Raw genomic sequence first — 72089 nt, forward strand, 5'->3', positions numbered from 1 at the left:
TTTTGGGAATATCATATAACTTTTCAATCAATCAATTGAATAACTTAGGCCTCTAACATCTCTCTTTGTCTCTTAGTGGCCTCTAACAACCATCTCACAATTATCATGTCATGTTGTAGTTCCAACACTTGAGTGAAAGCTCTTTAAAAATTATAGTGCCCAAATGATCAATTAAAAGTTGTGACACTAAAATGAACATTGTTTTAGAAATCATGACACTTAATTAATTGAAAAAGAGTTATGCACTCAAGTGAATACCATAGTAAAGTTCTGATACATTTGATATTCTTATCCTTCCTACTTTTGAACGATTAAGCCATTTGGGCTTAGCCCTTTTTCTTAAAACCTTTCTACATTTTTTTTCTTAACTCAGACCCATCCAGTCTCACCAAAAACATCACAGAATATTATTCTTATTCAAAATTAAATTTTCCGATCAGAATATATGAGACCATGTACCTTCTCTTATCCTATTTAATTAAATAATCGCAAGGCCAAGCAAAACATTATACATCCATAGAAGAAACGGCTGTTCTTGTTCTCAAACTGTTTAAGTTAATTAATTACTTGGAATTGATGGTCAAGGAAGGTCCGCGCCAGTCCCATAAATAAAGTAGAATTTGCCAACTGCTGATTAGAACCCTTTACAGAGAGTGGCATTTGAATAATCATATTTCACCTTTAACTTTTTCCCATTTTGCGGTTTCAATGAGGTGAAAGCTCTTCCCAACAAGGAGTGGAATCAAACCTATTATATGCACTCAGGTTTCTCAGTAACGTATGCTGCTCTGATCTTGGTGTTCAGTAATTCGAGGTGTGGTATGATGGAGAGCAAGCCCGGTTCATCCAGACCCGACCGCAAAAGGACAGAGAGAAACAGGAGAAATCAAATGAAAGCCCTCTTCTCCGAGCTCCACTCCCTTGTTCCTCCACAGAGTCCTACGGTCTCTCTCTCTCTCTCTCCCTCTCTCCTCTCTCTCTCTCCACTCAATTATTTTCGCGGTTATTGCGGACAAAACAGCATTATTGATGTCAAGGTTCTGTTTCCCAGATGGTATATTTAGCCATTTTAAAAATAAATCATACCTAGTTTCCGATTTTTTTGAAAATGAATAAAGAACAAAACTAAATTCCCCTAAACACGAGACCTATCTAGGGTTTTCTCTCTTTGTCCTTTGGTCAAACTTCTAGTAAAGCACAAGGATTTGGTGATGGCCCCTCATTCGATCTTGACGAAAAATGTCTAGCATGGTACGGATTGTAAAATGTTAGTCAGAATTGAGCAAAATTTCAAGTAAATTAAGTGCGAGATTTCAGTTATCTATCAATGGAAGTTTTTAAAACAGGTTCAGTATGAGGTCCATTATATTGGTATTTGATAGGTTCTGTTGAGGAGGGCGAGATTAGAGAGTATCTTCTTGAGTTCGAAGTCTCTGAATTTTTGCTCCTAGTATATTTGTCAATGCATTTTTATCAAGTTTGAGTTAACAGTTGTCCTTGCTTACTTATGTTTTGGTTGTAGGAAAAAACATTGTCGTTGCCTGATCAATTAGGTGAAGCGGCCAATTACATAAGGAGTTTACAAGTGAAGGTGGAGAAAATGAGGGAGCAGAAAGAGCAGTTGTTAGAAGTAGGAAAGATCAACACTACCATGAACAGTGGACCGATGATTGGATTCAAGTCGCCGGAGATCAGAATTTGGAACAACAAGTCAATTCTGGAGGTTGTTCTTGTTACTGGATTGGATGGCCAGTTCATGTTCAATGAGACTGTTCAAGTGATTCATGAAGAAGGAGCTGATATTGTCAATGCCAGTTCCTCTTATGTTGGTGATGCAATGCTTCATACCATTCATGCCAAGGTAAGAATTTGTTTATATTTTGAGCCCAAAATGATTAGAAATTGTACGTTTAGAACAAAAAGTTTACTCCGAAACATAGATTTTTGGAACTCATTTGTAGAGACAATAAATAAGATTAGTTTATGGAGAGACGTGATGAAATTCTGTTATGCATTCCATTATGATCCACTTGTTTTAATATGACAGGGTGCCCGACTAACTCAAGTAGTATAATCTCATTGATCATGAAATTTCTCATTACTTGTGGATTATATAAGATGGTAGTCTTGGTAGTTGACCTAAAGATAAACTTGTTTGCCACTTGGTGTGGTAATCAAACTCGTGTTGCCAGTACAAGTACAACTAATTCGCTTGTTTAAAATACTCGCGTGCAATTTGTAAACCAATTTCAGTAAACCCGGTTTAATACGCCTAGCGATAGTATGACTCGTTTAGGGAGTCCTAGAGCAATTTTGAGAAGCACAAATTAATCATAGTAGGTTACTCTGGTCCGTGCATAGTAACTTTATCAGCTGTGACGGTATTGACAGTAAGACATAAGAGCCAACCATGTTTAATTCACGCACCAAGTAGACAAAAGCTAAAGCTTCTCTGACTTTTAACTTATAACATAAAGAGGTTGAAGGAAATTCCTGGCCAAGAGATGTTTTCCTTTCCTTCTTTATGTTGTTCTTTCAATTGGCTGGTTCTTCAGTATTCTTTCTACGTTGAGAATATTGTAGGTTGGAGAAGGCGATTCTTCAGAAGAGAGAATATCTGAGAGGCTACAGAAGATTGTCAATGATATGCTGATGGAGTCTCATCCTTAATCTAGTGCTGGTTGAATGTTGAAGAATTATTGAATCTTCAGAGGTTTGTCGTTCTTTTCTCATGAATATGTAACCACATATTTAATTCCGTGGGAGGTGCAAAATGTTTCTTTAAAAGCTCTAAACAAGCTAGCTTGAGCTTTTCCAATCCTTTTCATTTGTTACCTGGCATAGTATGATGTTATCACAATCGTCTTGTTCTCACACTCCCTCCAAACAATTTCCTCACTGACTGTTTGTGTGAATATCAGTACACTTTTCATTTCTGAAATCTTTCATACCAAATCATTTCCAATTATTTCTGTATAAATATATGAAATTGGTCCTTCTGTTATGTGAGAATGTTAGTCATATGGAATATTTTAAGCCCCCTCTCACGTGCAAGCCAGGATTAGGAACATGTGGGCAAAACTGTACTTTGATATCATATTATAAGATACAACCCAAAAGTTTAACTTTATAGGTGAAGCAAGATCACATGTATATAAATAACATATTAACCCCGTGGGCAAGTGATATGAGAAACTTTCAACACATTTGCCCTTCTAATATGGTTAAAGTACGAGTTGCATTCTCTATGTAGTTTTTGCATTCAACCTTCTTTAAATACTTCTCTCTCTCTCTCTCTCTCTCTCTCTTCTCTCTCTCTTTTTCTCTCTCTCTCTCTCTCTCTCTATTTTTTCCCCTTTGGAGAAGGATGGGTCTCGGACTTTAATCCACTTGGATCACCTTCTATAGGTCATTTTAGGATAACTCGGGTGTCTTGCATAACATTACGATGTGTCAGTGTAATTAAGTATGAAAGCATCGTAATATTCATTTACTATGTCAAGACAATTTAGCGTAATCAAGTGCATAATAGTAAAAATGAGATGATATATTACACTCATGTATCTTAGAAATTTTGCACCTTCTACTAGGTGGAGTTTCCCTTGCGTCTTGGTGCTCCAGTCATATTTAAAAATATGAATTGAGAAAGCTTATGATGTAGAACGGGTGTTGCTTTTGTTGGGCAAACAAACGATCGAATACAAATAAATTAGAAGAGAGGAAATAAATCAGACACAATTTATATTGCTCGGTCCGTGTGACCTATTCCACGGGAAGGGAAGAGCATCAAAGAGTTAAATACTATGTGATTATTAATGTAATTAGGAAGTTGGGAAACACTTATAGTGTTTAAATGACTAATCTTCTTTGTGTCAGTCCATCAACAGTAGACTCTAGAATTCTTCGTGAAACAATCTAAATCAATCTCGCTGGGAGACACACAAGAACCATACCAAAGGACAGCTTAATCGAATTGTGCGTTTTAGATAGACGACCTTCGGGCCGCCATGACTTAAGCAATGCTTGACCGTCGGAAAGTGAGAAACAAAATGAATTATAAAATAAGCCAACGCAGAATATAGAGGCAATCCTAGCATGAACTTGGCACTTAAAATTGTTAAATGAAAGGGGACTCAACTCTTCAAAAAGGAGAAAAAGGAAAAAGAAAGAAAAAGAAAAGATAATATATCCATATTATTAGAATCAATCATAGAAAATCTGGTACTACTTGAACATATTAACTCCAAATTAATTTTCAACACACGAAAACTCCTAAAATGGTGCCATTATCCTAATTTTCTCCTCTTTTAAAATTATATCCAATTTCGTCAAACGTCCTCCATGATAGCTAACAAGGTCAACGGTATTTTCATCATGCTTATGTGACATTTGTTATTATCAAATATATCTTAAAATTAATCAACAGATTTAAATCTAAAATGACGTTGGCAAAAAATAATAATAAAAAGTAAACATGGGTTTAAACAAATAAGAAAACTAACAAAGTAAATATAATTAAAAAAGGACTGAAAAAGGAAATTATCATCCTCAAATCATCGCCCCCATTGAAGAGACGTCCATATCTCACAGCCATTGAAGTGTTATCCGCGTGCGCTGTTGTGATATTTTGTTATATATAAATAAGGGTTAATGTTATATAAAAGCTCTTGGTACATATTATCCCAACTAATTTTTTAACCAAAAAAAAAACTCCTGATTTGTACATTTTTTAAAAAAAATTTACCTTCAATTAGTTTTTGTTAAATTGGATGATATAAGGAAAAATTACAAATTGGTACGCTTGTGACAAACGAAGTGTAAAACCTCAATCTGATATACCTATCAATTATTATATGTCATCTAATTCAATAATTTGATGATAAAACTTTCCAAAAACTAATAGTTAGTTTGTCATAAATTTACCGATTTTGGGTAGTTTGAGATAGTTTGGGATAATTTATCATTCACTGCATACTGATTTGAGTTTGGGGTTTTTTAATGGTATTAATCCTATAAATAATCAAGAGAGGAGATTATTGGACATGAGAAGAAGTGATTGTGGGGTATGAAAAAATATAATTAATGACATAAACAGAAGCAAAGGTTGATGACTCAAATTATAGTGGTGCGCCATAAAAAATAAAAATAAAAACATTTTCCTCTATAATTCCTACTCGCGACCCTAAGCCTTGGAGAATTGCGGATCTCTATTGCATGCAAAAAGTTAAGACTGTCATAGGCAGGTCGCAACCACCCGACAATCGCCACCGCCCAACTACAACACTCCTCCCGACCAAAAAAAAAAAAACTACAACACTCCTCTCTTCTACCCTCCCTTGTCCTTCTCGCATCTATGCAGCTCACTCTTATCCCTTCGTCCCTCTCTTTCCATATAAATTGGGAGCGACGATGCCGTAGTATCGCCAATTTTCAATGGAGGATCATGGAAAATTGGGGAAATCCGAATCTACCCAACTTGTTTTCAACTGTTGTGACGTCAAATTACTAGTTGCACAGTCACATGATGAGCCCAGCCTGGAGAAAATAGACATCAAACCTGACAAGAGCATGTCACCCAAGATGTGAATCCGCAAGCTTAACTCGAGAGTGATAGCACATATCAGTGAGGCTAGCACTATACCGCACTGCTTTTGACCCCCTTGGTCCTGGCGATGATGGAAGTAACTCGAAAGGACAATAACATGAGATAAGAACTTTTCCTCTTTTTATCGGACTTTTATAAGGAAAGTCGGTTTCAAATTGATCGGTATCAATGACCCATTGGCTCCATTAGACATGATTTTGGGTGAATTTTCCTAATACACAATTGTTTGTTTACACTTGATGATATAAAGAATTGAACTCATGTTGTCCGTTTAATTTGTAAATATGTCAGTTCGTTTAGCAATAAAATAATCGTCATTGAGAATTTATTAATTACGGAAAAATTTGAAACCACAATTTTGCGTTTGATGATGTGTGAAGTGTGATGTCCAAACTAGCTAAGACCATGTAAGAATTAAACTTTTTGCGCTTTGTTTTTTAAGTAGATAAGGACTTACCGACCAAAAAGAAAAAAAGGTAGACAATGACCTGGGGCCGACAAGACTTAGACGAGGGATGACTAGTGGGATGGAAAGTGAGAAAGAGAATGAACTTTAGCATAAACCAATGAAGAACATAAATGCAACCAAGTCCTAGTGTGAACTTGACTTACCATTATTCTTAGCGGAAATTACCCAAATGCTACGGGGCATTTCACTTGCCAAATGAAATGGGAGTCATCTCTTCAAAAGGAGAAATCTATATAATCAAAATTAATATTACAAAAAATCTCAAATCAGTACTGTTTGAATATATTCATGTCAAATTATTTTCAACCGACAAAACCCTAAAGTCGTATCAATGTTCCAAGTTTTTAGGATTCTGTCTAGCTTTGCTGTTACATGCCCTATTTTACAACAAACGAGACCTACAGTATTTTCATTTCGCACTTACGTGGCATTTTTTTATTTTTATTTTTTTTTTGGCATGATGACCATATCGCTATTTTTCAATTGAAGAGACAGGGAGTCTACCAACTTGTTTCCACTGTTGTGACGTCAAAATTGTGATTTGTAAATTAGCATTCATTTAGGTGATTGTTAGGCCTATGAGAACTTACTAGGCTCTCATTCTGTAGAAAATTTTGTCCTTTGGTGATTCCAAACACATTATATAATCCAATCTACTAACGTTGGTGAATAATCTTTTCTCATGTGGTTAATCGTACCAATCTTTAAAAAAGCGAAGTCCAATCACTATGGTACCAATCTTTAAAAAAGCGAAGTCCAATCACTATGGAGGAGCCCAGCCAAGGGACAAATGACTTCAACCCTGAGAAAAGCATATTGCCTAAAATGTGGAGAGATATGACTCACACGTCTCGGTCCACAGCCCCGAGGCGAGTGTCCTTGCACCGTATCAATCAGATAAGAACCACACTGCACGACTTTTGACTCTCTTGGCACCGGCGATGATGAACTTACCTTTCAAAAGACAATCACAATGACATGAGAGCCACCCTCTTTTTTTTTGCTTTTGCGAAAAAAGTCTCTTCCAATTTCGATTGATTAGCATCGATAGCTCGTTAAATACAAATAAGACATAATACAGAATCATTTGCATTTCATGATATAAGGAATCAAACTAGTGTTGCTCATCTGATTCATTAAGAGGTCTTTTTTATTTGATCAACAGGCTGATCGTTGATAAGAGTTTAGTAATTACGGAAGAATAAATTTAAAAAGTATACTTTGGACTTAAGAGATATGCGAAGCGCTATGTTCAAACGGGCCATGACTATGCCAGTCGTCTTTTTATCTCCCTTTATAAATTCACTTCATGTTAGCATTATCTTATATGAGTGATAATTATGAATAAATTCCAATTTAAGAGCAATTAGATGAAATCAATCAAGAAATAGGTTTATGATTATTTAATCTTATTCATCGTCTAAACAAATTAAACATGTAAATGTGAAATTTCTCGTGATGGATTATGGATAATCTAGTCGAATCATGCCCCTCTGGGTAGAGTATGCCATAGTTTAAGTTTGCTTTGCTTTAATGGAATCAGCTTGAATGACAATGAATTGATTTCTCATATAAATTGCATATTTGGGTGTTAGAAAAATACGAATCATATAATGGAGAAGAAAACATTAATCATTCTTGTCTTGCGCTTATGTCTATTGAAATAAAAGACAAAAAAAAATCCTGGAATAATATATCTATGTGAAACAATATCACAACATGCTAAGCCTGGGGTTTCCTCTTTCACCCTTGAAGCTGCCGCCTCTCTGCAGTGCCGTCCTTCTCCCTCCCTCCCCCTCTTCCTCTCTGTCTCCCTCTTCCCCTTTTTGGGTCTTTCTTGTCTCTCCCAAACAAATTTTTGCAGCTAATCGTGGATGAACATGGGAACGCTATTCGTCCAATCGATAGCCACTAAGGAGGATGTTCGTAATGTGGCTCCAAAACCTCTTTTAGATTAGGCTACTCTCTTCTCCTGATTTAGATTTAGGTCAAGTTTTGAGGACTTTTACCCTCTCGAACTATATCTAAATATAGGTCCAGGAGTTCCTTATAGATATATGATATGTTCTTTCAACATTTTAATGTTGGTATCTCTGCACGGCAATGGTGATGAGAACGTTGAACCTAAACACATATCACAAGTCGTTGCAAATGGAGTGGAAAATCTCGACATGTGCTTATCACTAAATCTGCACCGCCACCGATCATCAAAGCAGTGTTAAATTTCTTCTTGAGGGATGAAAGCGTGCTTCTAGCTACAAGCCGTGTCTTGTTATTTACTTTGTGGCTTTCGATTTTTATTTTTATTTTGGCAATTATTTGGAATTTGCTAGGCTTGAAAATCTTCTATTTACCTCTCAAGTATAGAGTATTATTTTGATATGTGAATGTCATCTTTTCTTCAATTGAAAAAAAAAACAACACAAATATCACGATATGTAATAAGAGAGAAAAGGCATTCAAAGGTTATGCATTAGCAATTTCCCAATTGAGTGCCTAAAGTCTAGGAAAAGTGGCTAGGCCCTTTGTGCTCTCTTACTTAAATAGGTCCCTATCGTTTTTGTAGCCCACATTTTAATCTTCAATTTTTTCTTGTTTGTGATTTACATGCTAATACAAGTTAGCGTGCTTTGTGTGATTTTATTTTATTTCTTATCACGGGGTTACTTAATTCGGAATTTCTAAGGATAATTTCTTAAAGGTAAGCTTGTCCCCTAGCTAGACTAGGGTCTGCCATTGAATGCACAAATATTCCAATTTGAATTCAGACCTTAAGCGAAGAAAATAACACCTATGGAGAAATCCTTCGGGTTATCCAACTGTGTCTTAAAGCATCATCGTCATTAAACATATCAATTTTATTTCTTAGTTCACTCAAATGCTTGAATTTTACTGAAGATATAGTCGACGTTCTAGAGACTTGTCAATCACGCACATCAATTACTTGAGAATGCTCCTGGACAAAGTAAGGCGCGAAGAAGAGAACACCCATCGGGCAATTTTTAGGTTATCCAAGTTTGTCGGTCCTAAAGCATCTACTATCATCGTGCATATCATTACTTTTTTCTTAATTGAACTTAAATCTGATTATGAAATTAATAGAAATTGACATCGGATTTCGTAAACCTACTTATTTCTTAGAAATTTTACAAAGGAGATAGTGAACATTCTAGAGACATGAAACTAGTGAATCACGGACATTGTACGAGCCGATGTTATGTGTGAATGCTCTTGATGGGGAAAGGCACTTGAGCTTCTTATTTTTTTTGAGGAAGAAGCAAACAAAGGACTAGTAATCAATTTTCATATATTTGTAGGGTCCACTAATGCAGTCTTTCATAGATATTGGTAAAAGAAGATCTTATGGGACGTCATCCATAATACGTCACCAATTATTCGTCATCTAGAGACTGCTTACGATGCAATCACCTGATTAATAGACTCACCAATATCTCAAATAATTCATTACTATTTGGAAAAAAATTATCCTTTTCTTCTTGGACTTTCACGTTTTTCCTATTCAAGTCTATGTACTTTTGATTCATCTAATGAAATCCTCTTCTCTCATAAATTTTCTAATCAAGTCTCTCCTCATGTGGATATGTGTGGAAGATGATGTGCATAAAATTTAATTAATGCGTAATCTCAAGTGGTCATCCATATTGGAAAAACTATATTCACCTTGTATGATGATGACATCCGACGGCCACATCAATTGGATTTAGTACTGAAAAGACTTGATTAAAAAATTTATCTAAGTAAAAAAAAAACTGAATTAGACAAATTAAAAACATAGGGGCTTGATTAGAAAAGGCTAAAAATATATGAAACAAAATAAACCGTGTGGAGTGTGATGTCCAAACTATCTAAGACCGTGTAAGTATTAAATTTTGCGTTGAAGTTTGCTTTTCAAGTAGACAACGACTTGGAGCCACCAAGACTTAAATGAAGGGTGACTAGTGGGATGGAAAGTGAGAAAGAGAATGAAATTTAGCACAAGTCAATGTAGAATATAAATGCAATCAACTCTTAGTATGAACTTGACTTAACAATATTCTCAGTGGAAATTATCCAAATGCTACTTGGCATTTCACTTTTTCAATGAAATAGGACTGAACTCTCCTAAAGGAGAAAAAGAAGAGAAAGAATATATGCGTATTATTAAAATCAATATCACAAAAAATCTTAAATCAGTACAATTTGAATATATTTATCCCTTAAAAACCCTAAACTCGTATCACTATCCCAAGTTTACCATCCGTTAGGACTCTATTTAGGTTAGTTAGATGCCCTATTTTACAATTGACAAGGTCGACGGTATTTACATTGCATGCTTACGTGGCATTTTTAATGCATGATGACCATATTGCTATTTTTCAATGGAGGCCCATGTAAAATTGGGGAGACGGGAAATCTACCCAACTTGTCCCAACTTGTTTCCACTGTTGTGATGTCATAATTGTGATTTGTAAATTAGAACTTCATATAAGTGATTGGTAGGCCTATGAAAACTTGCTACGCTCTCAGTCAATAGAAAATTTTGTCCTTCAGTGATTACACACACAATGCATAATCCAATCCATCCACGTACCTAAATAATCTTTCCTCATGTGGTTAAATCTACCAATCTTTAGAAAAGCCAAGTTCAATCACTATGGGCTCCTAGGGGACAACTGACATCAACCCAGAGAAAAGCACATTGCCAAAAATTTGGAGAGGACATGACTCACATGTCTCGGTCTACAGCCCCACATTGAGTGTGCTTGCACTACCTCAATCAGATAAGTACTACACTGCACGACTTTTGACTCTCTTGGTACCGACGATGATGAACGTACCTCGAAATGACAATCACGATGACATAAGAACCTCTCATTTTTCTTACTTTTGTGAGAAAAGTCTCTTTCAATAGATTCATATCAATAACCAATTACGCCAGAATAAGATATGATTTTATTGACACCTAAATTTTGGTGATATGTCTAATCATTTGCTGCATAAAAAATTAAGGGTCGAGCCCGACTCTTGAACAAAAACATTAATCAAATTGCATATAGATGTTGACACTATTTTTATAAGCATTAGACCCACATACATTTTAATTGAGCTAATGCTCAATCAAGGAGTGTGCGAGCATGCCCGAAATAGGAAGAAATCATGGATGGCCAGAAGGATTCATCTTATAACAGAATACGTGCGGAACAGGAAAGAACAAAAGAGTAGGGATATGCTTGCTAGGGCATGTGAATCTCAGAAGAGAGCACATATCCACGGTTGAATACAAAGTATCGATAACGATTTGAAATGAACTGTCATAATATGAGATTGTTTACATCTAATGATATGGGGAATCGAACTTGTGTTGCGCATCCGATTCATTAACATGTCTCTTCGTGCGATCAATAGGTTAATTGTCCATAAATAATTGTGGATTTTTTTTTTTTTTTTGAGAGCACGCTTTTGAAATCGGTGATATGCAAAGTGTGATGTCCAAATGCGCAATGGCCATGCCAGTCATCTTTTGGCCTTCTTTTCGAAATGCCCTCCGCATTAGCTTTTTTTTTTTATGCGAGTGATAAATTATGAATAAATTCTAATTAAAAAGCAATTAGATTAAATCAATCACGGAACTGGTTTTTCATTATTTAATCTTATTTGTCGTCTAAACAAATTAAACATGTAAATGTGGAATTTCTCATGATCGATTATGGATAATTTAGTCGAACCATCTCCCTCTGGGTTAAGTGTGCCGTAGTTTGAGTTTGCTTTGCTTTAATAGAATCAACTTAAATGACAATGAATTGATTTATCTTATAAACGGCATATGTGGGTGTTAAAAAATACGAATCTTATAATGGAGAGGAAAACATTAATTATTCTTGTCTTGTGCTTATGTCTATTGAAATAAAAGAATAAAAAATTCCTGGAATATTATATCTGTGTAACAATATCACGACATGTAATCAGAGAAAAAGGCATCCCAAGGTCATGCATTAGCAATTTTCCAGTCGAGTGCCTAAAGTCAAGAAAAATTGGATCGGCCCCATGATTTTGTGCTCTGTTACGTAAATCGATCCTCATCGTTTTTGTAGCCCGCATTTTAATCTTCATATGTTTCTCGTTTGTGATTTGCTAATACAAGTTTAGTATGCTTTGTATGATTTGAGTTTATTTCTTATCACGGGGTTACTTAATTCATAATTTCAGATGATAATTTCTTAAAGCTAAGCTTGTCCACTAGCCAGAACCCTGGGTCCGCCACTAAATGCACAAATATTACGATTCGAACTCAAACCTTTAGCAATCCTTCAAGTTATCCAACTTTGTCTGTCTTAAAGCATCTACTGTCACTGAATATATCATATTTTTTTTTTCCTTAGTTCACTAAATCACATGTTAATGCTCTTGTCCAAAGTAAGGCGAGAAGAAAAAAGAGCACCCGACTGGCAATTTTTTAGGTTATCCAACTTTGTCAATCCTAGAGCATCTATTCTCATTGTGTATATCATTGCTTTTTGTTAATTGATTAAATCTGATTGAACTTTACTCTGATTTTGAAACAGATTGAAATTGGCATCGGATTCCGAAACTTAAATATATCTTGAAAATTTTACAAAGGAGATAGTGGACGTTCTAGAGACATGAAGCCTGTGAATCACGCACTTTGTACAAGTCAATGTTACATGTGAATGCTCTTGCACGGAGGAAGGCAATTGAGCCTTTTTTTTCTTTGTAGGAAGAAGCAAACAAAGGACTAACGATCAATTTCATGATTTTTAGGGTCCACTAATGCGCTTTGTCGTGGAAATTGGTAAAAGGAGATCTTATGGGACGTCATCCATAATACGTCACCAATTATTCGTCATCTAGACACTGTTTGCTTAGGATGCAATTACCTGATTGATAGGCTCATCAATAGCTCAAATAATTCATTACTATTTGGAAAAAAATATATATCCTTTTCGTCCCTAGACTTTCACATTTTTTTTCTAATCAAGTCTGTACTTTTGATTCGTCCAATGAACACTTTCACAAAATTCCTAATCATGTCTCTCCCTACTGGGATATGTGTGGAAAAATTTAGCTTATGGAGACGACTTTAAAATATGATGTGCATAAAATTTAACCAATGTGCAATGTCAAGTGGACATCTACATCGGGAAAACTTTATCCACATCGTACGATGATGACATCCAATGGCTAGGCTAGTTGGATTTAGTGTCGAAGGGACTTGATTAGAAAATTTATGAAAGTAAAAAGACAATATTAGACAGATTAAAAGTATATGGACTTGATCAGAAAATGTGTGAAAATATAGGAAGACTTGATCAGAAAATGTGTGAAAATATAGGAACAAATATAAAATTCTTCCTTTTATTGTTTTGCCGTTGTCAAAGAACTTCAGATGGTAATACATAAGTATTGTCAACACCAGGATAATAAGTCTTCAAAGTTCTTCATTTAAAAGAAAGATATAATCGAAGACCTATCAACTTTTAACACTGATCGAGCGTGTATAACAAACTTTCTCTTTGAAAATTACTTATGACAAGCTTGTTGGGATTCATTAATTACTCAGACCCTTTATTCTATCCAAAGCTTAGTGTGTAATCTTTCCTTTGCCGCTAGCTATTAATGCTTGTTGTTCAATGTTGATCCAATATGATGTGGGGGTACAGATGGATAAGTGCAAAAAACGGGATTTTTTGTTTTGATCGTTGGTCAATTGAAAACTTAGAAGTATTAACATTATCAGTTGAGAACTTAAGATTTAAAAAAAGTCTCAATCAGGTCTTGAGCTCGTCAGTAGCGTAATTCAGACATTCGAATTCTGATGTGGTTCTCCTGTGGAATATTTTATTTTTTTACCACGTGTCATTTGAAACCTGAATTCAACCGATGATGAGTTTCGGACATGATTGTGGCTTTTTCGATATCTTAAGTCCTCAACGGATCCAAATAATATCTTAGATTCTCAATCTACCTTGGTCAAAATGTTCTCTTTTGTTTCTGCACTTATCCGGGGATATGAACGCTCGAAATCAAAGGCTCAATCTTTTCATTTTTTCAATATATATATACACACGCGCGCGCGCACATATATATGTATATCTATTTTTATTTTATTTTTTAAAGTCCTAGAAGAACAAGAGCAAGGTTTACAAGGGTAAAGATATTGACCCAATTAACTTAATTTTTACCATAAAGTGAATAATAGGGGCCACTCTTGCAGGATAATCAAGCTCAAAAGCCGGTTATGTGGACTAAAGTGTAATTAGCGCTTAGTTGTGATGATATCATATTTTGCTTTTGTTAAATATGAATCGTGTGTTCTTAGATTTAGGATTTTCATTAGGTCCATTACCAATGTAAAAAGTTATTTTATTCATTCACTATTGAATGGTTCGATTACAAATTAACCCTAAAAATATATGTCATTCATCTAACGATGAACTTTCTACAATGACAGCGGAGCTAATAAAAATCTCGATTTTTGCCCATATCTATTTGTAATACTATTATTGATAAATCTGCCAAAATAATTTATTCATGACATGGAACCGTGAGTTTCCAGATCCTTAGGTTTGATGCAAGTTCCCAAATCTTTTACGTTGGATCTACAATCCATTTTCTCATCAAATTGACTAAAATGTTTACATTGAAATTTTACATAAGGAGTTATAACTATATTGGTATAATTGAAAATTTTATAAATAAATTGACATATGTACAATAAATTTAGAATTGATTTGGTAATAATCCTAGTGATTAGTAGACCTATGAGAACTTGCTAGACTCTCGGTCCTTATAAAATCTTGTCCTCCGGTGACTATTCACACATTGCGTGATCTGCTCCTCCCACTAAAAAAAAAAAAAAAAAAAAAAAAACAAAGAATAGTTATTTCGTATGATCAAGGTTTCCTGCTAATCTCCAACTAGCCAAACTCAATCGGCATGATCAGCCCAGCCAGGGGAAAATTGACATCAACCGACCAAAAAGCATATTACCCGTGATGTGAAGAGACATAACTCATAAGTCTCTCTCCACAACCTCAAATTGGGTGACTATACTGCACAACTTTTGACTTTCTTGGTATTGGCGATCATGAAATTACCTTGAAAAGATGATAACGATGAGATAAGAACTTCTCTGTTTTCTTACTTTAATAGGAGAAGTCACTTTCAATTGGCCGCTATCAATAATCTATTCGATCCGAACAAGAGATGATAAGAGGTGAATTGTCTACGTATGTAATTATTTACGTTAATGATTTTGGTGCCATAACTTTAAAAAAAGTGGGGTTTACCACAATTGCTGTAAATTTTAATGTCATGTCGCGATACTCAAATGATGAATTAAAAAGATATGACTCCAAAAAAAAAAAAAAAAAAAAAAAAAAAAAAAAAAAAAAACAAACCTTTTTTTTTTTTTTTTAAGTTATCGTACTCAAGTTATAAATTGCAAAGTTATAACATTAAAGTTAGCGTAATAGAAAGTTGTAATATTTGTGGCATCCTTATCCCAAATTACTATAGACTAGTTTGATACAACCAAAATAGAATGTGCACATTTGAGTGCCTAAAGTTAAGAAATAATGGATGGGCCCCCACCATATCTTCGTCTTTCTTGATGGGCATAATAAAGTAGGTCCTTACCGTTTGTAGGCCTCCTTCTTATCCTTCTATGTTTGCTTGTTTGTGATATATATGCTAATTTACCTTTAGTATGTCTTATAATTTGAGTTTACTTCTTATCACGTGATTTCTTAGTTCAAAATTTCTAAGGATCACTTCTTGAAGTGAAGTTCTTGGAGCGAAATTCGTCCCTTAAGTGGGAATCCTGGATCCCTTGCTAAATGCGCAAACATTATGATTTTAATTTAGACCTGTACCGAAAAAATAATATCTGTTGAGCAATCCTTTAGGCTAAGTTTTCTATCCTAAAGCATCTATTTTCACTGAATACATCGTTTTTTTTTCTTAATTTGCTAAATCTGATTGAATTTTTTTATCTAATTATGAAACGAATAGAAATTGGCATTGGATGCCAACAATTCAACTATATCCTATATATTTTATAAATGGTATAATCGAAGTTCTAGAGATTCAAAGCTTGTGAATCACGCCCATCGTGCAGGTCGATGATTACGTGTGAATGCTCTTGGACAAAGTGGGGCGCAGAGGGAAGCAAACAAAGGACTGGCAATCACTTCGCATGCACTTTAATGCAGAAAATGGCAAAAGCAGACGTCATATATTATACGTCACCAATTATTCGTCATCCGGAGACAGTTTGCTTTGGGTGCACTTACTTCTGACTAATAGACTTACTTTAAAAAATTTATCATTATTTGAAGAATAGTGGTTCCATGCCTTGAATTTTAGCTTAGCCTAATTTTGAAGCAGAATTGAGCGCTGAGACCATACTTCCACTTTCTTACTAACCTAAGAGAAGCCATTATTTTCATGACATTTTCTTATGTGTCTAAAATAAATGATGGAGAATAGTCCTCACTAGCCTATTACTGAGTCAGCCAATTCCTTTTAGCATGGCCAAAATGGATCTTTAGGAGACAAATGCCTCAAATGTGGGCTCAACTTCTAAAGGGCTAATGGATGAGAAAATCTGGGCTTTATGACTTGACATCACAACGGGTCATGCCATCAAATGTGGAAAGTAGGTGTACAGGATCTATTAGTTAGACAATTTTTGCCTTTACATCCCTTGACCCGGATCCGAGGTTCAAGAACTCATTGCCCTGGAGGAATTATGACCGAAAAAGGAAACTAAGCCTCAAAGTCTAGAAAGGAACACCTATTGCCCTAGAAGAGGGGGTTTAACAAATGGTGGGCCACAAAATTTTCTTTGTCCATCTCGACAACCCTGACAAACTACAAAGTGGGATAAAGTGAAAACATTAGTCTTGACATTAGGACTTGGAATCGTGTCTGATCTTCCTTCATCCATGATGCCGAAGGTGCCTGAGTATGGCGTGGGGACAGATTTGGTATCCAAGAACTCTACCTTTATGACGGCCTTGAAATCATCTAGGGGCACTACGATGAAATTAGTCATGTTATTCCATCCTCCTATTTGTGGCTCCATCTAAAAAAACTAGAGCTTTTATGAGTGCTTTAGGTAAACTATATCAATTGAAGCTCCAACCAACTGAAGAAGAAATCACAATAAAGCATTTATTCCTTTATTTTATAAACTCGTTATGTGAAGTTCGCTACTCTGATTTAGTCTCATAGTCCCTATACTTTGAATTTGTCTAATCAAATTCTTCCACTTTCGCAATTTTTTTAATCAAATCCCCTTAGCTCTAAATCCAACGTATTCAATCTAATATGAGCATTTGACAACACTAAAATACAATGCAAATATAATATGTCGACCCCACGTGGATGTGTTCAAAAAATTTAGCTAATGGAGACAACTTTCAAATATGATGTGCACAAAATTTAGTCAATGCAGACGAAATCTTTCCCTATGTATACTATGACATCATCTGATCCTCATGGATTAAGTTATGCCAACTAAATAACGTAAATCCAATATCCCGTTCATTTATTTTTATCTTGTTATGTTTATTCTTGTGCTGGAAATTGCATGTTTTTGGCTATGGACGTGACTATTGAAATGGTAACTTGTTGTTCTCTTCATCTGCCGTCAACAGGGGACCACCGTGTGGTGATCATATCTTTGAAAGATTAAGCCATTTGGGCTTTTGCCCTTTTTCTTAAAACTAATCTGGCCTTCTTTCTTTTAGCTCAGACCTGTCCATTCTCACCAAAACCACCATAGAATAATATATATTATATGCATTGTCTTATTCTGATTAATTTTCCAAACACAACATATGAGATTACGTCCCTTATCTTTATCCTGTCTAGTCAAATAATTGCGACGCCAAGCAAAAACATTATGCCTCTGCAGAAGAAGCGCTTGTCTCTGTTCACACTCTGTTTAACTCAATCAATTATTTGGTTTTGATGGTCAAAGAACGTCCACGATGGTCCCATAAAAAAGGGGAAATTTGCCAACATAGAATTAGAACCTTTTACAAAGAGTAGCATCTGAATAATCATATTTTTAACTTTACCTTTTCTTCGCTTCGTGGTTTCAGTACGGCGAAAGCCACTGCAACGAGGGATGGATTCAAACCTATTATATGCACGCAAATTTCTCAGTAACACATGCTGCTCTGATCTTGGTTTTCAGTAGTTCAAGGTCGGGGGTTTGATGGAGAGGAAGCCCGGCTCATCCAGAGCCGACCGCAAAACGACAGAGAGAAACAGGAGAAATCAAATGAAGGCCCTCTTCTCCAAGCTCCACTCCTTGTTCCTCCGCAGAGTCCTAGGGTCTCTCTCTCTCTCTCTCTCTCTCTCTCTCTCTCTCTCTCTCTACGCCGTATTTTTTTCCATGGTTTTTAGTTATATTAAATACAAAACACCATGTAGTTTCCTTTCGTTCTTGAGAATGGGATTACTTTATGTTTCTATTTTCTTCAAGGTGCTGGTTCTTATGTTAATTGTAGCTAACTATTTGGAAACTTTCATTTTTCTGCTCCTTATCTTAGCTAGAAACATGGAGAAAATATCATTTCTTCAAGAAACAAAGGGTTATCCCAGACCTACATCGAAATATTGACGGTGATTCTTCAATTCAAATAGTTATTGAATTTTTTTTTTTAAAAAAAACTACATAGATATCACTATTTGAACAAAGTTTTCCTAAGTTTTTCTTTTCCATTCCAATAAGAATGAATACTGTGATTCACATTTCGAACAAACATGAATACAGCATCTATAGGATAACTTCCATCTTGAAAGTCTTATGGTGTTTTTATATGATATTCGCGATTCATCACACTAGATGGATATCATATTCATGGAATATGATTCACTTTCAAGATGCCTTGGTGGTGAAATGGTAGAGAGCTTTTTTAGAGATTTGTAATTCATGGGCTAATTAGACAACATCTTGCTTCGAACATAGGAGTTGCTAGAGATGTCTAATTGTCCAGGCAATAATGATAGTATGCTGTACCCATTTCAAGACTTTCAGTTCCCAAATGATAGTTTTTCATGATAGTTTAACCCATTTTTAATCCGATCATGCTCTTTTTTTTTATTCCTTTTTGTCGGAAAATGAATGAAGAAGAAAATCAAATTCCCCTAAACACAAGGAACCTAGCTAGGGTTTCTTCTATTACTACTCAAACACAAGAATTTGGGATGCCTCCTCATTCGAGCTTTCGAAAAAGGTTTAGCGAGGTGTAGATTCTAAAGGGCCTGGTAGTTTTGACCACAATTTTAAGAAAATTAAGTGTAAGATTGGGGTTCTGTGTCAAGAGAAGTTTTTAAGAGGGGTTTAGTATGAGGTTCATCATTGGAATGCGATTGATTTTGTCGATGAGGTGAGTTGGAATAGTATCTTCTCAATTTCAAAGTCCATACATGTTTGTTTCAATTATATTTTTGTCCATGCATCTTGATCAAGTTTAATTGTCCTTGCTTGCCTATATTGTGGTTGTAGGAATCAACGTTGTCACAGCCCGATCAATTAAGCCAAGCGGCCAATTACATAAAGAACTTACAAGTGAAGGTGGAGAAAATGAGGGAGCAGAAAGAGAGGTTGTTAGAAATAGAAAAGATCAGCACGAGCATGAAGAATGGGCAGATGATCGGATTCAAGTCACCGGAGATCAGAATTCAAAAAACGGGGTCAATCTTGGAGGTTGTTCTTGTTACTGGATTGGATGGCCAGTTCATGTTCAATGAGACCGTTCGAGTGATTTATGACGAAGGAGCTGATATCGTCAATGCCAGTTTCTCTAATGTCGGTGATGCAATGCTTCACACCATTCATGCCAAGGTAAGAACTTGTTTATATTTTGAGCATAAAATAATTAGGTAATTATACATTTAGAACAAAAAAATTACTACAAACCTAGATTTTTGCAACTCATACCTAGATATGATATGTAAAATTATTTTATAGAGCGAGGTGAGGCGTTCAATTACAATCCACTCATTTTTACACGAAGAGGATGCCCAACTCACTAAAAGTAGTAAAATCTTGTTGATTATGAATTATCTCATTAATCTTATGCATCATATATGACGAGAGTTGAAACCTAGGCTGTTGATCCAAAATGAACTCATTTGCACTCGATGGTTTTGGATCTAAACCTCTGCTGCCTGTACATGTACAACTAATTCGCTTGCTTAAATACTTGCATGCAATTTGGAAACCAATTCGGGCAACGGGTTTTAATACACCTAACATCGATCCGACTCATTTAGGAATGTCTTGAACAGGCTTGAGAAGTACAAACTGATTGTAGTAGACCACTCTTGTCTGTGCAAAGTAATTTTATCAGCTGTGAAGGTATTGACAGTAAGACATAAGAGCCAACCCTGTTAATTCAAGCTTCAAGTATATACTAGCAAATGTTAAAAGCTTCAATGACTTTTAATGTATAGAGGCTGAAGGAAATTCCAGGCCAAGATTTGCAGGAAATATTTCCATTTCCTTCCTACGTTTCAGCTTTTTCAATTGGCTGGTTTTTCAGTATTCTTTCTAAGTCGAGTGTACTGTAGGTTGAAGATGGCGATTCTTCAGACGAGAGAGTGTCTCAAAAGCTGCAGAAGATTGTCAATGATGCTTATGGAGCTTCATCCTGACATAGTACCCTGTTATTACAAATCGTCTTGTCCTCTCACACTCTATCTGAGCAACTTCCTCACTCACTGACTGTATGAGTGACCATTAGCACACTCGTTAGCATCTAGAACTACTCATTGAAATCTTTCATTTGTTTATGTAGTTCAGGTGCTGAATCGAAGCCGCAACCTTCTTTGAATACTTCCATCCGCTCTTTCTGTTCTTCTTGGGAAGGGGATCGATATTGGACTTGGATCACCTTCTACGGGCACTTTCACGATATCTGAGGTGCGCGCACGACGTTATGACACATCGTTGTAATTTCCCTGTGAATACATTGTAAGAAGTCGTGAAATCATATTATGACGTTAAGGCAATTCGCTGTGATTAAGTGCAAAAGAGTAGTAAAAACTGAGATGGCAGGGTACACCTGTGTATCTTACAAATTTCCCACCTTCCACTTGGATGTGGAGTTTCCTTGGGATCTTGTTCTTCTGCTTGTATCTAAAAATATGAAATGAGAAACCTCACAATGTAGAACATGTATTCCTCTTATTGCATAAACGAGCGATCAAACATAAATAAACTTCTTTACCAAAAAAAAAAAAAAAAAAAAAAAAAAAAAAAAAAAACATAAATAAACTGGAAAATGGAAAATAAATCAGACCCAATTTATATAGTTTGGTCCATGTGATCTAATCCACAAGAAGAGCAGTACAAGATTTTACTATTGATGGAGCTACACAAAAAGATTAGTCACTTAAACACCTTAATGTTTCCCAACTTCTAATTACACGATTCATCAAACAGTATTTAGCTCTCACAAATCTCCGAGAAACTATCAGTTCAATCTTGCGGAGAAATACACAAGAACCATACCAAAGATGACTTTTCATGGAATTTTCAAACAACTTTGGGCCGCCAAAACTTAAACGAGGCATGACTTATGAGATAAAAAGTGAGAAAGAGAACGAACTATAAAGTAAGCCACCTAGTATAAACTCAATCTTAGCATGAACTTGGCTTTCAAGATGCCAAATGAAATGGCACTGAACTTTTCAAAAGGAGAAAAGTAAAAGATAAGAGTACATCAATATTATTAGGATTAATAAGACAAAGAATCTAATACTACATGAACATATTTATTTCAAATTATTTTTTTACTCATGAAAACCCTCAAAATGGTACAATTGTCCCAATGGTTCTATTTTTTTACAGTTCAGTCCAATTTCTCCGTTAAATGTCCTACACGGCAGCTAACGAGACTGAGGATGTTTGTGTCTCACGCCTATGTGGCATTTTTTTTTATTAGTAAAAGTTCAAAATACATTCAAAAATGAAAACTAAATTAATGGTCGCAAAAAGAATTAAAAAGTAAACATGAGTTTTAACAAAAGAAAACGGAGAGAGTACGAATAAAAATTGAAAAAAAAAAAGATTGAAAAAGGAAAATTCTCACCCTCAGGTCATCGCCCCAATTGAAGACACGTCTATGTACCATGGCCATTCAAGAGTCGTCCGTGTTCGCCATCGTTGCGAACATCCCTACTTCGAATTTCAAGCCGGCGACGGTTGCCGGCCTCAGATCTGGTCCAGATCGAGGTTGAGCGGCCTACGGTCTGCACCAGATCAGGTGCCGTGGCCACAGCATCGTGAATTCTCTGTTTAGAGCTCGCATGGCCTCGAGCTCTGTCCCGGAGGGCCGGCGTAGTCGCTGCAAACACTCCATGCAGAGCTCGCGCGGGTGCGAGTTCTGTCTGCAGACATGGGGAGCTTGAGATCTAGCTCGCATGGCTGATCACCAATTTCCATGGCGACGAGCACGAAGGTTTCACTAGGCAAGGCGCCAAACGACAATGGCATAGTGGTGGAAGGTGGGGTCGTTTATGGTGAGGAAGAAGACGCGTTGGGGCAGACAGGTCATTTCCTGGGAAGGCATCATGCTGTGACATCCACGTCAAATCTGTCATGCATGTATCTTCCACATGAGACGACATGTAAGACATGATACCTAAAATGACGGAATTGTAAGGCGAGGTAAAATCGAGACAATGATACCACTTTTGGGGGGCTTTTGTTGGTCCAAAAATAGTTTGGGAGTAAATATTTCTGAATAGCACATATTTAAGGTTTTTTGTGGTGTTAACCCACATTGCCAAGTCTGTACTATTATAACTACTCAATGCAGTTCACAATCATGGTTTCGTATATGACCATGCCTATGGTCATGCATAAAAGGATTGTGCTTGGTACCTTAAAGTGGGTGACTATGGGTGTAATTGCAGGGTGACTTGGCAATTTTTTTACTTCTATAGCTTGTGCTGGCTGCTCTTAGCTTTGGAGACATGTATCACATTTATGGGGAAAAAGTTAGGGATAAGTACACTAGAAATACTAAAAGTTGTGTACGATACTCATATAGTACGAAAAGTTTCTTTTGGATTACTTAAGTACTATTGTTTTTCTAAAAACAATAATTTAAGTGCCAATTTCGATTTGAATCACTAGATATCTAATGTGGCTATATTTATTAATTTCTCAATCCTATGAGGCTCATCGACGTGCCTAATTAGCATATAATTCTTAAATGACGTTGTCCAAAATTTATAAATAGTGATCATCTAAGTACTAAATTTTATTTAAAGTGCCAAATTTTGTTTAAAATGATCGCTTTAGTGTTAGTCATTATGAAAAAAACAATCACTTCAGTACCAGGCATGTCGCGTGATGTGGATTGGAAATTTTAAAAAAATTTGTCAAGTCATAATATAAATTTAATTATAAATGTCACGTAATCAATTTAACTGGAATTTTTTGCTATTAATACTTAAGTTATCGTTTTTTCTCCGATTTAGCACTTAAGTGAGCATGTGAAAACTTTGGACACTAAATTTAGCACTATACTCAACTTATGGGAACTTATCCCCAAAGGTTAGATAGGCCCAAGTCTACCTAACTTTAGATAGGTCTCCACCAAAATAGTGTTGTTATGTGGTGATGCACTTAGTAAAGGGAGAAGGCAGCAAAAATGAACCCCTCTTTCTCTACTTAGCTCGGTCAATTGCCATTATTACCATAGTCATGTCACCATCTGATGAGATGCACATGTAACTTATGTTAAAAAAGTAACACATCGGATAATTGACATGGTGTTGAGCAATTAATATACTAAAATTAAGTCATAATTCATTGATTTAATGTATTGGTGGGCTCGTGTTTGGTTTTACTACACGCTTCCAACACCATCCTTACCTCCACTATGATGGCTCTCCCTCACGAAAAATGGAATATTTAGACCAAATAAATTGAGAGCGATGATGCCGTAGTCGAGAATTATTGTCGATGTGATATCTGGGGACAAGGGCACCTCGAATGTAAAGAGGGAGAGATGGGGATCTACGACAATGCCTCAAGTCTCAGAGGGATGAAGGTAAGGGCCAGTGCCATGGTGGCTAAATGGTGGCTTGATATTAGCGCCCGATGGATCTGGTGGCCGACTGGCTGCAAGTGGTGAGAGAGGATTGAGAGAGGTCGGGGAAAAATTGGGTTTTGAAATGGTTGGTGAAAAATCTTATATAGGAATTTTATGCATGATGGCCATATCGCCATTTTTCAAGGAAGGGCCGCGTAAAATTAGGGAAACTCAAATTTACTCGGCTTGCTTCCACTGTTTGGAGTCAACATAACCTCCGTCGATGGAGTACTTACTAAAATCTACTTTGTTTAGGGAAATTCCTAGATTCCTTCCTTCAAAGCCTAGAACATGGTACAGTGTCACGCTGGATACGCTCTAACAGCCGCCGCAACTTCAAGCAAGGAATTGTTCCCTTTTTCTTTTTCTTTTTAACTTAGGCTATCCGAAAGAAACTAAAAGGTGCGTTTTCCTAATCTAAGCTACAAACAAGTCCCTAGTTTGTCTTTGTTTTTGGGCTAATTCCAAAAAAAAAAAAAAAAAAGCAGCAACTTTAGGTCAAATGACAAATTTGGCCTAAACTTTTTTTTTTTTTTTTTTGTCTTGTAAAAATTACCGACTTTCACCCTTATCTCAAACCCAGTCCTTATTGTTAACTCTCTATATGAAGTCAATCTTTCTTCAGGAAAAAAAGGCTCTAGTGACGCTCAATGAACAATGGTCTACAACTTCATATTACAACAAAGTGACAAAGTTTGCTCAGAGAAATTCAATTTGGAAATCTTTTGACTTGCCAGTGAAGTGTAGGAGATGAGAAACAACTTCACCATTATTCTCCAAGCTGTGACTTAAACAAGAAGACAATGAATAGTGCTTTAAATCTAGCTAGCAAGTGCACATGGTTTTGATGCTGAGGACAATCAATGGATCTAAGTTAAGGGGCTGGATTTGGGATTTAAGTGAAAGCTAGTGATTTTTTTTAGACAAAAAAAAAGTTGGGGATTTATCAATTGATTTAAAGTTGGTGCTTTTTCATGAGACAAATAAAAGTTTGAACCAGATTTATCACTTGATCTAAAATTGGTGTTTTTTTATGAGACAAAAAAATTTGGATCGGATTTGTCACTTGGATTAAAGTTTGTGCTTTTATTTATTTATTTATTTATTTTGAAATTAGGCCCATAGTTTTCGGGAAATCAAAGAAAACTCGCTCCACCACATAAAATTAATTAATCCTTCCATTTCAAAAGAGTTTCACGATACAAAAGAACAATCATTTTGGGGAATGATTAAAGTTTCCCACTATTTCTCAGCAAGCCAATTCAAATCACTATGATGAGCCCATTCCGGGGGAAATTGATACCAACCACGAGAAAAGCATATTGCCCAATAAACGAAGGAACGTGACTCATGTGCCATTCTCCACAACCTCAAATTGAGTGTGCTTTCTCCCCATCGGACAGGAACCATCCCGCACAACTTTTGAGACTCTTGGGACATCTGGCGACGATGACAATAAGATAAGAAGTTGTCCCCTGCTTTCTTACTTTTATGCGAAAAGACACTTTCAACGAAATTATCTTCAAAAGACGATAGCTCTCTCTTTTGGGATGGACCTACTTAGATTGATCCTTGTCATGTTTGTGGTGGACATTGCAATCTTCAGATGTTGCTTGTTCATGACTTATATGCGGATCCACATTTAGTTTGTTTAGTTTGTTTCTATAATCTGAACTTACTTCCGTCACTGAATTCACAAATATTACAATTTGAATAAACAACTTTAGTGAAGAATATAACACATGTTGAGCGATTCTTTAGGCTATCCATCCTTGTCTCTTCTAAACCATCTATTATCACTGGATATATCATTTTTTTTTCTCAATTTACTAAGTTTGCTATTGATTTTTATCTAATTATGAAGATTGAAATTAACACGAATTCCTAAAACCTAATTTTCTTCTAGAAACTTATAAAAGATATAGTTGACAATGTAGAGACTTGAAACTTATGAATCACGCTCATTGTGCATGTGGATGATTCCATGTGAATGCTCTTGGACAAAGAAAGGCGCTTGACGCTTTTCTTTGTAGAGGAGGAAGCAAATAAAGGACTGGTTTTTACCAAAAAAATAAAAAATAAAGGACTGGCGACCACTTTGTATGCTTATTATTCCAACCTAGGGTTTTATGTTGCTTTTTAGGGTCCACTCGTGCAATTTAACGCATAAAATGGTAGCAGGAGACGTCATTTATAACACGTCACAAATTATTCGTCATCAGGAGAAGTTTGCTCAAAAAGCAATTACCTGATTAACAGCTCACCAATAGCTTAAATAATTTATATTATTTGCCGAAAGAGACATTTATAACACGTCACAAATTATTCGTCATCAGGAGAAGTTTGCTCAAAAAGCAATTACCTGATTAACAGCTCACCAATAGCTTAAATAATTTATATTATTTGCCGAAAGAGAGTTCCATAATTGACTACGATCCTAGCCTATTTTTTTTTTTATAAAAGAATTAAGCATCTAAATGGAGACTGTGCTTCTACTTTCTTGTGAGGTTAAGAGTAGTTATTATTTTGATGTCATTCTCCTGTAAATCCAAAGCAAGTGATGGAGAATAGCAGTAGTTAGTCCATCACCACTAATTCGGGTTGCTCCCTTGAGCCTGGCTAAGACAGATTTTCCAAGCGACAAATGTCTCGAATATGGATTTAGCTTTTAAAGGGTTATTGGACGTGAAATATTTGGCGCTTATGACCTAACACCACAAGGAGTTTGGCCGTGTCATTAAATGTTGAAAGTCACCATGCCAGACCTATTGGTTAGACAATTCTTGCCTTTACAACCCCCTCCAAAACCAGGACTCCCCTATAAAGGAAGCCACAGGCCTAGATGAATAATGACCGGAAACTCAAGCCATGGAGTCTAAAGAACAGCCTCTATCCCCAATACGAGGGGGTTTAACAAATGGTGAGCCACAAGGGTTTCTTCATCCTTCTTTAACTATCTCAACAGGCTGCAAGGCAAATAAAGCAGATAAAGTGAGAACACTAGCCTTCTCAATAAGACTTGAAATCATTCCCAATCATCCTTCATCCATGATGCCTAAGGTGCCAACATATGGTGTAGGAAAGGCTCTAGTTTGGTATCCAAGAGCCATCCTTAGGATGACTTGGAAATCATCTAGGGGCGCCACAAGAAAGCTAGTCATGTCTTTCCATGCTCCTATTTGTGACTCCATCTAGAAAACTTGAGCTTCTATGGGTGCTTTGATTAAACTAAATAAATTGAAACTCCAACTGATTGAAAACGAAATCACAAAAAAGCATTTAATCATTTTTTTTTATTTGTAGCTACATAAGCTCCATTTTTCGGATTTATTCTCATATATATATTTGTTGAGAAAGAGTCTCTAAGGGCATTCATTAGTGTGAGAAGGTGATTCAAGCAATTTTGAAAATATTTCGTCCAAATACTTCCATGACTTTCCTAATCATGTACTTTTAATTTGTATAATCATATCCTTCTACTTTCACGGATTTACTAATTAAGTCCATTCGACTCTAACTAAATTCAACCAACATAACTATCAAACGACATCAAAGTACAATGTAAATAAAATATATGAAAGCCCAAATGGACAATTGTGGAAAATTTTAGCTAATGAAAACAACTATGGAGTATAATGTGTATAAAACCTAACCAATGTAGACGAACTTTTACAATCTCATACTATGACGTCATTCAACAACCCTATAAGTTAGATTTGGTAGGAAAAATACTTGATTAAAAAAATATGTGGAAATAGAAAGACTTGATTTGACAAGTTAAAAGTAGAGGAATTTAAGTAGAAAAAAGCATGAAAGCATATGAATAAAAACATAAAACAATTTCTTTGATTATTTTTCCATTGTCAAAGAAATTTACGTGGTAACACATAAGCAATGTCAACACCGGGATGATGAGTCTTCATACTTATAATTGTGAGATGCCTAGCATTTTTCTGGCCCTAATGTAGCAAAAACTTAAGGGAAGTTTTAAATGATGTCATTAAAATCGAAAGGGAAAGATAGTGGCTAGCATGATCCGCACATGCATGAAATATTGGTCCTTTAAAACTTTTTTGCAGCTATAAGAATTTGCAAATACACGTATAATAGTTTATCCTTTTCCCTTTGACCTATGTTCACTTTCCAAGACTACTCCACCACTGCGGGCGTCTTGAGGGAAAATTCTCTCGTATCGCTTTGGTGCATTTGGAGTTTTACTCCCGAAATATTTCCAGTGAGACTTGAACCCGTAAACACAAGAAGAAAAGGAAGCTCCATTACATCTAAGTTAACACCTTATCGAACAATTATTCAAATTGACATATAGAAAGTCATAAAAAAAAATGCATCAATATTTAAGTGTCGCGTAAGTTTCAACATTGGCGAATTTAAAAGAAGTGCAAATTATATGGGCTGAAAGATTTAGCTTAATCATAAAGTAAAAAAAGTCAATCGAGGCAATTAAGTACAAACAGAAACGGAGAGAGAGAGAGAGAGAGAGAGAGTAGTCCACGTGACATTTTAAAACGCAATCGTGCACTTCCGCACTAACTTTGGGCCATTTCGGGGAAAGAGAGATTCAAGAAGCCTTCACCATGACCCTGCAAAAAGTGAAAAAGACAATTCACTTACTATTCACGACAGCTCATTACTTTGTCATTATGATCCTGCTGCTGTCTCCCACGCAAAGAAAAAACCTTTAATTAGGTTTTGCGTTTGTCGTATTCCTCAAGCCGTTCGGCCTTTTGCCCTTTTCTCAAAACCCACTTTTTTGTTCTTTTCAACTCATACCTGTCCCTTCTCACTAGAAACGTCGTAGGGTAGCATAAATTGCATACGGGCTAATTTCCTGTAAAAAGTTAAAAACCCTCAACTTTATATCTAATTTAAATTTTTCTCTGAACTTCTTTTATCTGAAAGAAAACCTTCGACTTTCATTCTAATCCTATGTCTGTCTACATGTCCAAAAATCATCTCTAATTTTTTGAAATTATCAACATCAAGACCATTAAGATTCACGTCTTTTTCAACATGAAAAAAGAGGTTCATTATTAGAACTAGCATCTTCATCAATACCTTCACCTTTGTATGGAAGAACAATAGTCTCTTGATAGAGATAATTTAGAAGAAACTAGTGGCGATTTTTAGACGTGTGGATAAACTTAGGGTTAAAATGAAAATTTGGGATTTTTTTAAAGACAAATTAGTTTAGATCAAAATTGGGATTAGACCTAGAGTTGGGCAAATTTTTTAGGGAGTTACATATTACATTCTTAGTATTCAAACTAAATTTTCCAATCACAACATATGAGATTACATATTTTATTTTTATCCCATCTAGTCAAATAATCAGCGAGGCCAAGCAAAACGTTATACTTCCGTAGAAGAAGCGGCTTGTTTATGTTCACACACTGTTTAACTTAATTAATTATTTGGAATTGATGGTCAAAGAAGGTCCTCGTTGGTCCCATAGAAAAGGTGAAATTTGCATCAGAATAATCATGTCTCACCTTTACCTTTTTCCCGCTTTGTGGTTTCGGTACGGCGAAAGCACTTCCGACGAAAATGGGATCGGAGATCGGAGATGTTATATGCTCTCAAATTTCTCAGTAACCTCTGCCGCTCTGATCTTGGCTACTAGTAATTCTAAGTCGGGGGTTTGATGGAGAGAAAGCCCGGTTCATCCAGAGCCGACCGCAAAACGACAGAGAGAAACAGGAGAAATCGAATGAAGGCACTCCTATCCAAGCTCCACTCGCTTGTTCCTCCACAGTGTCCTAGGGTCTCTCTCTCGCTCTCTCTCTCTTTCACTCTCTATCTTTCTCTCTCTCCCCTCTATGTTCTTTTCAAGGTTCTCATCTGTCAAGGTATAGTTGGGTCTTATAGCCAAATTTTAATTTTCTTTCTTATACTAAATTGGTCCTAATTATTTGGAACCTCTCATCTTTCTGCTCCTTATTTTAGGTAGAAGCATGGAAGATCATTCCTTCATTTCAAGGTTTTCAGTTTCCCAGATGGTATTTTAGTCATTTATACATGCCCTTCTGGCCCTTTTCAGTCGAAAATGAATCAGAAGAAACTAAATTCCCCTAAACACAAGGAACTTATCTAGGGTTTAGTCTGTCTCTCATTTGGTCAACTACTGATTAAACACAAGAATTTGGCGATGTCCCCACATTTGATCTTGCCGGAAAATGTCTAGCAGGGTGTAGATTGTAAAGTGGTAAACATAGTTAATTACAATTTCAAAAAAATTAATCACAAGATTTGGGTTCCGTGTTGACGGTAGTTTTTAAGACGGGATTCAGTATGAGGTTCGCCATTGGAATGTGATTAGTTTTGTGGATGAGGGGAAGTTTAGATGGTGTCTTCTCTCAGTTCAAAGTCTGTTGTCTCAACAATATTTGTCAATGTAATCTTATCAAATTTAAGTTAACAATTGTCCTTTCTTGCTTATGTTTTGGTTTTAGGAATCAACATTGTCGATGCCTGATCAATTAGGCAAAGCGGCCAATTACATAAAGAATTTACAAGTGAAGGTGCAGAAAATGAGGGAGCAGAAAGAGAGGTTATTAGAAATAGAAAAGATCAACACAACAATGAACAATGGACTAACGATCGGATTCAAGTCGCCAGAGATCGGAATACGGAAAAGCGGGTCGATCCTAGAGGTTGTTCTTGTTACTGGATTGGATGGACAGTTCATGTTCAATGAGACTGTTCAGTGATTCATGAAGAAGGAGCAGATGTCATGAATGCCAATTTCTCTTATGTTGGTGATGCAATGCTTCACACCGTTCATGCCAAGGTAAGAATTTGTATATAAAATAGTTAGAACTTATACATCTAAAACTTTACTACAAAACATATAATTGGGGAACTCATACGCTATACATGATTTATCAAATTAGAAAGGTATGATCCCCTTGTTTTCATATGACGAGGAAGGCCCACTCACTCAAGTAGTAAAATCACGTTGATCATGAAACATCTCACTAACCTTATGAACTATAGGATGAGATTCAAAGCCTACATAGGTGAACCAAACGTGAACTTGTTTGCACTTAATGGTGTGGGAATCGAACATGTGCTGCCTATACGAGTACAACTAATTTGCTTGTTTAGATACTCGCATTTCAATTTGTGAACCAATTGGGTAAAAGCGTTTTGGTACGCCAAGCATTAACATGACTTAGTTTAGGATTTTCAGAACAGGCTTGAGAAGCACAGTTGTTAGTGCAAAGTCATTTCATCAGCTGTGGCAGTATTGACGATAAGACATTACAGTCAACCAAGTCAATTCACGCACCAACTATATACTGACAAAAGTCAATGCTTCAATGACTTTGAACTTTAAATGTGAAGAGGTTGATGTAAACTCGATGCCCATGCTTGCAGGAAATATTTTTATGTCCTTCCTTATGCTCTTTTATGAGCCTTTTCAATTGGCTGGGTTTTTAAGTTCTGTTTCCGAGTTTGAGTATGCTGCAGGTTGGAGATGGAGATTCTACAGATGAGAGAATATCTCAAAGGCTACAAGAGATGGTGAATGATATGCTAATGGAGCTTCATCCTTGATCTAGTGCCTTGGAATTTGCAGAATTATATGAATCCTTAAGAGAATTGTAGAAATGCGGTTTTCACTTAGTTGATACATGGAAAATGTATTGTCACCAAGCCATGTAGAAATATGACCAAGTGCATCTTAATAGTGATATAAAGTACAAATTGCATAAAGAACGGATGTGCTGCACTGTTGGATCTTTTGATAAGGTAAGCTGCACTGTTTCTGCAGTTTACGTGCTGAATGCAAGCAGCAACCTTCTTTCAGTACTTCCTGCCGCTCTTTCTTTTTGCTTTGGAAAAGATGATGGAATGGCACACTCGTGCATCTTAGAAATTTTCCACCTTCTACTGGATTTGGAGTTTCCCTAGGATCTCAGTGTTTTGAGTCATATCTACAAATATGGAAAGAGAATCCTCATGATGGAAGACGAGTACTGCTCTTATCGCACAAACAATTGATAGCATAGAAATAAACCAGGAAATGGGAAATATATCAAACATTGAACTTACATAGTTCGGTTTATGTGACCTACTCAACAGTGAAGCAGCACAAGATTTCACAATAGATGAAGCGATGCAAAGGATGTGGCAACTCAAATATCGTGTTTAGCTCTTATAATTTCTCACAAAACAATCAACTAGACCTCGTAGAAAATACATAAGAACCTTATCAAAAGACTTCTCAATTTGAACGCTCCTCCAATGGATGGAATTTCGTAATCTGCTCAAGAACTCCATCCATTTGAAGGAGAACCGACTTCTGCATAATGACAGTACCTTCCTGGAGCACTCACCCACCCCGACTTTATGTAAAGTGGACCTGTAAAGTGGACCTGTACCCAGAGGAAAAACAGAGAAATGCCAATCTTGGCGAGAAAGAAGAAACGCCCAGCAGACAATATTCAAATAATCAAATCATCATCCAAGCCTATTTAGCTTATATTTGTGGGCAATCTAGAAGAAAGCAAATCTATTTGAGAGGACTAACCTAAATCTTAGATGACATTTGAGTAACTAATATAAGCTAGGAAATCGAATTAAGGAGGTGGTTAAGAGACTCACATCCTGCTTCAATCTCTCCTCTCGAAAAAAACTCTATTCCAACCAGTACATCTGATGGACTTTCCAACGAATTAGATAATACACCGACTTCATCTACGAGGGAAACTCAACAAATTTCCACCGACAAAAGAATGTCAAAATTGTCCAGATCAGATTTCCAATTCTTACCAATGAATACTGCAGCAATATTTGTAAAACTTGACAAATCATATAAATTAATATCTTGTACTAACTCAAGCTTTTTCGGAATTCCGATTTAAAATAAAACTCGAGCATAAAATATATGAAATTTAATGGACCCCTCAAACTGTGAAATTTTCAAGCCAAGAGATTAGACAAACATCTTGGAAGCTCTAAAGCCACACCAATCATTTTAGAAGAAAATTAAACCTCACGTCATTTTCTCCTACTTTAAAGATTCAAAAGACTTGACTAAATTGAGAAGCGCTCAACAGAATCTTCAATCAAGGGAAGTGTTAACAAATTTATATAAATTGGGAAAATCTTTTACTTTTATATTTAAGTTTTCTCATTTCCTCTTTGTACTCGTAAATCCTCTTTGAAGCCTTTTTAATTAGGTTTAATTTCATATTTGGATTTTTTTTTCATATTCTTAAATCTTATAAATCAGATTGGATAATGTGACCCCATCAAGAGCTTGAAATTAGAGATCTTGAAGTTCACTTCCCTGATACCAACCAAGAGCTCCAATCAGATTGAAATAATTTATCTTTTATCAGTATGTTCATTTGACAATCAAAATTACAGTGGTGGTCTATTTAATTACAACAAACATAGTATCTAGAAAAATTGCATATACAACATTTTTGCCAATTCAATCGTAAACCTTGTAATTTTATCAATTGAGTCCCAAACATTTTTACATTTTGTTAATTGAGTCCATCATGCTAATTTTAGCCAAAATTCACTAACATAGATACTTGGCTATCTTATATGGCACGATCGGTACTAACGCAGATGAATTTTACTAATTTTATAATTAATTATTTATTGTTTATTTTCTTTTTCCTTTTTCCTTTTCTTTTCTTTGTGCTTTTCTTTTCAACTTTGGCCTGTGAGGGTTGCCAAGCCCTCACCCAACCTTGCCCAAATTTGGGCAAGGCCATGAGGCCCGCAACCATGATGGTCTAGGCAAGAGCCGCAACTAGAGTTGTTAAAGAAGAAATAATTTTTTAAAAAATAATTTTTATTAAAAATTGTTCACGTCGTATTTGGTTGTGTCATGTAAGATGGCCGACATCCACCTTACCGATTTCCTGCCAAAATTAGCAAGATGGGTTCAATTGGCAATACATGCAAAGATTTAGGACTTAAGACAAAATTAAAAGGTTTAAGATTAAATTAACAAAAGTGTAATATGTTTAGGACTTTTTGAACAATTTTCACCATAGTAGCCATGATAGATTTGGAAATCAAAATTATAGAATAAATATCTTGACAACCTTGAAAATCTAATAATTGTGTTTCAATGGGATTTGATCGATAACGAAATATCTTTAATTGAAAGTCATTCTTCAGCTTTTGATGAGAGGAGACGAGTTTTGTGGTAACTCCAAATAGAAAATATCCAGGTGAACAAGAAATAATTAGAAACCTTTACTTCAAACTTTGAACCAAACTGTACATACAAATCATGCTAGAATTCAATCGACAACAAAGCTTAAAGGTACAACCACTTTCACAACAACAGACATACACGAATTGTGCCAGAATTGAATCAATAACAAAGCTTGAGAACGTATAAAGATGTAATGCCATAATTTAATTGACATTGCAACACCCATGAAATTTCAAATCGAACTATACATACCATGCTGGAATTCAATCAACAACAAAGCTTAAAAGTATAGCCACTTCGGTAGCAACACGCATACACGAATTATGTCAAAATTTAATCGACAACAAAATTGGAGGGCATGCAAAATGTAACACTAGAATTTAATCGATGGCACGGCACCCGGGATAAAGATGTACGATGGAATTTAATCACCAATGCAATTTGGAAAGCTATGGCTAAGGTAAAATATAGTGTATCACAAGAAGGTAAAGATAATTAAAATATTATATTTTCATTGATTTGTGGGGGTCTCCAAAAATTACAACGTGGCTATTTAAAGTTACAATCAACGGTTATCAATGAAGGTTACAAACATAGGTTATAAGTAGTTACAACAAGGAAAAACCTTTCTTGTGATTACGAGAAGTTACAACGAAAAGTTACAAAGAGAGGTTATACAGAGATGTTACTAAAAGAGGTTACAAATAGAGTTACTACAAAGAAATAACTTCCACGTGGTTATGAGATTTACAAAGAGAAGTTACAAACAAGGGTTGCGAACTATTATTGACAATTACGTAAACTCTATTACATTGATGGTTTCTTCAACTTCGTCATCTTGATAGTTGCATCGGAGATTGTCGACTCCACTATCATCAAATCCTTCACGTTGTTAATCACATGTTGAAAATAACTAAAAATCGGATATTTTCTGGTGCAAACAAATTATAATTATAGTCGCAACAAGAATGTCCATCTCTACTATCAATTTTCATTTGGAGGTCAAAATAACTGATTTTTATAAAAATTGAAAATAGTTTTTAATCGAACGTATTTGCACAATTGATAGATGATTCCACTGAGATTTTAAAGGTCCTGGTTCTTGACCCTGAATCGTCGGGTAGCGGGACGCCCGTGAAACGAGGTTTTCAATCTGAGGTAAAACGGCATCACACTCAGATAAATTGGCGAAGGACGGAACAAGTTCTGACATCCATTCGTTTATATTTCAGAAATAATTTTTCTTCTATTTCTATTTTATAAATATATTTATGAGCATTTAAACACATTTGATAATTACATAAATTTTATATTCTCATAATAGAAAAAGAATATAAATGTGCTTAGTGTGACTCTCAAATTTTTTTATGACATAAAATTTCTATTAATTTGTTAATAATCTTCTGAGATTTTTCTTTATTTTTCTTTTTTTTTTTTCCTCTCTTCTTCTTCCTCTTGTCTTGAGCCTCGGTGATGGCTAGCAACTAGCTAGAGATGAGAGTTGGCGATCTCACCAGCCTTGGGAAAGCCACATCAAGGGCCAACGAGGTTGGCCTCACCATGGCCTTGCGAAGCCAACCTCGCTATGGCTAAGTGAGCTCAAGCTTCGCTGGACCTCATCTTTGGTTGATCGCTAGCCATCACCGAGGCTCAACGACCGGTTAGAGGAGGAAGAAGAAGAAAATGAAAAAATTATTTGTTTTAAAATTGTTCTTGAGAACAAAGAAATAATTTCTTTCTACTTATTTTTTATTTCAGTATATTTTCTGACCAGCGATCTATTATGGGAAATCGAAAAATAGGGTAGGTGAGCCTTTTTGTAACCCAGAAAAAAAAAAAAAGTTTGCCCTATCCGAATCCGTAATTTTTTGTGTCTCGTCAAGTGAACCTAATTTGACCTGCTATATTAAGAATTTTTTTCTCTTTTTGCTTGAATTATGGTTGTCTAAAATAGTGAAAATCTCGTGCTATGTAGCCTTGTTACCCAAGATATGTCTAATATCCCGAGTAATTTATAGTGTTTCCTATTTTAAATGGGTCAAAATTACTTGAATTTCTTCAACATGCTAAGCCTTATCTCCTAGATTTGTATATTAGATGTGACAAAATTTAGGTGCTTAAATAAGCTGCAGACTTATATAATCACTTATAGAATGTCACATCACTCAATTATATAATTTAGTTGACAAATATTGTCTCTTGCATTGCTGAAATAACTTAAGAGTAGAATAGGCCATCGATAGATCTTCATCTATCATGATAGGGTAACAATAACTTTTATTGGTGTCATAAACGAACTAATAATTTTCATATAACAATTGCTAGGAAAATTAAAAAATCAATCATTTACTTGTTATACGGATGTTAATTGAGTTTTAAACATTTTAATATTATCAATTTAATCATAAACATTTTTGTGAAACTCCATCCTACCTAAACTTACTTGCGAGCTCTAATTGAGAATGATTGAGATCATGGACCTTCGGCGACCATCAAGTGAGGTCGATCTATAGCCACCGACCCCAGGCAACCTTAAATCACGTTGATTGGAGGTTGCATAGGAACTTCGGGTCAGGGAGGGGTCGGGTGGGGAAGAAGCCAAGCAACTATAATTGATAGAGAAGGAGCGAGACACGGGGTGGGCTGATGTTGGTGAGGGCTTTGCCTAAGGGTGTTAACGGTTTAGTTCAATTTAGGTTTCCATGATACCCAAACTAAAATGAAAGCGTGATTGACCCGACCCGACTCATACCCAAATCGCGTGTTGCCCAAGTCATCAGGTCGGGTTTCGATTTTTTTTCTTAGTGATTCTCATGTGCAGGGTAAAGGGAACCCTGTAGGAGGACGAAGGTGAACACCATTACCTGAAGGACACGATGATGCTGCCAGAGACGATACCTCAAATGCGGATTCCAGCATGAATTTCTTACAACTCATCAAATTCACATCCCAAACCCTCGCTAAAAGCACAAGCACGCGAAGAAAGCAAACTGGAACCGAGGGAGATCCGAGCGAAAAAGATTAAAAAAAGAGAAGGCGAAATGGAGAGAGCGGAGCAGATGCAAATTACTCGTCATGAGAGAGTAAACGAAGATATAATTGTTCTTGAAGAAATCGAAAGTATATGATGAAAGGCTCATCGGAATCACAAGATCTGGAAGGCAAAGATGACCGCGTTCACAAAATTTACAGAAACAGAGCAACCCATTTTGGCAAGAAGGGACGAAGGCAGAGTTGAAGGACTGAAAGGAGCTGTCGGTGAGGACGGGCATGGAAACACAGAGAAAACCGACGACTTTGGAGTTGACGATTTCCAGCTTGACCACGAACCGAAGCTCTCACGAGCCTTGACACGGCGGCGACGGCGATCTATGCTCCTCTCATTCACCATAGAAACAGCATAGTGGAGTCGATGAAGTCGGTCTTAGCTCACTACTGATGCAGCTCTTGTGAAAGGAGAAGATGATTTGAAGGAGGTTTTGCAAGAGCGAGATCTAGGAGTGAAGAGCGAAGGTTTCTTTCTGTTCCCAGGTCTGAAGCATATTTACTGGGCTTCAGTTCGAGTCGGGTGGTTCGGGTACACGGCCCGAACCAAACCGAAACATCAAAACATGCGAATATTTTCATGTTACCTGAATTGGAACAAGACCCAACCCAAAAAGACCTAAGCGAGCTTGGTGTCCCGCCGAAGCAGGTCGCCCTTTGGTACCAGAATTGGCAAACCCGGTGGCAGACGCAGACCCTCGAGCTCAATCACGGCGCCCTCCAGCTCAAGCTCGATGATGCGCTAGCTAAGAAGCGGAAGCTCGGGTGGGACATTGTGTTGCTCGAGAAAGAGTAAGAAAGAAGGGATGAGAGAAAGAAGATGACCAATAAGAAAGAAAGGAAAAAAAAAAAACAAGAAAAAATATTGAAAATGTAAATAATTAAGCAAAACAACATTTTATCCAAAATTGTTCATTTCAGATATTAGTTATGCCATGTAAGACAACCGATAATAATAGGATCACAATGTTAGTATTTTCACGCAAAAATTGACTAGAAGTAATATGTTAGAATTTTGCGAAAATGTTTGAGACTCGGTTGCATAATTGAAAATTTTATAACTTAATTGACATCAATTCAATAGTTTTAGAATTGGTTTAATAATTTTCTCCATATTGCTTAACATAATTATTACTAGAAAAGCACCATCCGGTGATATTTCCCAGCTAGCAACCTTTCAAATGAACTATATTTACTTGGTTGAACGTGTAAAAATTCTCTCGATATGAAGAGCTTTTCCCTACCATCAATGGTAGTTTTACTTGTAAACCTAACGGTTTTATCTCCATCCCTGTCTTCTTCTCTGCTTCTCCGCCAAACCCATATTTTCATCCCACACCTGAATTTCTTCCTCTACCTGCACCAATTGCTCGTCGGCTACTCGTAATACTTTCGATTATACATATCCACTGTCGTGCATGTTAATTCAGCTCAATCAGCAGCACCATTCCTTTTTTTTTTTCTCACAATTACCCGATTATATACTTGCTGCCCACATCTTCTCGCGAATGTATGCCCAATATCTTCTACTGATTCTCCACGGTGAATTCCGCTTGAAGTCAACATCTATGGCAGATTATTGGCGTTCTACCTGTCTACTCTCCTTGGTTGCATGTATTGGTCTGCTGCGCGCTTGCATTCCAAGGTGATTTACTTTCATTGTTGTCTTGGTGTCTGGCTGTTTCATCCATCGTCTCCTCTAATTTGTCCGACGGCATGATCTTCTGTTTCAATCAAGATATTTGCCTTGTTTACTTCGATTTAGTTCTACCTTTCACATCTACGGATTCTAGCTATTGATCCTGAGGAAGAATCTGTGCATCTTGTTGCTTTGTGTCAACGACTGGGTCATCTATGCTCTGCACAGGAAATAGAAATATGGGAGGACGAGCCAACACCAGCCACATTAGCAGAATGTCGTTTAACCCTCGTGGGTAAAGTTTTCACTCAATCCCCTATTAATTTCCCAGCATTACAGAGTACATTAACGAGGGTATGGAGGAATGATCATGTCGACTTTGCTCAAACAGAAAATGGTTTATATTTGGCGAAATTTCGGTCAGAAGCTGAGAAAAAGAGAGTGTTGGAAGGTGGTTTGTGGCTCTTTTCTAATCATTCCTAACACGCCGCTACATTATTATGACTTTACACGATGTCCATTTTGGGTGCAAGTTGTTGGTTTGCCCTTGGAGTGGACTACGGAACATATGATACGAAAGGCAGTTAACCAGATTGGAGAAGTTTTCGAAGTTCGTGTTGATTTTAAAGAACATTCGACTTTACGGGCTGGACGGGTAAGAGGTGAACTTCCACTTAATGAACCTTTAAAGACTGGCAAACTAATTAGGATTGATGGGCGAATGCTGTGGTTGGATTTCCGTTATGAACGGTTGTCTCATTTCTGTTATTCGTGTGGGAAACTTGGCCATTATGTGTCATACTTTGCAGACTATCCTTATGATGAAGCTAAAACAGATGGTAAGGAAAAGATGGCTTTTGGTCCTTGGTTAAGAGCGGAGGTTAAACAATTTAGTCCTTATTGGCAAGCATTCTACAACCCCTCGGAAAGTCCGACTTAGAATGAAGAGACCGTACCTGAGACACCTCCAGCTTTATTACCGACTGTCCCTCTCCTGCCCACTACGGATCGTAGCACTGAAGTACCAAGTGCTCCACCAGCAGTACAACATCATTCTACCCTGAGTGAGCCACTCCAGCACCCCCGGCAGACTTCTCTGCAACCGGGTCATATCATTACGATGGCTTTAATCCTTGCACAAGCAAAACAGAAGGGCCAAATAAGTTCTATTATGGATAAACCATCACAACAAAAACTGAATGCTACCCGAGTTACTCCTAAGTTGGGCCCAGCAAAGAAACAGAAAAGATATTCTCCCTATGAAATGAAAAATATCATGATAGAGAACTTTGATGATACTCAATTGCTGGACACACATGTTTTAGACGCATCAGAAGGGAATATGTGGGCTTTGGTGGCTGGCCCTAAACAGCCACCGATTTACAAATGAAGCTTATCGCGAGCTTCGGGGTTTTGGCAATCCCACAGCGGTTCAAGCTAAAGGCCTTGACGGCCAAAGAAAAGCCTGACTTTTTATTTTTAATGGAAACTAAGAATACTGAGAATGTTCTTAATCGTTTGCAACGACGGTTAAAGTTCAGTCACTCTTTTGTACAGAATCCTGTAGGTCTTGCAGGAGGCTTGTCCTTTTTTTGGAATGACACCTTATCGATAGACATTGTCTGTTCTTTGGCGGAATATTTTGATCTCATCTGTTGGGATTTAGTGGAAGACAAGCTTATGCGCATTACCTGTCTTCATGCACCATACTCCTACCATAATAGACAGTTACTTTGGGATAATCTTCGTGTGATCAGTTCCTCCAATAATCTCCCTTGGATATGTGCTGGAGATTTAATGAAGTCCTATACTCTTGGGAAAAGGTAGGTAGGCGGGCTCCAAAACGGTATAGAATGCAATATTTTTGAGATGTTATCAATGACTGTGCATTTATGGAGGTTGAGAACAAGGGCTGCACTTTTACATGGTCGAATAATAGGGATGGTTTGGAACAAATCAAAGAACGGTTGGACCATGTTCTGTGCACGACGGAGTGGAGACTTCTTTACCCTGAAGCCCAGGTCTTTGCCTTGCCGGCTATGGGGTCTGATCACAGCCCACTTCTCTTGTCCACATCGATATCTTATCCCAGACGTCAACGCCCTTTTGTCTTTGAGGCGTATTGGAACCAAGATCCGGAGTATAGAGGGGTTATTTCTGACACATGGAACTCCCTCCAGGTACGCAATTCCCATCTTTTTCGTAAACTCAGAATTGTTTCTTCTAATCTACGAAAGTAGAGTCGGTCAAAATTTGAGAATGGTCACTTGAGGGTGCCAGCCTTACAACAGCAGCTCCAATCTCTTATTAACAAGCCATATCTTTCCCACACTGATACTGAAGAAGCAGAACTTCTACGTGGGGAAATCCAGACATTATGGCAGCAGGAAGAACAATTTTGGGCTATGCGTTCCCGTGTTAACTGGTTAAGATGGGGCGACAAAAACAGCAAATTCTTTCATGCCACCACAGTGTAGCGGAGGCAAAGAAATAGGATTGGAATGTAAAGGGATGAAAGCCTTAACTCGGGTGCGAGATATTCCGATATTAAAGGAGATGACTTATGACTATTTCTCCAAATTATACACCTCTGTTGGTTACTGGGACTATAGACCAATCCTAGATCAATGTCAACCGCTAGTTTCTGCTGAGATGAATGAGCATTTAATTACTGAGCTTACAAGAGAGGAGGTTCGACTAGCGACTTTTCAGTTGGGTGCGTTGAAAGCTCTAAGGCTTGATGGTCTGAATGGACTTTTTTATCAGACCCATTGGGATATCATTCAGCATGATCTATTCCGATTAGTTCATGAGTTCTTTTCTTTGGGGGTCCTACCTAGAGATCTTAATAAGACGGTACTAGTGTTGATTCCTAAGGTCAACCACCCTGAGAGCCTCGATCATTTTCGACCGATTAGCCTATGTAATTATGCTTATAAGATTATCTCTAAGGTCTTGGCGAATCGTCTCAAACCGTGGCTTGGTGAACTCATCTCCATGGAACAGGCTGCCTTTGTGAGCGGGCGACAAATTCAGGATAATGTGTTAATTGTTCAGAAGGTTATTCATCACTTCAAAACAAGGATCAAGAAGCGTCATTTTAATGCACTTCTAAAGATGGACATGCAAAAAGCCTACGCCAAGGTTGAATGGGATTTCCTGCAGGATTATCTACTTAAATTGGGTTTTCATCACTCCTGGGTTAGCATGGTGATGCAATGTATCACAACCTCATCTTTAAGTGTACGTTTCAATGGAGAACAACTTCAATATTTCCAACCATCAAGAGGCTTACGTCAAGAGGACCCACTTTCCCCTTATATCTTCATTTTAGTGGCGAATGTTCTTTCCTCCCTTATTCATCAAGCTATAAACATGAGCCATCTAAAAGGTATCCAGCTTAACAAGTTTTGTCCTACTCTTTCCCATCTATTTTTCGCTGATGATTCGGTCTTCTTCCTTAAAGGGACCCTTATGGAATGTCAGAATCTAGCCAATATCTTGAAATTGTCTAGCTACTGGCCAAGTCATTAATAGGAATAAGTCTGGCACGTTTTTACTAAATCCTATCCTTGGAGTCTTCAGCACAATTTAGCGGCAGAATTTAGGGTACCAGTATTATAGAAATATGGGAAATACTTAGGAATTCCATCTGATTGGGGAAGATCCAAAACAGATATGTTTAGCTGGATATTAGGCAGGGTAAATGCAAAACTTGAGGGCTGGAAAGAGCTTTTATTATCAAAAGGGGGCAAGGAAATCCTACTGAAATCTGTCGTACAAGCTATTCCATAGTATGCTATGTCCATTTTCAAACTTCCTATATCATTGTGTCATAAGATTGAACAGAAAATCTCAAATTTATGGTGGAGAAATGATAAACAAAGGGGTGGAGTGCATTGGCAACATTGGGAATTGTTAAAAACCAGAAAGATGAATGGTGGGCTAGGCTTCCGAGATTTGTTAGCCTTTAACAAAGCGCTACTTGGCAAGCAGGCATGGCGTCTACTTCAACAGCCAAACTTGTTATGGTGTCGACTTTTCAAATGATTATATTTCCAAACTAAAGATGTTCACTCAGCTAAACTTGGCACGTGCCCATCTTGGGGCTGGCGGAGTATCCTTTTTGGAAGAGATGTCATCCTACCTAATGTACGATGGTCTGTTGGGGATGGGAAGAACATCAAAATTCGTGAACATAGCCGGTTACCCTCTGGCCCTATTGGAGGACCAACTACCAGAGATGAACCAGGGCTAGTGGCAGATTTTATTGACCCTGTCCACAAAACCTGGAATGTTCCTCTTATAACAGATTTATTTGATGTCAACATCACAATAGAAATACTTAATCTCCTTATCAGACCGCTACATGCTGCTGATAAGTTAGTGTGGACAGCAACGAAGGATGGCAATCATATAGTAAAACGCAATTACAGGACTCTTGTCAGCAAGCCAGTACCACCACGGGGCCACCACGCATCATCATCATACCAACAACCTAGCATTCTTTGGCACAAATTATGGAAAATCAACACAGCACAGAAAATCCATCTATTTTCATGGTCAGCATGCCACAATGCCCTTCCTACCAAGGCTAATCTGTATTCTAGGCATATCATCTCTGATCCTATTTGTGAAATCTGCAATCAACACTCTCTAGAAACAATTGAACACTTATTCTTCTTTTGCTCATGGACAAACGGGATATGGAATCATCCGCAGCTCAACATTCCAGTCTCTCCTCTCAACATTCATCGTCTCGATGAGTGGGTTACAGACATAGCAACAAATACTAAACTGGTACCTGGATTGGAGATTATCGCTCATGTATTCTGGCAGATTTGGTGCCAACGCAACAATAGAATCTTCAGACGAATCCGTCCTGATCCAACCCGAGCTGTGATCGATGCTCTTGCCCTGACACGGATTCACAGCCTTTCTTCTCCAAATCATTAACGATCGGAGGAATCGCGAACAGGGCATCCCACTGATAGTGGATCGAGTTTACTATGGAAACCTCCGGATCGGGGATACCTCAAATGCAATATAGATGCATCTCATAAACCGGGAAGTCAAGAAGGAACGGTAGCGTGTATCAGCAGAAATCATCAAGGGGTTCTTACCGATGTCTATACTCGACGATGTCCAGCCGCTTCTCCTTTTCAAGCCGAAGTATAGGCGCTAGCTTTTTCTCATCATCATCTGCTGCATCAGGGACTCAATATGGCCAATATTCTCATTGAATCTAACTGTTTGGTCTTGATCAAGATTCTTCATGCAAAACAGCATCCCCCATGGGAAGAACAAGCGCTGTTCGTTGAGATTGGTCATTTGATTTCCTGTGCCCTAATTTGCGTCTTCAGCATTGCAAGAGGGAAGCTAATGGAGTTGCTAATTGGGCTGTCAAGGCCCACGGCAAATCTGATCGGCCCATAAGCCTTTGGAATATATTTCCTCCTTTTATCTTACAAAGCTTGGTAGCTGCCGAAGCAATAGCTTAGTTTGTAATACCCAGTCCTTTTGTAATGCTCTCAATTAGTAATGCAATACCTATATTTCTGACCAAAAAAAAAAAAAAAAAAAGCCTTTCAAATGAACTGCCCTTACTTAATTAGATATAGCCATGAGAAGATCTGTTTTTGAGTCTCGAGCAAACGCTATTAATAGCACAAAAAGTTAAGAGAACAATATTAATATTTCTCATTTGCAAACCCTCCCTCTTACTGAAGGCTGAGAGGATAACTAAATATGCGTGCGCGAGAGAAGTGTAAGAAATTGGACTTGTGATCACTAACCAAAAAAGAATATATTAAATTATTAAAAATGATCTACATTAGCTCAAGCCTTGTTATGTAGGATGGCCGGCTTCCATGTCAACGAATTCCGGTGAAAATTGTGTGGATAGACTTAATTGCCAAAATATGAAAAAGTTTATGATTCAATTAACAAAATTGAAAAGTTTAAAACTGAACTAGTAAAAGTGCAATAGGTTTAACATTTTTTGGACAATTTAGTCAAAAGTGGTCGACCCAGATGAATCAATTTTACCCAAATTGACCCATTTAATTTATTTTAACCCATTTCTATACAACACGAGTTTAACGACTCATATCTTATTAACTCGGCCAAACTCAAACCCAATTCATAGTCAAACCATCCCGCACTCATTCTCAATATTTTTTCTCCTTATCTATTGTCTTTGAAGATTAGGCAACTCCATCAACCAACTTGCCAAGTCAGTAAAGGAGATAGTGGATTCGAGTCGGGTCGAGTCGTGGCATTGGACTTTACTTGGCACATGGAGCAACATAGAGACGTGGGTGAGTGTCAAGCTGATGGACAATAGCACCTACGCGGAAGGGTTCAAGGTTCGGGAAATGGAATGGGGTGCGAAGGTGGTGGTGTGGTGAAGAGCTGCCTAGGTAACGAGCAATGTTCTCGCTCTCATAAACTGGTTTGCTTTCCACCTTGGTGTCAACACGCTGATTCAGTCTAGTGTCTAAGTTAAATATGACCAATGCTCATCCATAAATTTTTGTAATCATGTTGCCATGTTGCCATCTTCTGGGTGTCGGTGACAATTTTAGTCTATTTAAAATAAATATAACAAAAAAGTTAAGAAAAACTTGAAGGTTTTTTTGTGCCTAATAAATCTCAAAAGCTTAACAAATAGAAAAATGCCAAAATATAAATAAATAATAAGAAGAACAACATTGCAGATGTGGAAAATTCCAAATCTACAACGTTGCTTGCTCTGACGTGAAGCCTCAAAGCTCCAACAGTCCGCAAAGATCGTTGCTTTGGCTCTCTGCAATTTGTTTTTTGTTTTTTTTTGTTTTTTGCTCTGTATAATTGAGTATCTAGAAAATTTAAACTATTATAGAAACAATGTGATTCATATTCGATACCCCAACGCGCTTGTATGTTTTGGTCCCACGTGTTATTGAAGACATTAGCACGGCTGGTTTTCCCTTTCACTATATTAGAGAGCGTGAAAGTAAGATGCCCTTCGCATTACTCTTTGATTAAATGGATTGAAAGTGGGTTCTTTTCGAACCGATTGAAATCGGTCATTATTTTTTTTTTTTGTTGGATCCATTCTTAATTATTCAAATCTTAGGCAATCAATATGTCACTCAAGTCATTAAACACAAGTTGAAATATGAACTCATGATCCATTTTGCTGCCTACAACATATATATTTGACTTGCAAACTTCGAAGTGGAGGGTATTTCAATACTTCCTCTCATCATTCATTTTGAATAATGACTAAGAGAGTACGATTTAGGATTTGTTTATTTCATTAAAAATGAATAATTTGGAATAAATTTTTCAAAAAACTATCGCTCATATCACTTAAAATTATTAGTCGATGATATATTCTTTTATTATTGACAGAAATATATATCTAAATATTTGTATGGACAATGAAAATATTTTTAGATCGTTCATTTTCTAAGCGATATAAGTAATCGTTTTTAAAATAATATATATTTTAAATTATTAATTTTTCCCAAAACAAATGTATTTGCAACGGAAAAAGAGCCCGGGAAGTGCTTGCTAAGGAAAGACAGCCGCACTTAGCGCTCGAATTTAAGTATCTCTCCCATCCCAAGAAAAAGTAAAAACAAACAAAAGATTGATCACAAGACTGCCATTCAGAAAATGGGGGCAAAGCCAGCCTGTCCAACCACGAATCGAGGCTTTTGTCTTTTGATCGCTAAGCGGAGTCCTGTCAGAGTCTTCTAGCAATTTCATGTCTCTCTATTTTCTTATATATATATATTGTTTGATACATTTTGGAGTCATAATTGGAGAGCCAGAGATTTTAATTTCGACTCTAGATAGTAACATTTCAAATAAAAAAAATAGGACCATTTCCCGCACGCTCCTTTTTAAAAAGCCCAATGTCCATAATTTTTATTAGAATAGTTTATCAATTTTCGGACTATAACTAATATATCAATGATTATGAACTGTGAATTTGTGTTAACAAAAGGTACACACGATAATTACTGTAATCAGTACCCTACTTGTGTTTGTACTCTGATATATAACACCCACATATAATTTGTTATTGAAGTAATATAGAGGAACAAATTATGCTATCTCCGTGAGCCTTAATGTCCGAGTCAAAAGGCTAATCATAAATAAATATCAAAACTTAAATTAAAATTACCTATTACATGAAAGGGTCAATTACTGATCAAACTAGTACTACACGCTAGAAATCTGGCCCATTTTTTTTTATCATTCATGTAATTAAAAACTTAGTCTTGAAGAAACAAAAAGAACATTAATTGAGAATCATTGAGGAGGAAGAGAATCAATTCAATATTGAGATTTGACGGAGTTCTTGGATCTCGTGAATGGATGCTTCTACCAATGAAGGGGATATCAATGAGGTCAAAGCTCGAAATTCCAGTGCAAACCGAGACACGAGGAGAAATTTAGGATCTCTCTACAGGAAACAGATATTGAGTTTTATTTTATTTTGCCATTGATAAGAAATAAATGCTGGACTTTATTATCAGATTCTTTTGATACTGACTTCACATGGTGATAGCTTTGGACTCACCCCAGCATGTGGATGACATTGATTATGCCTATGTACTTAAATTTCATTAAAAGGAGGATACCTGAATATCCGTAGAAAATTTGATTCGCTACACGATATCTAGTCAATCAAGTTCATAAACTTTTAAGAATTCCATCATCTCTATTTTACGTAAAACAAGTTATATTATTACTAGTATAGCAATTGAGTGGTATCTCGAGTTAGCTATCGCGCATCAGATTAAGTAGACCTCAATCTCATCTAAAGCAAGTCATCCATGTGTTAAGTTAGGGGATCCATAACGTGGTTTAACCCCAAGTGGCTGTGACTACTAGGAATCGATCTTATTACCTGACATTGAAATGTAAAAGTGCCAATCGTTCTAACCAAAAACCAGCAGAAACAGTTTGATATGAAGAAAATTCCAATTCTATGGTTCATGGAGTCTAGGGTACACTTGAAGGTTACTTGCTCCATGGCTATCATGGGGTCAATTTTCTTAGTCAAAGTAATGTTTTGCAAGTCATATAATATATAATGTGTAAGAAAAATCTATCACGTTATTCGGCACAACAAGGATGAAACATGTGCCTATCGTTTGACCGTCACTATAAACCCAAGTTCTATGGGATTTGGTAACATGATTTGCGGGACAAGCTTCGCCAGCTAAAATTAAAATCCATTCTTCCTCACTTAGCTGTAAATTCATCGTAATTGAGCATCTAGGAATATTTTTTGGCAGCATTCCGCACACCTCTTCTTTTGCAAAACCCTAGAGGAGCACCCAACTCAGAGTCGATAACACGTGCAGTGCGACCCCGAACAGGTCGGAAACTCGAAGTTCATGAACGAGAGATGAAACGAAAGGAAGTCAGATGGAGACGGCTCTCGGCCGCGGAAACCCTGGATTGAATGATGCGACTGGTGCAAGCAAGGACAGGGGCCTGCGCGCCAGAAAACACCACGTCGTTTCTCCTAAGTTAAAGCAAACGTAGGTTGTGCATCAGACCCGCAGATCCAGAACCTCATGATCTGGAGTGACCCTTTGTTATATGTCTTACCATTTTAATAAAGAGTAGTGGTGTCCACGTTAATGCAGAGTCCAGAAAAACTGCATCGTATAGACCGGAAGGATGCCAGATTAGAAACTCGAGAAATCTTACATCGTACTGTGCATGTAAATAGCTAGGCTAGGCAACAAATACCGTCTTCTTACTTCCATCGTTTTTGGCTCGTCAAAACCGACCCGTAGCTTTTTAAAAAAAAATACGTGATGAACTAAGAAGAAGTCCCGGAGAATTGGTGAATCTAACTCACAGGCTTGAAGGACAGAGGTAAAGACGAATAGGAGAATGCACCCTTTGAGTATTGCACTTATCCCATAATTTTATCGTCACTATCCTGTTATTTGTACGATTAAATTAAGTCGCTTATCTTACGTATCGATTTTTCTGGGATCCATTTTCATTAACAAGTCAGAATTTGTTCGTGTGATAATTATAAATAAGACTATTCACGATAAATGGTTACCATACAAAGCATCCCCGTTCGACGTACTAAAATACCTCCAGAATCAGCTCTGTCTAAACTACATTGGAGCATACTCTCATTCAACAATTATAATTGCCTCATCTTATCATTAGTTATGTTCAATCAACTAGATCATGTAATATGTCAATTGAGCACGTGCCCTTGAGATCGCAATAAGTGGAGCGGTCCGAAAGGGCACACATAAGTTCAACTTTAATAAATTCCACCTTATCCTGGCTGGCTAACATTAGAATAATGAGGTCTTATCAGAGGAAAAAACCATTCAGAATCACTTCATAAACCCCCTATAAATTCTTCCTCGAGAAGACCCAAATCACCCACTTCTCTTCACGCAAATCCTCTCTCCGAAAAGCCCTCAAGAGACACAGAAAAGCAGAAGCCATGGAGTCTGCTCCAAGCAAGGCTTTTCTGCTTGTTCAGCTCTTGCTCCTACTCAGCTGCTTCCAAGAAGCCTCCTGTTTCTTCCCCCATCCACCGGCTTACCCTCCGACCCAGCACCACGACCACGACTACCACCACCACCACCATGCTCCCGGCCACCCTCCAGTCCTCCCACCTGTTCACCCGCCGTCTCCCTACCACAGTCATCCCTTGATCCCTGCACCCGCTCTTGTTCCCTCCCATCCTCCGGCCCCAATTAAACCGCCGTTCCATTGGCCATTTAGGACCTTCATAGCCATTCAAGGTGTCGTTTATTGCAAGTCCTGCGAGTACACCCTCAATGGCGCTAAACCCATTATCGGTGAGTACACTTCGTGAGTATACTTTTTAGAAAGAAAATAAAATCTCGCTGCCCCTATATTCATGACATGATTAAAAAGGTGGAGAAGGTACTGCAAATATATAATCATTTTACTTCTTATCATACCTCGCAGTCAGAAATGGTCGTTTATAAGAAGTTGGTCGAAAGCACGCAAGATAGTAAAGTCGTTCAAATGTCTAAACACGAACTCACCGCATTATTTATTTGACAAAATATTGTGGACCATCTAAGGATAGTTTCATTATTATTTCTAGCACTATTCTTTCCAAGAGAACCGAAGCCAATTACCTCTATGCTGTACTTCATAGAGTTCAAGGACAGTATTCCTCCATACCGTACTTCATTTCCTAAGTTCAATTACTTTAATTTCTTTAACTTCCATTAAACGATGGTGCGATTATTGTTTTGAAGAAAAGTTTTTCACTAGCAGCCTTAATCACCATTCCAATGTTCTTCGACGGTATTCATATATCATAATAAATCTGAAATGGCCTTTGTAGATGAGGAGAGTAAAAATTATTTGAAACAGCAATCTCTTTTCGTTAGCTTCCCACCAGTTTTCTTCTCGACAAGCATAACAGGAGTAATCTCTGTTTTTATTAGTTATAAAGTCAGAAGGTTGAAAATCATCTTGAAATGACTAGTTTTCTTCATCAGCTTCTACGAGTTTCTCCTTTCCCGTTAGAGCTACATTTAGTAACCGGCTGGTATGTTCATGGTTCAGGTGCCGTAGTGAAGCTCTGGTGCAAGAACACCAAGTACCCAGCATGGGCGACTGCGACAACTGACAAGAACGGCTACTTCTTCCTCGAAGCTCCGAAGACAGTCTCAAACTTTGCCACCCACAAGTGCAAGGTCTTCTTGGTCTCATCTCCAATCCCCTCATGCAGTGAGCCATCCAATCTCAATGGTGGATCAGTGGTGCCCCCTTGAAGTTTGAGAAGCTGGTCTTGGGAAGCCCCTGTTCACCCTCTACTCGGTTGGACCCTTAGCATTCGAGCCCAAGTGCAGAGCCCCAGGACCCAAGTGAACTCCCCATCGTGTGTCTCTCTAGCTTCTATTGTCGTTGAGTGTTACCGTGGTTCCAGTTTCATGAGAGAAAAGGTTGTTCTTGTGCCTTAATGTATTTGTTAGTCGGTTTATTTGAGTGACAATAAATGATATAAAAGAGGGGGTGCACACCTCTTACTACAGAGATTATCTTTTACGTACAAAAAAGTTACCTCAAAGGCCACAAAACATAAGGTTACCCAAAAACGATGAGTTTTTGTCAGCTTAGAGTCAACCAAAGACGACAAATTATTTAGTGTTTTTTTACTTTAAGTCAACCACAGACAACGAGTTCTTAAGTTTATTGCCTTAGGTCATTCCTTAAGGCGACAAAATTAGAGCTTCGTTCCCTTAAGCTGAACTCAAGCGACAAATCGTGATTTCGGCTCTTGTTTGACTCTCCTTTTCCTTTTTTCACTACCTTGCTTGCCGGTGTATCTATTGTCGTTTGCACCGTCGCGCCGGGGGTTGACACGTGTGCCCATGGTTTCATAGCCTCTTCCGCATTATACTTAGTTTCACGGGTATAAAATTCTTCCAAAGTGACAGAAAACAAGAAAAATATGGCAGCATCAAAAGGGGATTGGGGATTTTGATGGCCGCCTCATTAAATCGACGAAGATAATCTCTAATTACACTCCCGGTTGTTGCTTAATTGCCAGGGATGAATTCTATATTCTCTGGAAGCGTAGGCTGCTGGAGAAATGGGTTTGCCAATTTATGAGGGGGGCTGACAGACGGCGGTTTTAATCTGCTAAACCATATTTTGGCTGCCTAGTGGGTCGCCAGGAAAGCCCAACATATATAATCGCGTCCGGTGCTGGGTGCAGCACCATAACAACTCGAAACGATTCAACATGATCCAAGGGGTATCCCGAACCTGTCATGCTGGTGTAAATTAGGCATTTTGAACCCTTTTGGAAGTGGAGCAACCATCATCTCGTTAGTGAACTTAGGATCATGACAACTGGAATTTGCTCCGATGTTATCGACCAATATGTGCTCCATTTCCATAATGCGTAGATCTGCGCCGCTATCATCCACTCGGTTTGTGGAGCTGGATGTTACTTGCCTGACTCCATGTCCATTTCCTAAGTTCACAGGTTGGACTACCGACCCGCCTCCCCTGGGCAATGCTAGTCACGACTTGACCCTGCAAACCCCCCAATATGTATATAAAAATCATATCAACCTAGTTTTCCAAAGTGAAAAAAAAAAAAAAAAACGAAAAAAGATCTCTGATAATGCCCCCATTTGATGTCAAAACAGGCTCCCATGGCACATAGGGTCCGTGAGCAAAGGTGGCTGGCGCATGCTCGCAGCCAAAGGACTGCACATTAGAGGAAGAGCATGGAACTGTAGCCTAATACTTTAAAAAACCTCCTTTAACTTTTGTCTCAATTCTATCTTTTGTTTCATTAAAGAAAAACTTCCAACTCAAGTTTAGGCCCAATTCTACCTAAATTTTTTTATCATAAAAAACCCCAACTTTATGTGTAGTACCAATTATGTTCTAAACTTTTCTTTTTCTTTTTATCTTGTATGAAAATTCCAACTTCAATTTTACTCTATTTTTTTTTTTGTGTCTTATAAAAAGATCATCAATTTTTGCACGAGTCATAAATTTGCCTATTAACCATCTATTAAAATCGCCCTTAGTGATATTGCGCTTGATCTTCAATCTCTCATGTTTGGAAATGTTCCATCTCCCGTGGTTAGGGAGCTCGTGCTCTGAATGCTCGAACCAATCGTGCTTAGTAGCATTTCATCTCGGTTGTCAATGAAATTTTTTTTGAATCAAGGGTTAATGGGGGTAGATTTGTGACTTAAGTAAAAGTTTGTGGTTTTCTATGAGATTGCAAAAATTTTTAGGGTAAAATTGAGATAAGACCTAAAGTTAAGAGTTTTCTATATATATATAGAGCGAAGGTGGTGCATGCTCGGCTTAGGAATGTGAGTAAGGACCATGGGACTTATTGAGCAAAAAATTGGAAGAATTCAAACCTGCACCGGGTTACTTTTACATGTTCTTGTGGAGGGTCATTGGATTATATTGGACATGTGGCAATCTATGAATCACGAATGATGAAAAGCTATGATATATAGCATCGGTCCTATTAGGGATCAATGCATATTCAACTATTTAGATAGTGATAACATTATTGTGTACTCCCAATAAAATTACAGTAAAATCAAAATCAGCCAGTTGAATAACTCAAAAAATTTATCAAGTCGAATACTTGAGACTCATTTGTCATTGTTATATGCACTTGTCAACGTAACAATGACGTGTTAGAAAGGTTGATTGGTTGATCAAAATCACCTCATCGAAGGCCATAGTCAAATTCAAGCCCGAGCTCAAACACTACAAGCACTGAAGCTCCCTCAAAAGCCTTTGAAATTATCGCTCGCAATCAAGTCCTCGCCCCAGAAGCTCGAGCACCTCTCTCCGACCATCCTCGATTTCCCCTCCTAATACTCAGCTCGTACATTGGAGAAATCCTCGTGAAGTGTTTTGAAGTTGACAAAACGTTTCCATCGATCTAGTGCGAAGGCTTGCGAGACTCTATTTAAAGTCTCGAAGACCTCAAGACAGCCAAACTCAAGACTCAAAGTCTATCCTCATTGTGATTTCTAATCCGTTGAAGAAAGGCTTTCGAGGTGGATGTTTCATTAAGGATGTGGCCTTATCGGCTGGAGAAGATCTCTTGGCTGGATATGACATAACGGAATCCTTTGTTTGATCATAATTGATTTGAATGATCCGATGATTGGCAAAGTATACTTGGAAGGTTCTACTTATGAAAACCGAGATCCTGATTGTATGGGCGAACATGATTGATGGGCTATCGACATGTTCCTTTAATAGCTCGAATGATCTTGCTAATTGATTCCGTCCAACGGGTAGATTGGAGGAATTCCTTTGGTAAGTGCCAACGGGTATGATGGCATGAAGGAGTATATAAGGAAGACGTTCCGGTTGTTTGAGAGTGTGCACGATAGAAGAATTCCAAAGTCGAAGCTTCTTGTTCTTAGTCAATTCATTTATTGAGCAAAATCGTGTAAACAAAGAGAGTCTATATTCGTGAGAAACCTTGAGGAAGTGTGTTAGAACATCTACCTTTGTGGAATCAAGGAAAAGCTGTCTTGTAACTCCTCTTTTGTTCATAGTGAAATCCGGCGGTGGGCTGTCGGTGCGGAAGAGTGAACGTAGGCTTGGAATAAGCCGAATTACTATAAATCTTGTGTACATTTCTCTCTTCCCTAACCTTTACTTTACTTTGATCGTATTTTCCTTTCCATTGATTGTCTAGAATCACTTCCGTATTTCGAGAATTTGTTTGCACACCTATTCACCCCCTCTAGGTGCTTATACTAGCTATCTCAATTGGTATCGAGCACATGTACTCACTTTTGTTGAAGTGTTTTACTTGAGTTAAAGATCCATGGCTAGTATGTTGGCTCCAGGGCTGGTAGAAGGGCAAAGCAATACCAGACCACCTTACTTTGATGGAAATGATTACAACATATGGAAAAACAAGATGAAAGCATTCCTAAGATCAAAGGATCCTCTGGAATGGGACGTTGTAGAAAAAGGAATCATTCCTAAAGCTGCATCTGCCTCGGAAAAGAGGAAAAGATGTTGTTGAGTCTAGCGAAATGACTCGGGAAGAGAAAATCAAGAGACAAGCTCTTGATGCAAAAGCAATTTATTATTTATATTGTGCTCTATCCCTACTGAATATAACAGAATATCTTCTTGTGTTACAGCTAAAGAAGTGGGATAGATTACATATTACCTATGAAGGAACCGATCGAGTGAAAGAGACTAGAATCAACATTCTCCTCGGCCAATATGAAGCCTTCAAAATGAAACCAAGAGAATCTATAACGGATATGTTTAGTCGCTTTACAAAAATCGTGAATGGTCTTGAAAACCAAGGTCAACCAATTTCTGATCCCATGAAAGTAAACAAGCTATTGCGTGGACTCTCCAAGGATTGGAATCACATAAAGACCTCAATCAGAGAGACCCAAAGAATCATGCCACTATCTCGGTTGATGAGTTGGTTGTGACTCTTCAGTCTTATGAAGTGGAACGAATCAATGAAGACGAAGACCCTAAAGGTAAGAAATCCATTGCATTAAAATCTAATGATGATTCGATCTTACGGATTACGAAGACGATATGGATGATGAGGAACTTGCTCTCATGATAAGAAGATTGAAAGCTGAACGAAAAGGAAGAAGATTCAATCCAAAGAAACAAAGTTTTCAAAAGCAACAGACTAAGTCGGTTGAGGATGATGAATCAAACAAAGATGTAGTGCGCTTTGAATGCAAGAAAAAGGGACACATCGGACCCAGCTGTCCTCTTAGAGGAAGAAGAAAGGAAAAACTGAAAAGTATCGAAAAGCTCTTAAAGCTGAAACACAGGTGATACAAAGTGTGAAGAAAGTGATGATGAATATGCCAATATATGTCGATGGCTCAATCGGATTTAGAATCAAATTCGAGACAGATTCAAACTCGAAAGCGAATTTGAGGTAAGTAACTTCAAAATCCCCATTAAGGTTTCAAAGTATATTGATGAATTGTGTTTTAGTCTTAAGACTTCTCTTAAAAGAATTTCCGAACTCAAGAAAGAAAATTCTGCTCTAAAACAACAGGAAAATATTTTGAAAGAAAAAGTGATAAGTTTAGACAAGAATGTTTCTTCTCTTAAAGAAAGTGAAGATAATTTGTTAAAAGAAAATGCATTCTTGAAAAGTGATATCTCAAATATTTCCAAAAGATTTTCTATAGGATCTGAGAAATTGGAAAAAATTCTTTCTATTCAAAGACCTTATTTCAATAAATCTGGTTTGGGAATGATTTCTTTGAAACCATTCCTTTAATAGATTTTCCTAAAGTGAAGGAAAGAATCAAACAAAGACCCACAAGAGATGCTTACAAAAATCATTTTAAAATGATCTTTGTAAAACCATTTAGTCGCAATGCTTTGTCGGATGCTCAAAGTGCAATAGTGCGAGATCATTTTGAAAAAGAATGTCCCATGATTTGGAAACACATTAAGAAGGTATGGGCGAAAACCGCATATCATACTAACACCAATGGACCCAAGAAAATATGGGTACCAAAGAAGGTTTGAGTTTCTTTTTAAATGCATATCACTATCAAGAAAAATGTAAAATGGTATCTGGATAGTGGATGCTCAAGACACATGACGGGAGACTCAAATTACTTCATAAAGCTTTTTCGAGTAAATGGTGGAAAAGTCTCTTTTGGAGGAAACGACAAAGGAAAAATTGTGGGATTTGGAACTGTAAGATTGGAAATCTCACAATCAACAACGTTTCCTTAGTAGAAGGGTTCAATTACAATTTGCTCGGTATTAGTCGGCTATGTGATGCTTTTGGTTTCAAAATCAACTTTCAAGAGGGAATATGTTCGGAATTAGTAAAGATTCTACTCGAGTCATTCATGGGTCGAAGACATGGAAATATCTACCTCTTGGATGTGAAACCAGATGAATCACAATGTCAATCTCAATTCAAGACGAAGCAAACTTATGGCACGAGCTTGGGCACGTCAACATGAAGCAAATAGCCAAAATCTCAAAGCAAAGAAGCTTGTTCGTGGTCTACCCAATTTATCATACCAAAAGTCTGATTTATGTACACCATGTATATTAGGAAAATAGGTAAGAAATTCATTTAAACCAATAAATCAAGTTTCCACTAACCGTGTACTGCTTGACTTACGCATATGGATCTATTTGGACCAACCGAAACACAAAGCATTGGAGGTAAAAATACTGCCTGGTAATTGTGGATGATTACTCACGATTCACTTGGGTATATTTCTTGGCAAGTAAGTCTGAAACTTTCTCTTACTTTGAAAAGTTTGCTAAAAAGGTTCAAAATGAAAAATGGTATGTTATCTCAAGTATAAGAACAGATCATGGAGGTGAATTTGAAAATAATGATCTTACAAAATTCTGTGATGAATCTGGTTTCCAGCATGTATTCTCCTCTCCATATACTCCAGAGCAAAATGGAGTTGTGGAAAGAAAGAATAGATCTCTTTAAGAAATGGCTAGAACTCTTTTAATCGAAAGTAACATCTCTTCACGTTTTTGGCTGAAGCAGTTTCTGACATGTTACATTATAAATATAGTTTTCTAAGGCCTATTCGGAAAAAACACCCTATGAACTATTCAAAGAAAAGAAGCCTATTGTTTCATATTTTCATGTATTTGGATGCAAATGTTTCATACTGAAAAATGCAAATGATCGAGTTGGTAAGTTTGAAGAAAAGTCAGATGAAGGCATCTTCCTTGGATATTCAACCACAAGCAAAGCGTCTGAGTCTACAACAAGAAGACTCAAATAGTGGAAGAATCAATGAATGTTAAATTCCAAGACTCTATGCAAAATGAATCCATTCAGACTCATCTTGAAGAATTTGAACCTGCTCCAGACTCTACAAAGTCTAAAATAGCTCAGACTTTGAAAGACCAGCAACAAGTGACTATTGAAGATTCAAGTGAATGAAGTGACCATCAATCGACATATTAACCAGCAGCTGAAACATAAGTCCAGTCATCCCAAAGATCTTATTATTGGCGACATCAATGAAAGAATTCGCACAAGATCCAAAAGGCGCGAAAAGTCTAGTGCTGTGACTCTTGTTTCTGAAATAGAACCCAAAAGCATAGAATAAGCTTTATCTGATGAAAGCTGGATTGAAGCTATGCAAAAAGAGCTCAGGCAATTCAGTATTAATGATGTCTGGGAATTAACTCCTAAACCAAAAGGTAAATTTGTTATTGGAGCAAAATGGGTTTTCGGGAACAAGATGAACGAGAAAGGAAAAGTCATAAGAAACAAGGCAAGACTCGTGGCCAAGGGATACACACAAGAAGAAGGGATAGACTATGACGAGACTTACGCACCAGTAGCAAGGTTAGAAGCAATTCGATTATTACTTGCTTTTGCTTGTTATAAGAATTTCAGGTTATTCCAAATGGATGTCAAAAGTGCCTTCCTAAATGGATTCATCCAAGAGGAAGTCTATGTGGAACAACCACACTGGTTTGAAGACCCAAGGAAACCGGACTCGGTATTCGGACTCAAAAAGGCTTTATACGGCTTGAAACAAGCACCTTGAGCTTGGTACGACAGGTGAGTAAGTTTTGATTGAAAATGGATTTGTTAAAGGTAAAGTAGACACTACTCTTTTCATTAAAAGAGAAAGCAAAAGTTTTCTACTTGTTCAAATATTTGTCGATGATATTATCTTTGGATCCTCTAATGAAAGTCTGTGCAAGAAATTTTCTAAGACTATGCGGGATGAATTTGAAATGAGCATGATGGGTGAGTTAACCTTCTTCCTTGGACTTCAAGTGAAACAAGCGAAGGAAGGAGCTTTTATTCATCAAGAAAAATATGCTAATGATATTGTGAAGAAGTTTGGATTGGACAATTGCAAAAAGGCTGATATACCAATGTCAAGCTCCGTGAAGATAGATAAAGATGAAGAAGGAAATAAAGTCGACCAAAGTTATCTTTGAGTATCATCGGTTCACTTCTTTATCTTACTGCTTCTAGACCTGATATTTTGTTTAGTGTTTGCATTTGTGCCAGATTTCAAGCAGACCCTAAAGAATCACATTTAAATGCTGCAAAGCGTATTATCAAATATATTGCATCAACTTCAAGCTTCGGTCTCCGGTATCCTAAAAGGGGAGACTTTACTTTTCTTGGGTACTTAGATGCAGACTTAGCCGGATGTAGAGTTGATAGAAAGAGCACCTCGGGTACACATCAACTACTTGGAGCGGGGACGGTGTCTTGGTTTTCAAGGAAACAAAGTACGGTAGCTCTCTCTCTACGCGAAGCAAAATATGTAGCTCTTGGAAGCTGTTGTTCTCAAATTCTGTGGATAAAACAACAGCTAAGAGACTTTGGAATTGAAGATTCATGCACGGAGATTAAATGTGACAACACCAGCGCAATCAATCTCACCAAAAATCCAATTCTTCACTCAAGAGCAAAGCATATAGAGATACGACATCACTTCATTAGAGATCATGTTCAAAATGGAGAAATCTCGATTCAATTTGTTGACTCAAAGAACCAACTGGCGGATATATTTACAAAGCCTTTGGAGAAAAATCAATTTGAAATTATCCGTTCCAGACTCAACATTTTGAAGATTGAAGAAGTTAAAGTCTAGAGACTCTCAGACTCAGACAAATAAGACTTTGACTGCAAGACTTTGACTGTAAGTTATTCTCTCTCTCCAATCTCATCTTGAAAAAGGTACGATTATTGTTATCTCAAACGCTATCTTTAATTGACGAAATTATTGCATCGTTTCTTTTAGAAAAAGAAGTTATCTTGATATGACCATTTTCGAAAAGGCAGTTATTTTTTTTTTAAAAGGCATCTTTTCACTTACCATTACAACGGTTGGTATCCCCTCCTTTCGACTTGTCTTATATACGGTTAGTTTCTCTTTGCTTAACTCCAAAACCCTAAAAAGCACCAATCTTCCATTCCTGTTTTCTTCTCTTGTTTAATCTTGAAAAGTTGTCATCTTTCTTGGGAAAGTCAAGCAAGAAATCTTTCAAAGACTAAGAAAGATGTCGTCTTCAAGAAAGTCTTCGAGGATCGCAAGCGGGGGACCACGGCGAATGAGTGAGGGCCTACGCACTTCGATCTCACTTTGAAGAAAAAGTGTCTCCAAATCAGCGAGAGCCCACAACATTCTCGGCGGCGTTATTCTCCTCCATCTAGTCCTTAAGATGTTGATCATCATCAAAATGAAGAAATTATTGAAGATGCGAGACCACATGTAAGAGTTCAAAGGCTCTCTTTTATTTATAAGCTATATCGTGCTTTAAAAGGGGCTGGTACTCCATTGAACTATGTGGATGATTTTCTTAAGGACAAAGGATATGGCAATGAATATATCTTTTTGCGAAAAATGGAAAGTTTGGGAATTGCTCGTAAGGGGGTGGCAGAAGAAACCCTTGCGAATATCCCAAGTGACCCTCGTGATTGGGGAGTTAATCCGGTGGATGGAAATGATGATGATAAATTATACGGCGAATTTCAACCAAGAATGGGAGTTGCGGCGAAAATTGAGGAAAAGGGGAGAGTTGTTTAGATCGAAGGAAATGAAGGATTTATACTCAAAATTGCTTAAGCGTGGGGTGATAAACCCTAGGAGTGTGGATTTTGACTTTCTAGATGCTTGTAAATGTGAACTTAAGGGAAAAGTTCGGTCATCTTCAACTTGAGAAATTCTGCTCGACACAACGAGGCCTATCCTCAACTAACCGCATATTTCTATTCAAATATTAGTTTCTTAGATGCGAATAGATTCTCCTTGATGTCAAAGATCAAGACTTTGTTGTGAATATGGATATCTTTGGCGGATGTGTTAGGAGTTGAGAGGGAAGATATCAACGGATAAAAGTTTCGTTACTCGTACTACTCGGAACTTGTTAAGGACAAGAGAACGAGAGGGAAAGATTTCCTATTCAAGGATGAGTGCATTTAACATCTTGCTACACAAAATTGTAATCAATTGCCTCGGACCCGAAATCAACTTCCAAGACCGATGTCTCAAGTTCGGAGGCAAAGCTAATGTATGCCATCATCACTGGAAAAGGTTTTCTCTTCCTCACACTTTGTTATGTTCCACATGTATAGAGCTGTGATGAAGGACGGAGGACAATTTCCTTATCCGGGTCTTGTGACGAAGTTATTCGAGACATCGAACATTCAGCCTCCGCAAATTCTTTGTGTTCGATCGTGCGATCATATGGTGGTAGGACTGAAAATGGTGACCAAGATGCGTCTGAAGGAACTAAGCAAGGCATTGGAGAAATTTAAGGAGAAGACTCTAGTCAAAACTCCTCAATTCTCTTCTGCAAGAAAAAGAAAAGGGAAGGAGCCCATGGGTGCTCCATCTAAGAGAAGAAGAGCTCTCCTTGTTGATGATGAAGATGATGAGGAAAACATCACTATTTCTGCTTTGAAGAATCTCAGTCAATCTGTTCCCGGATAAAGAGTCGAACGGCGGAGACGAAGAAAGAGAAAGAGAGAAAGAAGCGAGAGGAAAAGAAATGGAGCAAAGAGAAGAAGAAGAAGAAAGAGATGCTGAGCAAGAGAGAGTTGAAAAAGAAGAAGAAGAGAAAGAGATCAAGAAGAAGGAGAACATGAGGAGCACTCTCCACCAAGGCATGAACACAAGGGGAGACCAAGAGAAAAGAGGAATGTCCTCAAATCCTACAACCAGTGAGGGAGTCAGTCGATCCCCAGCAGATCCAGAGGAGGTTTTTGCCTCTCAATTTCCTGAGGAAGGTCATGAGGTTTCTTCGCCAAATCTGCGTGATTATGCTAATCTACCATCGTGCATTTACTCCATCGGATCGTGTTAATGTCGGTACGCGGACCGAAAATTCAGCGGAGACTTTCGCGAGTGATGGATATTCTCTTGGAGATGCAAGGTCGAGATATATGCATTGGGATGTGAAGTTCAGAACTTGCGAGAATGCGGGACAAGTCTCTTCGGGTTCATTAAATGATCAAATCCAAGCCCTTTCTCTTGATTCGGGCTAATGCTAAGGGTGAGGATGTTGCACAACTGAAGGAAGACTTGAAAAGGCTGGAAGGCATCGTTCAATTGATGGGAGATTTCTAGCTTGTTCGTGTTCCCAAGAATCATTGACTTCATTTTCATCTCAATTTTTTATGCTGACAAAAAGGGGGAGAGTTGTGAGACTTGAAAAACTTTGAACTTAAATTTGTCGAATTTTTGGCTTGTTTGGTTTGTGGTTTGTTTTGACTTGACTTTTGAGTCATGTGTGTCTGGATGTGGACTAAATTTGGATTTGACTGCTTATTATTAACTATTATTGATATCTTATGGATGGCTTTACTGCATACTGGACTAACCTATTTTCTGTGGTTGTAGATTCTAGTGTTATTCATTTAGCTATTTATCTCTATAAGATATGCATATGTGTTTGAGAAATGTTTTGCAGGTCAAAGTTTTCCAAATCTGCAAGAAAGTTTTGTCACCATCAAAAATGGGGAGATTGTTGGAGAAATCCTTGTGAAGTGTTTTGAAGTTGACAAAACGTTTCCATCAATCTAGTCTAAAGGCTTGCAAACTCTGCTATTTAAAGTCTGAAGACCTTCGGACAGCCAGACTCAAGACTCAAAGTCTATCCTCATTGACAGTTTCTAATCCGTTGAAGAAAGGCTTTCCAGAACTTGATGTTTCATTAAGGATGTGGCCTTATTAACTGGAGAAGATCTCTTGGCTGGATATGACATAACGGAATCCTTTGTTTGATTATAATTCATTTGAAGGATCCGATGATTGGCAAAGTATACTTGGAATGTTCTACTTATGGCTGAGATCCTGATTGTATGGGCGAACATGATTGATGGGCTATCGACATGTTCCTTTAATAGCTCGAATGATCTTGCTAATTGATTCCGTCCAACGGGTAGATTGGAGGAATTCCTTTGGTAAGTGCCAACGGGTATGATGGCATGAAGGAGTATATAAGGAAGACGTTCCAGTTGTTTGAGAGTGTGCACGATAGAAGAATTCCAAAGTCTCAAGCTTCTTGTTCTTAGTCAATTCATTTATTGAGCAAAATCGTGTAAACAAAAGAGAGTCTATATTCGTGAGAAACCTTGAGGAAGTGTGTTAGAACATCTACATTTGTGGAATCAAGGAAAAGCATCTTGTAACTCCTCTTTTGTTCATAGTGAAATCCAGCCGGTGGATGTCGGTGCGGAAGAGTGGACGTAGGCTTGGAATAAGCCGAACCACTATAAATCTTGTGTTCATTTCTCTCTTCCCTAACCTTTACTTTACTTTGATTGTATTTTCCTTTCCATTGATTGCCTAGAATCGCTTCCGTATCTCGAGAATTTGTTTGCGCACCTATTCACCCCCTCTAGGTGCTTATACTAGCTATCTCACTGTCTCCTCGCTCGCGCTCGACCATCCAACCAACCATCGTCTAGGGTAGCAATGGCTAGTGCAATATTGGACCTTGTAGCAAAGGAGAAGGCAATTAGGGAGAAGGGTTCTTGGTCCACCGGTTGCCATGTGAGGTGGAGCCACCGCGGTTGTTGCCGTTTTCTTCGGTGGCTTCAACCCAAGCTTTGGGTTCTTCTTTTGTGAAATTTTTGATTCACTATACTTTTTTATTCAATCAAGTCCCTAAATTTCTAAGAATCCATTCGTTTCAATTTTATGAAAAACGAGTTATGTTATAACTGGCATAATAATTGGGTGGTATCTCGATTCAGTTTTCATGCATCAAATTAAGTCTACCTCCTTGACCATGTAAAAAGCAAGTCATCTACACTGGAATTAGGGGATCCATAAGAAAGAAAAATTTCTCATGATTTAACCCAAGTGGCTGTGGCTACTACTAGGATTCGAACTTAAGACCCGACATTGAAAATGTAAAATGCCAATCGTTCAAATAAAAAACGGTGGAAATGGTTCGATACAAAGAAAAATTCAGTTTTAGGGTTCGCGGAGTCTAGGGCACACATGAAGGTTACTTGCTCCATCGCTATCATGGGGTCAATTTTTGTAGTCTAATAATATACAATATGACAGAAAATATTGGGAAATAGTGACGATAGTGATTGCCTTTCTCAATCATGTCAATTGTACAAGTATGTAGCTATATTTATAATACAAGAAATGAATTGAAAAGAATTATACGAGCTATTGTCTTCCTCGAAATATTCCTTGTCGACGATTTACGGAATCATCCATGCAATCAGAATTGTAATTAGGAATCTATCAAGGATCAAATCAAATCCTTTCTCCAACACTCCCTCTCAAGATGGCAGCTTATGTCAAAGACGCCTAACTTGCTCAATAGATGCCCGTGTTGCCTTTTGTTAGAGAAAACTCCTTTATTGTTTTGAAGCGACAAAACATTTCCAAAAGTCTAAACTGAAGACTCACAGACTCAGTTGTTATAGTCTGAAAAACACAAGACTCTTATATCAAAGTTTGAAAACCGCTAGACTTTAATCACAAAGTCTACCTTCACTGACAGTTTCCAGACTGAAGATTGAAGACTTATTCAGATGTGAGTTTATCTTCAAGGATTCGGTTCATATGATTTTGAAAGATCTTATGGCTGGATATAGCATCTGCTTGATTAATTATTGGATCAAATCCGATATGCAAATCTTTTGAATGACGAAGTATACTTGGAATGATCTACTTATGGAAACCAAGATCCCGATTGTATGGGCGAGCAAGATTGATGGGCTATCATCACATTCCTTAAACAACTCGAGATCTCCTTAATTGATTATGTCCAACGAGTAGATTGGGAGAACTCCTTTAGTAAGTGCCAACGGTCGTAAAGGCATGAAGGAGTATTTAAGGATGACTCTTTGGTTGTTCGAAGTGTGTGCGTGAGAGAAAAATTTCAAAGTTTGAAACTTCCTAGTTCTTTGCTATTTCAATCGTTGAACTTTATTTGTACTCAAAAGAGAGAGCAAATACTTGTGAAACTTTGAAAAAGTGTAGTAGAGTCTTTACACTGTAAAGTCAATGACGTGAGACTGTAATATCTTTTTTGATTCATAGTGAAATCCAGTCAGTGAGCTGTCAGCGCGGGAGAGTGGACGTAGGCTTGATCTAAGCCGAACCACTATAAATATTATGTTTTTATTCTCTTTTCCCTAAACTCCTTATTTCAATTCACAGCTTCATATAATTGTTTAATGCTGTTTACATTTCTAGCAAATTATTTTGAAGTTTCGTAAAAAATTTTTTATCACCTATTCACCTCGCTCTAGGTGATCATACTAGCCCTATCACCTTTGATATAACGGCTTAGTGAAAATGTCTGCAAGCTACTCCACAATTCCAATTCCTTGAGTTACAACAATCCCTTCTTGAATTTTTTTTCAAGTGAAGTGACAATCAACTTCTATGTACTTTGTCCTTTCATGAAAAAGTGGTGTTGATACCTAAATTTTGGCTAGATATTTCGTGTTATATTGCATAAGATATTTATGAACCAATTTGGCCCTAACAAAATTGACTTTCACATCACCTAGGTCTTAGTTTTCATTTGCATCCATTAATTTTATTTTCAATTTTATTCTCCCTTATTTTACCCTATTTTTAGATAAATATTTTTTTTTAAAGGCTTGAGTTAGGCCTTACCCTAGCCCCTTTTTCTTTTCCGTGCAGCCCCAAGGCCCAGCCCTTTCATTTTCTCACCTTTGGCCCGGCCCCCCCTCTCTCCTTCTTCCTTCCACTTTCCTTCTTTAGTCATATGCCCTAAAGCAACCATGTAATAGTTATATGTTAGGGATTTAAGTTGTGTTGTCAAATTAATGGCAAAAACGTATTCATTCATTTGCCCAATTATTTATATGAATGATTCCATAAGATCGATTGTGGTGGACTTATTCTTGAGACGTTAAAAATATGTGTGACAAGTTCACAGTTAAACTGAATCTTTAAACCGTTCCCAATCAATGGATCATTAAGTGGATATCAATGATCCTGTTGAGACCGGTGTTTTCTTAGCTTCATCATTAAGTATTGGATACTTAAGGTAATGACAAGTCACGAGTCATTGGGTATTATGATGCCTGAGTTAAAACACAGGTGCTTGTAGCAGACAAGTTCACTGAACGTGACATACATAGAATAATTGGCAACATGGAAGCATTTAGCAAGTCAATAACTAATGGTTCATGCTTTGGTCCTGTGTAAATAATCCTTAGACTTGAGACATAGTATTAACTTGTGTGTTGAACGGCTATGGTTCACGGAGTACGCATATTGGTGGCTCGTTGATCTATCTCTGTACCTAATGGTCATAACTCGTTCACATACAAAGTTACATGTGTGCGCAACATGGAATCTGTCTCATTGTTACATGCAAGGTAAAATAATGATGTCATGTGCGATCTAATTGTGGCCTTTGCATTGAAATCCTCAATCGGGGTTGTAACCGAGAATGAATTGTTTATGTCTCATATAAAATGAAAGTCAATTAGGTTTGTGCATATGATCGAATTTGTGACTTTACAAATATTCCATGGTCTTTGTTCGATCGAGACATAGTAAGACAAATGGATTGAATTACACTATAGCTCAAGTGTACAAGTTCATTATATTCTTAAAACATTCACACTGTCTAGGTGGCCATGATATATTGTTAGATGTCAATCATGACTTGTAGGACCTAGAGATTGATCGAGACAATCAATTCTCTTGGGAGTACTAATATGTTAGTGCGAGTCTTACTACCAGCTCAGTGATGAAACTAGGTATGTTACACACCATAACCAATTCACTCAATCGGACATAATGCACTCACGACAGCTATTCTCTTGCTCACCTAACTTCTAGAGAAAGTAGTCAATAACTTATTTGAGAAGTTATAGACTAGCTTCTAAAGGAAGTGGTCAATAACTTATTTAAGAAGTTAAAAGACCAGCTTCTAGAAGAAGTAGCTTCTGGAAAAAGTAGTTAATAACTTCTTTGAGAAGTTAAAGACTAGCTTATAGAGGAAGTTAAATGTTGATTTCACCAAGACATTATAAATATAGTAAAGAAAGGGTGAGTGCGTTAAGTTAAGAAAAAGAGAGAAAGAGAGAGAACTATATGGTTAGAAAACGATTGCTAACCACATGCAGAGGATTGTCTCCACAAGATTACTAGCACAATTACAGTGGTGATTACCCGTGAGCTCTTTTTTGTTCGAGGTGCGTTGGTGGTATGTTTGAACTAGAGGCCCGATGTTTGTGGGGCTTGAACTGAAGAACATTTGAATCAAGTTGTTTAAAGCGCGTTTCGAGAGGTAATCTGTATAACCCCCTTCGATATTCTATTTTTTGATTAAAACGCACGAACAACGCCTTTAGAGATATATGTATAGTAGAATTTTATCTTTGCTTCCGTTGCATTTATGTTTATTTAGCCTATACATATTCCGTAAAATCCTAACACCAACTTCCCATGCATTGTGCCTCACGCACAAAGGCCAAAGACGCATGCAAGGACAAGGATGCCGGCGAGAGACTCAGCCAGATGGGACGTGACTTCAATGCGCTGAGGAGCTCAAGGCATGGCCTTCGCAGATAAGGTGGTCGATCGAACACCAATTCGGATGAGGGGAAGCTAGTTGACATGCCAAGAATTGGCGGCCGAAGCTCCGTCGACCGGCCCCCCTCCGCCCATACATGGGGCGTCAAGCGAAGGCCAGAAAACACACGAAGAGAGATTAGAGGCAACGAGCTCAAGACTTTCCTCAAGAGACATCAAGGTAGGCCTGAGAGTGAGCAAGTCGAGATCTAAGAGGGAGCTTGGGGGCAAAGGGGTTTAGATCTAGAGAGACATTTGCGAGCAAGTCCAAGAGAGAAGTCAAAAGAGAGGGGTGGAGGAGTAAGAAATCAAGGCTAAGAGAAGGAGATCTGAATCGTGAAGGAGAGAGGGAGACCACATCGCGTGAGATCGGCGTCATGCTGCCTCCCGATGCCACCTACCCTGCCACGGTGTCACAATCTGCCACCGTTCTCCCACCCAACACCCAACGCAAGTTGTTGTTGCTCCCGTTGCCATCTATCCGTCGTCATCCCTACCGTCGCCCCCAAAACCCTAGCCACCCCTTGCATCTCAGTCCCGACTAGCCAAGTAGCTTGTTGCTCATAGATGCCCCCCCCCCAAGTGTCGAGGCCGAGCATACTCTCGGCCTGCGATCGAGAGTCGGGTCGGCAGCGAGAATCGGGTCGGGCGTGCAAGGCTTAGCTAGGTAGGGTTCTAAACAATTTAGGCCAAACACGCTTGGGCCTTGCAAAATTGTTGGCTCGTTTTGTTTTTTATGGGCTTAGAATTTTTATTTTTATTTTTACGAAAGGAGAGGAAGCTCCAATTAGGCCCGTGCTTCAAGCCCACCTAGGAGTGGCTGATGAGTCAAGTCAATCCTAACCCGAGAACCTGACCTTGACCCATATGTTTTTTATAATAGAATATAATATATTATTATTAAAATTATTTTAACCAAAAAATGAAAAAATAATAAATGGTTTATATTTCCAAAAAACTCAGAAAACCCCAAAAATGGATTTCATTTTCCAAAACACATAAAGAGCCAAAAATAATTTTTTTCCCAAATACATGAAAATCCTTGAAAAAAATCATGTTTAAGTTCTTGGAAGGAAATATTGACTTATTCCAATTACGCTTTTATGATGCATGAATTTCAATTTCCTCAATCTAGTTAGGAATTGAATCCTAGAACTTGTGATTGGTATAAAATGCTGCCTAAATGCTTTACTTAATGTTTAAATAAGATTAAGTACTAGAAGGGTATTAGTGATTAACTAGTGTAATCGAATCCCCGATCCTAGTTTCTCTAGTTGCGTAAGAACGAAGTATTTCTCCCAATATTTCGCTTAGATTTCTAATTGACTCACCTCAAATCGATTAGTGATGATTCATATTTGAAATTGACTTGCAGGTTAAAAAACTTGAACCATAAGACGTGAATTGGTGGGCATTAGAGATCCTGGGCTAAACCTAATAATACTTAATGAGCCATTAGCCTCCGCACGCGCTAGTGTGTAAGAGGACCTAAAAAAAAAAGGAGGTCACGCCAGCTTGATGACTTCGTTGGGGACAATATTTTGTGGGCTTAGGCCTTTTTATCTTGTTTAAATGCTTCGCTAACTTGTTTTTTTTTTTTCTTTTGTACATGTTAGTAGCTTAGAGATTAATTTTAATTTCATTAAAATAAAATGTTTTGTGATTATAAACTGCTATGCATGTTTTCATGTTTTAGCACTACATATGGCACACACACACAACCCGATTGCCGGACTTGGGATGCCATAGGATATTTAGGATGATGTTAAGAAAGATACGGCATTGAACATGAGACTGCAATGTAAAAGTTGCCTTTCTTTTCCTCGAATTTCTTTAGATAAAGCCAAGGTTAGAAAGGTAGGATACCAACGAGAGACTACAATGGGCAGACACCCTCTTAATTTCTCTAAAACTTCTTAGTTAGACATCAAGCTACATGTATCATGCACATGTCTATGTGCTTGCCTTTTCTTTAAAAGTAAAGTGATTTCTTTACCTTTTTACTCAGTTTTTTTACTTTATTGGCCCATGGCAATTTAGGTCAATTTTTCGAGTCTCAATTTACATGTGATGGGGAGAGACGATATCCACTTTATTACTGGCCTTAAAGCTGAGCTCTTCAAATGGTGGGATCAATTAGACCAATTTGCCCAAAAACTCGTGAAAGCCAAAATCGGTCATCTTCTATCATTGTTCCAAATCCCTATTCATCTCGAAGTCCTACAAATAATAGCACATTTTGGTGCCCTAAAACATCAACTTTTATGTTTAGTAGGTTCGAGCTAACTCCAACTCGGAAGAATATAGCATCACTATTGGAATGCCTCTCAAAAGTAAGCTTGTTAGGCCACCAATAGGTATTGACGTAGTGCGCGGGTTAGCTCCACTTTTAAGAATTGAAATTCATATGATGAGGCAAATTCTTAAAACCAACCATAATACCTACCCACTGGCGTTTTTGACTGATTGTTTTGAAACAACCCATGACCCAAAAAACTGAGATTTTCCTCCTAGCCTTTTTCAAGTTCATCATTTTCGCACGTCAAAAGATGCCATAAATCCCTTGATAGCATGGGTGGTTGATCAGGTCTTAAGGGGGCAAAATTATGTCAACATGATTTTAGCCGAATAATTCCTATCCCTTAATTGTTTACGAAAAAAATCATGTGAGCCTCCTCGAAAATTTTACAGGTCCGGTTCTTTTCTCACTTAAGCAAATTTGGATGCCTCATGCAATTGTCTGAAATAAATTATTTCAAAAATCCACTATAGAGATTTGTGGTTCTAAGACCACACATTCTCAACCAAAGTTGTTTTAACTGGATAAATTCCCTAAGGGACCCGTTCTGAGGCATTCATATGATATGCTGGTTGGTTCTATGAATAGAGAACTTGCTTTGCTTACAAATATTGCAATCCATTCACATTGCTTAGCCTTAGTGGCGCCATTCCGTATTACCCATATATGGTGGCACATTAGTACGGAGCCCTTCAAGAGATCTCGCCACCTCTCAAGATGAAGATCTCTCTACTCTTTTTCATCCATAAAAGCCATGATTACGCATTCCCGATTCGCATTATCGATGATACATAAAGCAAGTGCCATTGCAAAAAGATCGTGTTGCTTGAAAGGCTTGAGAGACAAGAAAAGGCTCATCACACCTCTAAATCCTACATCTACAACCATCGTATTCCGACAAGACTGTGACCATTGGTCCCTCACCTAGCCAGCAAAATCAATTAGCATGAGCAAATTGAGTATATGCAAAGGGGCTTGGGAATAAGCTTGGTACATGTCTCAAAGTTAGTCCAAGAAAGCAAACAGCTTTGTAAGACCAAGGCTCCCCGTCACATATAAAATAGCGGTCAAGTGCTCCCTAATATTAATACTTTAAAAGTTTTGTTCCTAGTCCCATTGTTTAAGGATCTCTGTCTAATGTCTAGTATTTCGTTATGTCATTTTAATTCCAAGTGTAAATGTCAAAAGTATACTGTCTACAAAATCCTTTTTGATAAATAAAAAACAGTTGGACCATTGCCATGGGTCAATTTTTATTTACTCTTGAGCTCATTCGTTTTTTTGTGACATCAAGCAATTATGGATCGCCGACCACCAATCGCCCACGAATGGCCTCAAGCAATAGTGGCTGATCAAAATGATGTACAAAATCGCCAAGTGGCTGTGGGCATTTGTGACTACTAGGAATCGATCTTATGACCTGACATTGAAATGTAAATGCCAATCATTCTAACCAAAAACCAGCGGAAACAATTTTGATATGAAGAAAATTCCAGATCTAGGGTCATGGAGTCTAGGGTTACACTTGAAGGTTACTTGCTCCATCGCTATCATGGGGTCAATTTTCTTAGTCAAAATACCGTTTTGCAAGTCATATCATATACGATGTGTAGGAAAAATCTGTCATGTTATTCGGCACAACGAGGATGAAACATGTGCCTATCGTTTGACCGTCACTATTAAGGGAAAACTATCAAAAAGTCATAAACATATTACAATTGTGCAAATTCAGTTCTAAACTTATTTTTTTTTTTTACAATTGAGTCCTAAACATTTTACAATTATTCTCGATCAGTCCATCCGGTCAAAATTGGTCGGCCGGTCTTGATGTGGCCGACCGAGCACCCGGCTTTTTTTTAATAGTATTTTATTATTATTATTTATTAATTTTTATTAACTTTTTCCTTTTTCCTCTTTTTTATTTTTCCCTCCTCCCTCTTCCTCCCTCCTCCCTCCTCCTTCCTTTGGCTCGCGGCGATTGGTTAGGATAGCCGATCGGCCGGGCCGAGGCGATCCGGCGGGGTGAGCCCCGGAGCCAAAGGAAGGAGGAAGGAGGAGGGAGGAGGGAGGAAGAGGGAGGAGGAGGGGAAAAAAGAGGAAAAAGAAAAAATAATCAAAAAATAATTTTAAAATAAAATATTATTAAAAAAGGCTCGTCGACTCTGGCCAGCTATCACGTCGACACCAGCCGGCCAATTTTGACCGGATGAAATAATCGGGAATAATTGTAAAATCTTTAGAACTCAATAGGTTAAAAAATAAGTTTATGACTGAATTAACACAATTACAATAGATTTAAGAATTTTTTGGTAATTTTCCCTTGCTATAAACCCAAGTTCAATGGGATTTCGTAACATGGTTTGTGGGACAAGCTTCGCCAGCTAAAATTAAAATCTATGCTTCCTCACTTAGCTGTAAATTCATCGTAATTGAGCATCTGGGAATATCCTTTGGCAGCATTCCGCACACCTCTTTTTTAACAAAATCCTAGAGGGAGCACCCAATTCAGAGTCGATAACATGCGCTGTGCGACCCCGGACAGGTCGGAAACTCGAAGTTCATGAACGAGAGATGAA

At 37.5% G+C, this 72089-nt stretch overlaps 3 protein-coding genes and 1 long non-coding RNA gene across 5 annotated transcripts; all 4 read left to right on the forward strand.

Annotated features, from left to right (window-relative positions):
* The first annotated feature begins 654 nt into the window (after positions 1-654).
* Positions 655-2702, forward strand: LOC104445269 (transcription factor bHLH162). 2 transcript variants are annotated; one of them, XM_010059105.3, is made up of 3 exons: positions 655-944; positions 1523-1861; positions 2584-2702. In XM_010059105.3, exons 1-3 carry the CDS (start codon positions 756-758, stop codon positions 2668-2670), a joined length of 615 nt encoding a protein of 204 aa, XP_010057407.2. In that variant the 5' UTR covers positions 655-755; the 3' UTR covers positions 2671-2702. The 2 variants fall into 2 exon arrangements, with proteins under 2 accessions (XP_010057407.2, XP_010057408.1); XM_010059106.3 differs by lacking the exon at positions 655-944 and adding an exon at positions 1065-1251.
* Positions 2703-18146: 15444 nt separating this feature from the next.
* On the forward strand, positions 18147-20949 carry LOC120286069 (transcription factor bHLH162-like). Its single transcript, XM_039312350.1, has 3 exons — positions 18147-18440; positions 19618-19956; positions 20685-20949. The coding sequence occupies exons 2-3, from the start codon at positions 19696-19698 to the stop codon at positions 20766-20768; spliced, it is 345 nt and encodes a 114-aa protein (XP_039168284.1). The 5' UTR covers positions 18147-18440; positions 19618-19695; the 3' UTR covers positions 20769-20949.
* Positions 20950-29750: 8801 nt separating this feature from the next.
* LOC104445266 lies at positions 29751-32050 on the forward strand. Its single transcript, XR_005551127.1, has 3 exons — positions 29751-30002; positions 30691-31028; positions 31712-32050. It is a non-coding gene; the product is annotated as an uncharacterized LOC104445266 (long non-coding RNA).
* Positions 32051-49516: 17466 nt separating this feature from the next.
* LOC120293546 (non-classical arabinogalactan protein 31-like) lies at positions 49517-51177 on the forward strand. Its single transcript, XM_039313184.1, has 2 exons — positions 49517-49961; positions 50707-51177. Exons 1-2 carry the CDS (start codon positions 49601-49603, stop codon positions 50913-50915), a joined length of 570 nt encoding a protein of 189 aa, XP_039169118.1. The 5' UTR covers positions 49517-49600; the 3' UTR covers positions 50916-51177.
* The last annotated feature ends 20912 nt before the right edge of the window (positions 51178-72089 follow it).

This window comes from Eucalyptus grandis, chromosome 5, assembly GCF_016545825.1.
Source record: "Eucalyptus grandis isolate ANBG69807.140 chromosome 5, ASM1654582v1, whole genome shotgun sequence".
Taxonomy (NCBI): domain Eukaryota; kingdom Viridiplantae; phylum Streptophyta; class Magnoliopsida; order Myrtales; family Myrtaceae; genus Eucalyptus; species Eucalyptus grandis.

Excerpts from the sequence above, each read along its gene's own strand:
- LOC104445269 (XM_010059105.3), top strand. The coding sequence starts at position 756 with ATGCACTCAGGTTTCTCAGTAACGTATGCTGCTCTGATCTTGGTGTTC. Across the intron at positions 945-1,522 it reads TTCCTCCACAGAGTCCTACG|GAAAAAACATTGTCGTTGCC; the intron begins GTCTCTCTCTCT and ends TTTTGGTTGTAG. Across the intron at positions 1,862-2,583 it reads TTCATACCATTCATGCCAAG|GTTGGAGAAGGCGATTCTTC; the intron begins GTAAGAATTTGT and ends AGAATATTGTAG.
- LOC120286069 (XM_039312350.1), top strand. The coding sequence starts at position 19,696 with ATGAGGGAGCAGAAAGAGAGGTTGTTAGAAATAGAAAAGATCAGCACG. Across the intron at positions 19,957-20,684 it reads TTCACACCATTCATGCCAAG|GTTGAAGATGGCGATTCTTC; the intron begins GTAAGAACTTGT and ends AGTGTACTGTAG.
- LOC120293546 (XM_039313184.1), top strand. The coding sequence starts at position 49,601 with ATGGAGTCTGCTCCAAGCAAGGCTTTTCTGCTTGTTCAGCTCTTGCTC. Across the intron at positions 49,962-50,706 it reads TGGCGCTAAACCCATTATCG|GTGCCGTAGTGAAGCTCTGG; the intron begins GTGAGTACACTT and ends TTCATGGTTCAG.